At 35.9% G+C, this 72,089-nt stretch overlaps 2 protein-coding genes across 4 annotated transcripts; both read left to right on the top strand.

The window, feature by feature from the left end:
• The first annotated feature begins 11,276 nt into the window (after nt 1–11,276).
• SEC15A (exocyst complex component sec15A) lies at nt 11,277–55,895 on the top strand. Of its 3 annotated transcripts, XR_016362009.1 has the most exons (4): nt 11,301–11,437; nt 11,611–14,068; nt 40,071–40,145; nt 55,554–55,895. XR_016362009.1 is itself a non-coding variant. In XM_089818715.1 (3 exons), exon 2 carries the CDS (start codon nt 11,685–11,687, stop codon nt 14,055–14,057), a length of 2,373 nt encoding a protein of 790 aa, XP_089674841.1. In that variant the 5' UTR covers nt 11,277–11,437; nt 11,611–11,684; the 3' UTR covers nt 14,058–14,068; nt 55,554–55,895. The 3 variants fall into 3 exon arrangements, 1 of the variants encoding a protein (XP_089674841.1); XM_089818715.1 differs by lacking the exon at nt 40,071–40,145 and having other exon boundaries at nt 11,277–11,437; XR_016362010.1 differs by lacking the exon at nt 40,071–40,145 and having other exon boundaries at nt 11,611–14,113.
• LOC149565164 (uncharacterized) lies at nt 34,295–36,907 on the top strand. The gene is made up of 6 exons (XM_089818714.1): nt 34,295–34,411; nt 34,557–34,855; nt 35,009–35,406; nt 35,504–35,727; nt 35,838–36,025; nt 36,122–36,907. Exons 1-6 carry the CDS (start codon nt 34,311–34,313, stop codon nt 36,637–36,639), a joined length of 1,728 nt encoding a protein of 575 aa, XP_089674840.1. The 5' UTR covers nt 34,295–34,310; the 3' UTR covers nt 36,640–36,907.
• Nucleotides 55,896–72,089: the final 16,194 nt, after the last annotated feature.

Consider the following 72,089-nt stretch of genomic DNA (forward strand, 5'->3'; position numbering starts at 1 on the left):
ATGGAGTGGGATCATGAAAGGCAAATAAAGGGGTACTTTGATCTTCACTTAAAAGCTGATCATGTAGCAGAATGAGTGGATCATGAGATGGAATAGAATCATAAGATGTAGTGATTTGATCTTGACATGGAGGAGTATTAGTGGATGGAGTGGAAGGAACCTCTTCATGAAGTGGAAGATCTATGGATGCTAACTCTTGAGATGAGGTGGAATCAGTAAGGTGTGTGGTACATAGAATGCCTTGATCTTGATTAGGAAGGGGATCGTGAGATGGATTAAGAGGGATAAATGGATCTTGAGGCATAAGGGAATGATGGGATGGAGAAATGCTTGGATCTAGAGGAGAAGAGGAATCTATAATGTCATGCTTTAGAGGAAGGTCTTGAGATGGTATTGGGGGTATGACTTTGGGTGATTGGATCACTTTATTTTGAATTTTACATTTAGCCAAGAAATTACTTGAGAAGAACCCAGTACGAGGTGGAGATGATGTTTGCGAAGGTTTAGGATTGTGTGAAGGTGGAGGTATGGGTAGGGGAGTGGAATGATGGTTTTTGACATTAAGCTCAAAGTATGGGGAATTACATGGAGGATTGGGGTTGGATGGGACATGAGGACTATGGTCTTCAAAACATGTGGGAGGAGGACATATGGAATATAAGGTAGATTTTTGCTTTTGATTTGCTAGGCTCAAGATAGAATTCTTTAGTTCCTCAATTTCCTTGGCAATGGCATTTCTATTTGAGGAATTGTGTGGGCTATGAAAAAAATTATATGTGGTTGAAGGATAATGAGGTGTATTTCCCTTGTCAAAGGTAGAAGAATAATGAACATGAGATGGATTAGAATTGGATATGAAGTTATGAGGATTGATTGGATATGTAGGTTGAAAGGGAGGTATAACTCCATATTGCCTTTGAAGATCATCGACCATTTGATTAGGCCAAGTCTTATCCATAGATCTTAGATGAAGAGTGATGAAACATGAAATGTGAACTTGGGACTAGGAGCAATGTTGGACTTTGTGTTGACTTGATTTGAATTGGAGTTGACTTGATATTGATGAAGGTTTTGATATAGTTTTGATAAAAACCTTATGATATTGCAAACAAGTGAATGTTGGATTTGAATTAAAGTCTGATGTTTATGACAATGCTCCTATGTCCAAAGTAGAAGATTTGATGAAAAGCTGAATTAGAAGAAGACGTGAATGAAATTAGAAAGATTGATTATGGATGAAGACATAAATGGATTGAATTAAGAATTGATTAGAAATGACTGAATTTGACAAGGAATTGGATTAGAAGGATGATGATGAAGCATTGGATGAGGGAATTGAAGCATGATATGGAGTATGAATCATGACTAGGATGAAGATTATGGATTAGATTGAATGATTAGGAAGATGAGGAAATGATTTGAACGAATATTGATTAGGACTTCAAGGAATGGTTTGGATGATGAAGACAAGAGATGTATGAGGATGATGAATTTGATGGAAAGAAGAAATGGTGTGGAATTGATGTCGACAACTTGACTAAGAGGACTTAAACCAAGACTTGTTTTTGTTGTTTTTGAGATTTTTTGATTTTTTGATTTTTTTGAATTTTTGAACTTTTAGGATGTCTTTGGATTTTTATGTTTTATGATGTTTTGGCTTTTTTCAAATTTGAGATGCAAAATCAAACAATGAAATATATACAAGACAAGTGTAGCCGGTGTGTCCCCTTCAACTAGGGAGGGTTTCAAACACTCAAGCATGTCAAACACACCAACAATCCTATAAGGTTTCAACTAGGATGTACAAGGATCAACTAGAGGGCGTCGTTGATATATGCAAGGTACGTGAGGCCCAAATCTATAGATGAAAGAAAATAATGCCACACAGTCAGGGGGAGACGATAACCCAAATCTCCTCCTTCACTTCTCAAAGGTATAAAGTTCTTTGGGGCTTAGCCAAGAGTGACAAGATTTTACTTCCAAGAGAGGTGTCTTTCGATTCACCTCCCAATTTTTATACTCTGCTAGAACGCTGGAGTTGAGGTCATCCCAAGGGGTGATGAAATCCCCAAGTAGGCCTCCTAGTGTTTATAGCATACATTGTTCTTTCCAACTTGAAATCATCGTCAACATAAAAATTGGGAGTTCACCAACATAAGTAAATCGAGTGTCATCAACATAAGAAAATTCGATAAGGAAAGAATCAATTATGTTATGCATTCAAGATTGAGTGATTGTTCATTTTAAGCACCAAATTGAAATGTGCATTGCAATGTTCATTGATCCTTAGACATGCAAGATTATGTTATCATTCATTCCAAAGAAAAGTGTTATTTAATTCACTGTGCATTCAAGATTGAGTTTGATTGTTGTAGGGTTTAACCATACATTCAAAGATGAGTGTTTAAGCATACAAGTTCATTCCAAAACAACGTTAAGGCAAAACTTGCAAGCAATATGGTTAGTAGTTTCTAAAATTCTCCAACCTTCAATGTATAAGTGAGAAAATATCCCTACAAAACCACAAGTTAGGGCATCAAAAATGTATGACAAATGTGAAACAACCTTGCAAATAAAGTGTTAACAACAAATTTTGTTCTTTGACAAAGAAATAAGGATCTAAACAACATCAAAATCTAATGAGACCAACACCATCGCGACGGGCTTGAAATCAACTTTTCGGCAATATTTTATTTTTCGAAAATGGAGTCTGTATGCTCAAGTTATGAACAAAAAATTGAAGGTTGCTCCTTATGGTCTAGAAGGGCATGTGGAATGCTAATGCAATGATGACATCAACAACCTATGAGCTTAAAATTGATGGTTAGATGCACGTCAGGGATTTTATTTTATTTTTTGCAAAAAAAGTAAAAAAAGAAGAAGCCAAATCTACGTAGTTTATTAAAAAAAGGTAAATGTTATTTTTAAAAAAAAAAGTTGAAAAGAAAAACAATCTTTATAATGTTAATCTAAATATTTAAAAATAATAATAATAATAAATTTGAAATGGGTAGAGGAGGGATGGCGGAGGAAGACTTTCGGGCAGAGGCGAAAGGAAGGTTTGAGTAGGGAGTTAGCAGTGGTGGAAGCGGCGTAGGCAGGCAAAAATGCAGGGTCGCTGTGGAAGTGGCAGGCAGAGACGGAGGGTGCGGGGAGGTTGCAGGGGAGCAATGTTTGGTAGAGGCAGTGATTTTTGGCAGAGGGAGCGGGTGACACAGCTGGTGCAGTGGACGAGAAGGAGGGTGAGCGACAGTAAAGGGTAGCGAAGGAGTCCTGGGTTGAGTAGCAAGGGTTACGTGCATTGCACAGGGCGTAGGGAGCGGTGAAGGGGATTCGAACTATGGGAGGCAATGGTGTTTGGGTGTGGATAAGATGGTGGAGGTTGAAGTGGCATCAGCGATGGACGAGACAGAGGGGCTGCAGTGGCGACAGCGGTTGCAGAGCCACAAGGGAGAAGGTAGCGGCAAAATGATGATTGCGCGGGGGGAATAAGCAGCGGTGGTTGGTGGCAAGAAGCGGGGGCACAGGGAAGACTCACTACAATTGGCAGATCAATGGTGGTGGGTTGAAAGGGAGTGGGGGTTTCAGGTGGCGCTCGCGAGTGGTAGCGCTGTAGGTGGTGGCGTCGACCTGCAACAAAAGCAGCGGTTAAAAAATGTGTTTTTTTTCTTTGTTTTTTTTAATAATAATAATAATTATTATTATTATTTGAGACTAACATGATTTTTTTTTTTTTGAAATTTACTTTTTAGACTTTCCTCCCTATTTAAACTAAATGATATTAAAAAAAGCATAAATGAAATAAAGCAAAATAAAACAAACCCCCCCTTTTTTTAGTTTTTTATTTTCTCATTAACAAAGAAGTATACCCAATGTATATACACTCTTACAACTTAGAAATGGAGAAATAAGAAATATAGGGTGTTATATGTCAAAAGACTTCTCTCATGTGCTTCAAGCACGATGATGAGCTTTATAGTTTGATAAGAGGCTCTTGATGAAACTTGATCTCCAAGTGCAAGCCTTCAACCTACAAGCTTAGGGTTTTTGACCATTCAAAGCGAGGAAAATGCTCACATGTGTGAGCAACCTCTTATGTGATAGGTCAATGACAAGTGTAAGAGGTGTGAGAAGCATGGTTTCTCAAACATGTGTGAGACACATTGACTCTCATGTGAAGGGGGACACACATGCAAGAGGTGTGAAAGGCATTAGAGGTGTGGGAAGTGCGAGTGTTCCTTGCACATGTGTGAGCACACACTTAGGATTAAAAGCAGATTAGCAAGGTGATTAGGAAAAGTAAGTGAGATTAGGAAGTAGGTAGGTTTAGAAGGATGGGTTGGGTTAGGAAAGTGAGGTTGAGTGAGGGTTAAAGTTAGGAGCCATGTGCTCAAATAGGATTAAATTTAATATTTAATTCCAAGTGGGATTAGAAGGGGATTAATTAAGTAAATGAAGTACTTTACTTAATTAAAGGGAATGGGTTAGGATGCAAGTGGAAAGGCTAGGATTTAAATAAACCTAAGTTTATTTAAACCAAGGAAAGACGAATATAATTAAATAAATGTAAATTTATTTAATTAAAGGTAAGGTAATTAAATAAATAATATATATTTATTTAATTGGTCATGAAACAAGTATTTGGACAATTTCAGGTTTCTACGCTAATTTATAGGGCTATGTTGACTTAGATTTGACAGGGAATATTGATACCAAGCGGAGTACTATAGGTTATGTATTTACTATTGGTGGGGCAATAGTGAGCTAGGTTTATCTATTATAGAAGGTTAATGCTTTATCCACTATAGAGGTAGAGTATATTGCTGCTACAGAGGAAACAAGGAGATGATATGGCTTCAATTCTTCATGGAAGAATTGGGACACCCACAAAGGGATAATTATTTGTTCATAGATATCAAAAGTGTCATTCATCTTACAAAGAATTTAGCTCTACATTCAAAGACAAAACACATACAATTGTGGTACCATTTCATTCAGTCACTTTTGGATGACAAACAGTTAAAGTTGGAGAAGATACATATAGATGGCAATCCAATGGATATGTTTATAAAGGTAGTGACAAGGGAGAAGTTGAAATCCTCTTCAGTTTTGGTTGGTCTTCTTGACTGAACAAAATAAAAGAACAATAGAGTCCAGGGTGGTTTGATATATTTTAGTGGGAGCTGCAGGTTTAGTAGTGCTATGATTAGTTTCCAAGTGGGAGGTTATTGTTATGGAGTCTGATCAGTCTCCAAGTGGGATATTGTTGTGATGTGGAGCCTAATCAGACTTAGAGGTTTATTCGGCATGGTTTTCTCCCCATATTATTTCTACGGGGGTTTAGGGACAACCCCCCAAGATGGGGTCAAGGTGAGGCAATGCCCCCAAGTGCACTTGTTGTCATAGTATAGGATGGAGTCGAGGGGCAATGCCCTTGTGGGGGTTTTCAGGGGCGGGGGTGCCAAAAATGCCCTTATATTGTAAAAAGCATCAGCTATTATTTTTCCTATTAGACGACTTATTCTAGCTCTAATTTTGTAAGTAGCAAAAGTTTGTATAAAAAAAGCTTAGGGTTAGGGATTTCATAATGTAATAGTGACATTGTAGCTTCTTGTGGCAGTATTGAGCTGTAAGGGATTGTAGCTTTTAATCACTAAATAATAATATTGGACTTGTTGTTGGTGGACATAGCCTAGGGATTAGATGAACCAAATTAAATCTTGGTGTCTTGTGTTCTCTTTTATGTAATCTACTATTTTTTTGGTATTGGTTATATTAGCATGTAACTATTATTTCTGTCTGAGTTTAGTCCTAATAGGACATAGAACTTATGAGTGTCCACAGAAGGTTGGTGAGAAAAGAGTTGCAGTTGTGAATGAGGTTGAAGAGCATGAATTTGAGCAAGGAGAGAGTTTATTGGCTTGGTGACTACTGGTTGCTTAGAGGGCACGAGAATCTTGCTAGAGGAGTAATCTATTCAGGACTTGTTGTAAGTCTGGTGGTAAAGTTTGCAATGTGATTGTGGATGGTGGTAGTACTAATAACCTTGTTGCTGAGGAGATGGTTTAGAATATTGGTTTAAGAGAGTGAGACATCCTTATCCTTATAGGATTGGCTGGTTGCGAGGTGAGCATGCTTTGGAAATGAGGGAACAATACCTTGATGATTTCTAGATTAGGTAGTACAAGGATTAAGTGTTGTGTGATATTATGGACATGAAAAATTGTCATGTGTTGCTTGGTATACCTTGGTAGTATGATTGCAAGGCTATGTATGATCGTGTAAAGAATGTGTTTAAAATTGAGAAAGGTGGCAGGAAGCATTCCCTGATTCCTTTGCAAAATGAAGAGGTCGGTAGAAGGAACCTAAGTATCAGTAGTTGAGTTGAGTTAGCAGATTCTGAAAGGGTTAGCGATCAGAGTGAATAGGAAACATGTGGAACATTGAGGATGGAGGTGAAGAAGCAGAAGAAGAGCAAGGGAAAGAGTGTACATGTTAAGGACTTGGAGGAAATGTATGTGAAGAACTAGTTTGGGATTTATGTGTTGGACCCCAGAAGATGTTCTTCCAGCTACTGATAACATCTTTTCACACCTGGGGAGTCTAATGCAAGAGCATCCTAGGGTAGTTGGCTAGCTATCTTACATGATTAACAAATTTTTGTGGAGTTGAGTGGACCTATTTGGGTCTTGGTTAATTAACTTTGATGTATTTAATAAGTTTTGTAAGCCTTTAGAGGCATTTGGTATTTAATTTCTGTTGGAGGCCGACTTGTGGCTCTTCATGTAGTTAATGTAAGGGATATTTATTTTTTATCTTATTAGGCCGACTTGTGGCTTGGTTAGGTATAAGTAGGGGGTATTGTGAAGTCTTTAGTCATTATTCATCCATCTTGGAGAAGATGAGGTGGTAGAGGAGCAAATTTTGAGAAGGGCTAGTAGCTGAGGCTTGAGAAACAAGGAGATTGCTTGTTGGGCTTGCGAGCACAAGATTAGATCTTCCTTGGAGGTTTCTACCAGAGTGTGGATCTGGACTAGCTAGGGTTTAGATTGAATCTTGAGGATCTTGTAGAACTATTACTTGCTTTGTATTTGGTCGTAACTAGGAAGGCCTTACAGCCCAACACATTGCATAGAATCAATTATTTTTATGAATAAAGAGTTGTGATTTGATTTCAGATCTTGCATTGTTGTTGTGTTTCCATTATGTGGTTATTTGCTAGAGGCTAGGATATCTCCTTTGGGGATTCTCCTACCTTGCATTGCATCATAGGGGAAACAAACTTGTTTCCTTGATCATTAAAATCCTCAAAAAAAAAAATTGAATCAACTTGGTCTTGAACAATATATTTTAAATGGAAATTTACTTCTCAGTGTCATGACCAAGTTGATAAGGGTATTGAAAAAAGTTTTGGGATCATTTTTTTTGGAGCATTAATTGGAAGGATAAATTAGTTTAATATGAGGAAATTATTTTACTCAACACTTGTTCCCACACATATAAAAATGGGGAAATCATTGGGTTGAAGGGGTATGCCTTGGTCAAACCCTGGTTAAGGAATCAAGCTTGAAATATACAATAAATTTTGTGAAAGGAAAGCATGTAAATGAAAGGTAAATATCTACCTCGTAAATAAGTATACCTTCATAAATGGATATTGCGATCACGGTGTCTATGAAGATATCTATATATTGCTTGAATGAATTTGGATGTTAATTTTAAATCTGAATAGCAAAGAATCAAGGATTCCATTCACAAACGTATAGATATGTTAATACTCTTCAAATATCTTCAATGTTGTTATGATTTATGGCCTCTTGTTTTGAAGGTTGAATGAATGAATGCATGCAGATGAATAAATAATCTTCTCGGTTGATTGAAAATTCCTCTACTTGTTCATCATTAGAGAAAAGCCTGCTACAATAAAGAATATTGCACTCAAAATGCCTTAGAATGCTTGAGACCTTGATCTTGAATGCTTGGATGTGAAATTACAAGAGAAAATTTTAAATTTTGAGTTCGGATCATTATATGAGGAGAAATATGCCACTTATAAACCTCTCAAAAAAATTTAGGCCTCACAACTTGGAGGAGGGCGATGTGTATTTAAAAATCCCACTAAATTCATGTAACAAGCCTTTGGACCAAATCTAGGGCCAAACACTAGGGAAGAGGACACTTAGGGCATTGTATTCCTCTTAAAAGAGGCCCAAATTTTGAATTGGAAGTTGGGAGGAGGAAAATAAGCCAAAAATGCATGCGGTGGGTTAGTGGATCAAGCATTACTAATAGGAAATCTCAAGAACCAAAAAATGAGGTGTAATTTATGATCTAATAATAGGTGCTTATAATTTAGGATGATGCAATACACACACACATACATAGCACTAAGGGTTATATATGTGAGTTATGGGATTCAACTAAATGTAGAGATTAGAAGAACCCTACAAAATATTCAAAGTTAATGAAGGCATATAATTAATTTAATATGATAAATCCCTAAATAAATAAGGAATTAAGTATACAAACTCAAAACAAATATATTATAACAATTATATCATAATACCATCCACTTGATAAAGATACCTTTATATTCTATATAAACCTTTATGCAACCATATGAGAAATTTTACAACAAGAAAATTGGGAAAGGAAACCTCAAGCCAAAGGTTGTTGACCTTTCAAAATCATTAGCAAATAAGGCATGACGTGTGTCATTTGCATTAAAACTCCTTGAAGGATGTGAAATTCATTATATTTTCTATGCTTCATTTTTTAAGAAAGAAAATTCTTGAGCATCTAAATTAACTATTTAATGCTTAGGATGGAAGATTTTTGTTTCTTTCACGCACTTGAGCAACTATCTAGGGAAACAAGTATGACATGAATTCAACAACTTGCTAGAATGACCTTTCAATGTTGAGAACAAAGAATTTTTTTGTACTTTTGCAATGAGCGAGGTGACAAGCATGATGGACATTCATAATGAATAAAGGGGAAAAAAGGAAAACAAGGGAAAAGTGCTCAGGGACAAATTTTAATCATCATCATTTTTCTTTAGAAAGTCTTCATATCTTTGTAAGGCAACTTACACTTTGAAATCATCGAGTCTTGGTATGTGGCTAGAAATAGTGCAGACTCTTGTGATGGAATCCTCCATCACATGAGTTATATTTAAATAGGTCAACCATGAAAAACTTTAAATAGATGAAGGGGTTGATCTAGTTGCCCCAGGTCAAGATTTATAAATGGGGATGATAAAGGTTCATTTGGAATTGATTTATAGCGATTTTCTTACTAAAATATAAAAAATGTGAATATTATAATATTATAGAAAATATTATGAATTTTGCATCCTCCAAAGAGTTTTAATTCAAATGACATGTCATGTCTTCTTCGCCAATGATTTCGAAAGGTCAACAAACTTTGGCTTGCTATTTTCTTTCTCACTTTTCTTGATGTAAGATTTCTAACACGATTGCAATTTGAAATGCAACATGTAAGTTTGCATAAAATATACTTCATTGCCCCACTTCTCTTTTACGTGAGGGACAACAAACTATATTCCTCTTTTTAAAAACAAACTCCTTATTACTTGGCAAGTTTTCCCAAGTAGAGATCTATAAATGGTGCTATTAAAGATCTATTTGGAATTGATTTACAATTCAAAATTAATGGAGTGAACATATAATACTTCGAAGACAATATGATACACCAAGTATCCTTCTATATAGTATTCATCATGAAATACTTATTATCCTATCATTTGAGTTATAATTGAAATGACACTTCATGTTTTCTTTGTTAAAAATTCCAAAAGGTCAACAAACTTTGGCTTGAGATTTATTTCCAACTTTTCTTCATGTTAGATTTCTCATATGATTGCAATCTCATATACAACATGTAAGATTGCATAAAAGTTACTTCACTTCTAGTTCTCTTTTATAAGCAAGTTTTTTGTTTAGCTAGGAGAACAAAACATTAGGTCTAGGTATATATCAAGTTTTGCTTTAATGTTTTTTTGAAAACTATCCTCCATTTTGAGAAATATTTATAGAGATCACCTTCTTGCTTCATGTTTGAAGAAAACAAAGAGTTTAGATGATAGTAAGGTTGAAATCTAAATAAATAAGGAATTAAGCATTCAATATTGTACACTAAAAATTTCATTTTCCCAAATCTCAGTGTTTCTTTTGATAAATATCCTCCACTTTTCTATAGTTAGTTGTCCCTCATAGATAGCTAAGGTTGAAATGTAAATAATTAAGGAGTTAAGTATAATAAATTAATAATAATAATTATTGGGAGATTTCCTTTAAAATCTATAAAAAAATATAATGAGATGGATTAAGAATTGAAACATTTACAAATATGGACATGGGTTGATTGAAAAACTTAAAAACTAAGAGTTAAAGCTACTATGGACTAGAGAGTTTGGATGGTAAATATCTAAGAATCTAAGATTCTAGGGCACGATCATGCTTGTGATCTTGTCTAAGCGTATAATTAGACCTTGACACTGGTGAAACCTATTTGCTTGATGTACATATCTAAAGTAATACAATCTAAGTCTACTAATAAAAGCTATAGAAGCTTATTATTCAACCATTAAAATTTTAATAGTTTTTACACCTCAATTACATCTTAAGATTAAGTTAACAATGATATAACATAATGTTTAAGTACTAACAATGAATACATTGAATTAAGATTATAAACAAATGTATTGTCCTACTTTTTTATCTAATAATTACATTTTAATAAAATGATAACTAGAAAAAGTCTTTAACTACACACTTCCCATAAAATTTAATATTCTCAATTTATATATCCATAAGAAATAATTATATTTAAAAATATTTTAATAAAAAAGACAATTTAAACATTTTCAAATATAAATAATAATACGGAGAGTCCAACAGGAGAAAAACAACCTAATTTTAAATTAATCAATATTGTAAAAACATAAAAAAATAGAAATGAAATTTGAAGGAATAAATGTGATAAATAAATATAAAATGATAAAGAAATATAAAATTATTAAAACCATCGAACATCCTAACACTAGTGCGAAATTCAGAGATTAGAAAATACCTTCACGCCGTCCTCGTAAACGACCCCAAATCAGACTAAATTGAACTTCAATCACCCCAAGGAAACACAAATTCCCATGTTGGGCCCAGAAATAGAGCCCGGAGTATTTACCTCCAAGATATATCCAACGTCTAGGTGAATCTTCTATTAGAATATATTGAGACCTAGACGTGTTTGCTGTTACACTCCATGGCCAGATTGGTGCTTTCTTGTTGGCATGGCCCACAAGTGTGTCAGAAGGAATTGTGGGTTTGTTAGAGCGGACATTTATACTTGAATGTATTAGCTGGAAACGGCTGAAGGGGAGGAGGAAACAAAGGAGTCAGCCCAAATTGAGATCCAGGTATGAAACTGGGAAAGGATTTCATTGCCCATTTAATTTTTTTAAGGTTTCAGTCTGCAGAATATTCATAACAAGTAAGAGCCGAACATTCTGCTATACGTTTTTTTTTGTATAGTTTATCTACATGTGATTTTTTGGGTTTTTTAAGTGCTGTATGTATATGGGGAAATCAGGGAAAATAGTATGAAAATCTGAGGCAACGCTTAATTTGATCGTTGTTGGAACGGTTGAGATTGTGTATATCAAAATGCAGTCTAAAACGAAAAGGAGAAGTGTTGCAGAAAATGGGGATAGAGGGGAGGAATTAGCATTGGCTTCTGCAATCAGTAATGGGGAGGATTTGGGTCCTATCATTAGACAAGCATTTGAGGTGGGTAAGCCAGAAGCGCTTTTGCATCAACTCAAACAGTTTGGGAAAAGAAAGGAGATTGAAATAGAAGATTTGTGCAAGGTCCATTATGAAGAATTTATCCATGCTGTGGATGAACTTCGTGGGGTTTTGGTAGACGCAGATGAATTGAAAAATGGGCTGGCTGAAGAAAATTACAAGCTCCAAGAGGTGGGTAGTGCCCTCCTCGTTAAACTCGAAGAGCTTCTGGAATCATATGCAGTAAAGAAGAACTTAACCGAGGCAATGCAATCATCCAAAATATGTCAACAAGCCATGGAATTGTGCGTGAAATGTAATCAACATGTAATGAATGATAGCTATTATCCTGCACTGAAGAGTTTAGATTTGATTGAGAGAGATTACTTGCAAAGGATTCCGGTTAGGGCTCTTCGCCAGATGCTTGAGAAAAAAATCCCTGCTATCAAATCACACATTGAGAAAAAAGTGAGCAAGGAATTCAACGATTGGCTTGTGCAGATTAGGATTACTGCTAAGGAAATCGGCCAGTTAGCAATTGGGCAAGCTTCTTCCGCTCGGCAGAGAGAAGAGGAGCTTCGAGGCAGGCAAAGGCAAGCAGAGGAGCAGAGCAGATCAGGTGTTAGGGACTGCGTATATGCTTTAGATACAGAGGATATGGATGAGGATGATTCTCTTTTGAAAATTGATCTTACTCCAGTTTACAGGGCATATCATATACACACTTGCCTTGGTCTCCAAGAACAGTTCCAGGATTATTATTTTAAGAATCGGCAGCTTCAGCTGAATTCAGATTTGCAAATCTCTTCGATGCAGCCCTTCCTTGAATCCCATCAAATTTTCTTTGCACAGATTGCTGGGTTTTTTGTAGTTGAGGATCGTATTCTGAGGACAGCAGGAGGACTGATCTCCCCTATCCAGGTAGAAACGATATGGGACATGGCTGTTGCAAAGATGAGTTCTATTTTGGAGGATCAGTTCTCACGGATGCAGGTTGCGAGCCATCTTCTCCTTATCAAGGATTATGTTACTCTACTTGGTGCAACTTTGAGAAGATATGGCTACCAGGTAGATCCCCTGCTAGATGCTTTGGACAAGAACAGAGACAAATATCACGAGCTTCTTCTAAATGAATGTAGAAAACAGATAAATGATGTTCTGGCGAATGACAAGTATGAGCAGATGGTGATGAAAAAGGAATACGAGTACAATATGAATGTGTTGGCATTCCGTCTGCAGACATCAGACATCATGCCTGCATTCCCCTATATTGCACCATTTTCTGCAACTGTACCTGATTGCTGTCGCATTGTGAGATCATTCATAGAGGATTCGGTCAGTTATCTGTCATATGGTGGTCACATGGACTTCTATGACATTGTGAAGAAGTATCTGGACAAGCTTTTGATCAATGTTTTGAATGAGGCTCTCCTCAAGTTAATAAATATTTCCACACTGGGGGTATCTCATGCTATGCAAATTGCTGCCAATATGACAGTTTTGGAGAGAGCTTGTGATTTTTTTACGCAGCATGCCGCTCATCTTTGTGGCATTCCCATTCGTTTGGCAGAAAGGTCTCAAGCTGCATTGGCTGCTCGATCAGTCTTAAAGAACTCACAAGATGCCGCACATGAGGCAATGCTCAGGCTTGTCAAGTCTAAGGTGGATGAGTTCATGTTGTTGACAGACAACATCAACTGGGTCCCTGATGAAGTTCCACAAAATGGCAACGAGTATTTGAATGAGGTTATAATTTACCTAGAAACTCTAGTGTCTACAGCACAGCAAATCTTACCTTTAGATGCATTGAATAAGGTAGGGAGTGGTGTTTTGAAGCACATATCGGATCGCATTGTGGCTACATTTCTCCAGGACAATGTCAAGCGATTCAACATGACTGCAATCCTTGGTATTGACAGTGATCTGAAAGTGCTAGAGGCCTTTGCTGATGAGAGATTCCACAGTACTGGCTTGAGTGAGCTACAGGGTGCTATAAGTTTGAAGCACTGCTTGGCAGAAGCGCGACAGTTGGTAAATCTTTTATTAAGCAACCAACCGGAGAGCTTCATGAATCCTGTTATAAGGGAGAAACATTACAGTGCTTTGGATTTCAGGAAGGTTGCAATGATTTCTGAGAAATTCAGAGATGCACCTGAAAGGCTTTTTGGAAGTTTGGGGGGTAGAAACTCAAGGCAGAATGCCAAGAAGAAATCTTTGGATACATTAGTCAAGAGATTAAGGGATCTCAATTGACATACTCTTTGGTATGTTTCAACTTTCTAGATATGGCATGCAACCTGCTGTAACATGTATGCTATTATTATTTACTATTTGTGCTCTTGTATCATTAGATTTAACCTAATTAGCACTTTTGTTAAGATTGTTGTAATCATTTGTCTCTTTTCAGAGTGTTTATGTGAAGAACAGAGGTTATTTTTGAGCCAACTAGGATTTTACAATCTCTATGCAAGATGAAATCTATCTAGCCAATCTATATTAAATTCAATAGATTACTTCTTGAGAGTAGATAATGATTTAAGCATTGAAAGAAGCACATATGTATTGGGAAAATACTGCAATGAATACCAGCCAACAGCATGCTAAGAACTAGATAGATAGGTGGATAGAGATTTCAATAACGTCTTTGAAACTAAAACAGTCCATGTGGTGGAAAACAGTGAAGCGTTAAGGCCCTAGCAGGAATCTCTCCGGTCCTGCTTTTGAAGTTTCGTTCTCCTGCAGTGAATTTTGATCAAAAGTTTCCCTCTTTTTAACATTTCCTTTGTCAATTATGGTAAACAATGACCTCCCTTGAAGCTACGATGATATGGTCTTGTTCCACATTCATTTTGGTCGAGTCTAGTTGGTAACAGAGGTGTAGAAATTACATTTTTTTTTTTTAACCAATTTTCTTTTGGAACTTTCCACTTTCTCATCTCACATCAGAGTCCTTGCACACTTGTTACTTGAGCTATGCAAATCATTATATTCCATTTGTTTAGTTTAAGCCCGGTCATAATAATTTTATTAATATTTGAGAAGAGTAGTACATTGCTTATACATATATCATTCATTTAATATCCCCTTAACAAAGCCTAACATCAAACATTAACCCCTACAGTGGTATTGCTCCCCAAACCCTAAACCACCCCAACCATTCCATACAGCCTGTACATCCTTAAAATACCGCTCAACCTGCGGTTTTGCCCTACCCGACAAGATTTGCCATCAGTAGTACCAGTGGCTACATTCAGCCAAAAACCAAAACCGATCTTGCTCCATAGCAGATTTACATTAATGTCACCTTACAGAGCAACACAAAAAGACTGTCACATAAATGTCGATAGACATTCACCAGGCAAACTACCAACTACAAAGCCACCATTCCTCTGCAAACTCAAAATGCAGGTCACCATAATGGCCAAAACAACATCACCAGCAGACCACATACCTATTCCTTTTTACCATTTTTGGTTCCAGCTTTGAATCTCACACGCACTTTCTTTATCTTTTCTGACCACCGTCTTCGCAGTACCACCAGACAAGCCAGATCAGCATCACTTCTCTGCGCTTGTCTCACTTCAAACTCATGGATTTCCTGCTTCAATTTCTGTCATGCCTCCCTGACCTTGGCAGTATAGGCTTCCTTGTTCACCATTCCAGGCCAATGAATGAAGAGGACAATGCCAAATTCCTTCTCCATGTCCAGATATTCAATTTCTTCAGAGACATCAAAACCTACCCCTAAGATTGCCTAGTCAAAAACATGGTCCAGACCCAACAACATGTGGTCTGTCACCAAAACTCTTAGCACCCCTTTCTTCACTTCCATATCTTCGCCAATCTCTAGCACCCAGCGGATTTGGTCGTAATGTCCACATTAATGTGATACCCATGCTTTGCATCCAAACTTCTCGCCTGACAGTTTCAGGTTTGCCTTCAAAACTTTCATGTCTTTGCATCTACACATCTTTCGTAGTCTCCTCAACTTCACTTTCCCAGAAAATGCTTGCTGTTGCCTTTTGTCAACAGAGTAAAATTGGCATCCATCCTTGAGCACTAGAGCCAAGATTCACAGAGACAATTGTGTCTTCTCCAGAAAGCTTTCCAACTTTAAAGCACACTACTCATCATCCTTCCTACTCATGCTTAATCATGCTTAAGCCTAATAATTACCGATTCATCGATTTCTACACATCATTAATGTGCCTTTGAGGGAGCTAAAGCCATCATCATTCAACGCCGTTCAGATTACAAAAATCTTGTAAGCGTACTTCAGCCACTTAAAATGTCACTGCGCATTTTGAAATGACATCTGCCACCATTATTTTCTCTTTTAATATGTGAAATTTTAAACTGCTCAAAATGTTTTAATTCATCCTTGATTCCATTGATATACTTTTCTAGATGCCATGCCTGACATGCTCCAGCTATTATTACCTTCACCACAATAATTGAATCACCTTCTAGGGGCAAATTCCTGACTCCCAATCTTTTTCCCAACCTGATAGCCTGTAAAGCTGCCATTGCCTCCGCTACATTATTCCTACTGTCATTTATCCTTGTAGCTTCTAGACTTAGAATGTTTCCATTGCAGTCCCTGGCTACACATCCTATCCCTAATGGTCCTGGGTTACATCTCTAGAGGCCCCATCAAAATTGATGTTACACCATCCTTCATCCGGGTTAGACCAAGCCACCGTCTCCTTCTCCTTCACGGATGGATGGAATCAACCCTCTCCGTTAACGGGCCCTTTTCCATTTGATTTTTGCTTCTATGTGTTTTACTTTTGGAGGGTAATATTCATAGATGGGATTGCACTGAGCCATATTTTATTGCTTTTTCCTTCTGAGTTGCTTCATCCAGATGCATATTTTAAACTATTTCCACCTGAGCTGCTTTCCCCACATACACATTTTTATCTTTTCTTCCCTCATATAGTTTTTAATCTCTTGATTAGTGACCGAGCATTCATGTGGGTTGATACCCCGGATACTCATTCATAATTTTTTTTATTTCATCCATTTCATTTTCTTTGTTCAATTCCTCTTTCATTACAGCCTTTGGACAGTTGTCCTCCAGCATGTTCTCAATTTTCTCTGTATAGCCTAGGAAACAAATCATAGCTGTTTCTTTTATTGTAGAAATACCTAGTTTCTGCTAGATTTATTTTGTATACGAATGACACTTTAATCGTGGAGTTGCTTGTGATTAAAAGTTTCTGACTTCTCTTCCTTTGTGTCCCATATAGACCTGAGGTACCTTTAACCCAAACTTGTCATCGGTAGATCACCACTACTACCAGCGGATCAAACAAGGCCTTGGTAGTTTTACACTTTCATAAATTAACATCTTGGCACCTATTTTGCAGCAATTATTGACTGGCATAAAGAAATACAAGTTGAGTGGCATATTAACTTTAAAAGTATTCATTGGAGGCATGTAGGGCTCAATTTTTTTTTGTATGTAATAATCTTAAGGATACCATGTTTCATTATTAGCTGTAAGATTTGGTATGGATATAGTCACTGTGATGTCCCCAATTTATGAGTACCCAAATTTTGCGCTTGATTACAATCTTTTATTTAAAACAAGTAGGTTTAGAGATACCTTTTTGCTTTGATTGACATCCTGTAAACAAGCTAGGAATCATTTATAAGCATAATTCATTCTTGAGTTAGAAATAACCTAAATTGAAAATGCAGATCGAATCAATAGATTGCTTGGATCAGATTTAAGATGTCTCAATCATAGAAGTGATAAGGTAGGATGACTTGATGAGGTGTCCTATTGACCCCCTAACATAGGCCTAAGAGTCTATATACCATGCCCCTTGGCCTCATGGCCGGTGCCATCCACATGAGGTGGTGTACCTCATTTAGCGTCTTATCACCATTTCCCTCAGTCTTGTTACTTATTTCGTACCTCAAATGATTGATTATTTTGCTTTTATTCACCATGATAAGGTTATGAGGAACATTCACAATGGAGTGCCTAGATAGTCCTTCCTTCCTAAGACCAAAGGCAGTCCTTTTGTACCCCTTTGGCCCTATGGCATTCCTAAGTCATTTACCTTGGGGGTGTGCTTAGAAGGTGACCTCATTACTGTTTCACCTGGTCCATGAGCCCCTCACTTTCCCTACCATGGCTGATTACAGCGGTCAGAATGTACATATAGTATTTCACACAACAAATCTTATGAGACGATTTCTAGTACTTTTAATTACAGTTGTTTTGTTACTTATGTTTTTGATGTAAAACTTTAGGGGTGGTGTGTGTGGTTGTCTGCTGGTTGTCGGCTGGCTTTTTGCTGGTTGTGCCACTACTGTTGTAAAGGGCCAGCCCCCTAGTTTTGGCTGCTTTTATATCAAAAACAAATCTTATGATAAATATTCCTGAATCGCCAATGCGGTATATTATATCAAAGTATTGCAGATTATTTGTACACGCCTATTTATGTGTCTATATATTAACAATCACATAATATCATAATTCTGAAGTGCATATATAATTCAATATAGTCAAACATAGATTTTTAATGTAATAATGTACCCCACAAAATTCATACCTAGATCGCGGGTCTGAATGCATAATCTGCTTTTATCTTTTATTTCCTGTCCTCTCTCTTAGATGATTCTTGGGAAAGGTGTTTGTCCGTCCTTATATATGTCTTGCCTGATGGAAAAGGGTAGCATTAAAGAGACACATCTCCTTAGATTGCATCTCTTCTCAACTTGAATATGCTAACTAAAATGTAGATCGCACCTCTTTTATATTATTGGTTTGGAGACTCAATTAATTCACTTTTTGTCAATATTCTGTTATTATTAACAAAGGCTCACTAAATAATTGTTAATGTGATTAGTATCCTTGCTGGTTTGTCTTTATCAACTCCTCTTAGTAATATTTCAATTTTTGTTTCTGTTAACTAATTGTTGAAACTGTTAGTTGTATTAGATGTCACTGATCCTTGGCTATTACCAAACTGCTGCCTTTTTTGTCCTTTTTGTAGAAAATTGTCAAGCCTTATATCGAAGACAATTTTCTCTGAGTAACGATATACATATCGGCTGGTTTTTAAAGCTGCAACTGGGGTTTCTGACAGGAGTTATGATAGTCCTCCCCTCCTAAAATTTGCTTGTTCTCAAGTAGTCTTAGATTCAGATGATCAAATATGTTAGTTCCCTACCAAGTTGCATCTTCAGTAGGAAGTCCTTTCCACTTCATGAAGTACTCCTCAATAGTCTTGTTTGTTAGTTTCTTTTCTCATAAATTAAGTATAGTTTATTGTTCCAAGATCAATTTATCTTCATTATCAAGTGGTGGCAACACTGGGCATGGGATGACACGTTGCCCCAACACCTTTACGTTGCTCCAACACCTTTTTGAGGCGAGATACATGAAATACATTGCAGAATTTGCTACTTTGTGGTGGTTTCAGCTTGTAAGCTACTTATCCTATCTTTCTCAATTTTTTATATGCCCATAGAATTGGGGCATAAGTTTCTCTGCTCCACTAGAGTTATGACTGTTTGTATGATTGTAACCTCAAGAAGACCCAATCTCCAATTTGGAATGTCCATTCCATTCTCTTCTTATCAGCATAATTTTTTTATCTGTTCTGTGCTTGGTAGAGGTTGTCCTCAAGTGCATCAATGATATCCATACTTGGCAAATTTGCTGTATTAAATCCCTAGCTCCTGGCACATGACTTTCGGAATGAGTCAAATCTCCAAAAGATGTTGCTGTGCATCCATATAATGCTTGGAAGGGTCTAATTCCTATAGATATTTGGTGGCTAGTTTTATAACAGTACTCTCTCAAATGAAGCCATTTAATCCATGCATTTTGCTGTTCAGTGACATAATTCCTTAAATATCCTTCCAAACATTTGTTAACAATTTCATTTTGTCCATCAGTTTGCGGAAGATAACTAGTGCTGGGAGTTAATTCTGCTCCGGCTAGTTTGAATAGCTCCTGCCAAAGTAGACTAAGAAAACTACTGCCTTGATCACTCACAATGTTCCAGGGTAGTCCTTGCAGTCTGAAAACGTTTTCAAAGAAGACTTCAGCCACTTGGGGGGCTGTAAATTTTGTTGATGTAGCCATGATGTGTGCGTATTTTGTTAACTGATCAATCACCACATAGATGCAATTGTTCCTATACGTCAGGCAGCCCTGTTTTGAAGTCCACATATATGCTCTCCCATTTCTGATTGGGTATGGGGCAATGATTGGAGTTGTCCTACTAGGTATGTGTGCTCCTCTTTGTTTTTTTGACACATTAGGCATTCACTAACATGATTTAACACATGTCCTTCAAGGCCTTTCCATGAAAACCTTTCCCTGATCTGTTTGTAAGTTTTCTAATACCCTTGACGCCCAACTGATGGATTGTCATGGCAGTTCTTCAAAATCTCTTTCACCCTTGAACTAGGCGTGATGTATATTTGGTCCTTATAGAGAATGAGGTCATCTATAGCTTGATATCTCTCATCTTGTATCTTTTTTTTCTATTATATCACTTGAGAATGAGTCCTTAGCATGTTCTGTGGTTATAGATATCTTCCATTGTGTGGATATTGTTGTAACGGAGCCGAGGTGGGGTCTTCATGACAACACATCAGCTACAATGTTGTTCTTGCCCATCATGTATTTGATATCTAAGTCGTATGCGTGGAATCTACTCACCCTTTTTTGTTGTATATTGTTGTCATTTTTTACTATAAATCTTCCACAAATCAAATATTGTCTAAACTTTTTAATGGTGTGCATATTTGTTAGCATCTTCTTTGTTGTAGATTGAGTATGTTCTTTTTATATCCTCGAAATCCCATTTTCAAAGGCTATGGGGTGTTTATTTTGCAAATTTGCATCAACTAAAGCCCCAGTACTTTCTCCTGAAGCATCACAATATGATTTAAAGGGTGAGGAGAAATCTGTTATTGCCAATATAAGCACAAGCTCATCACTTTCTTAAGTGCTTCTTCATTAAAAGTAAATGCTCCTTTCTTGGTTAAATATGTGAGTGGTGTAATTAGTTTTGAGATCTTTTTCTACAAATATTTAGTTGTAATTTCATCTCCCTAAGAGAACCCTTTGAGATAAATGTCTTTGGCTTTGGCCAGCTTCTAATTGCCTCAATTCTTCATCCACTCTTACTCCTAATTACAAGATTTCTTCCAGACCAAACTCGCATTTGGATAATTCAGCATGTAAGGATTTTTTTCTCAAGTATCTCTCATACTTCATCCACATGTTTTAGGTCTTCCATCTAGGTTCTACTATAGATTAGAATATCATAAAAAAAACCAATAAGAACTTTCTTCCCTTCTAAAGATACACTTTATCCAAGATTGAAAAATGGTTGGTGCATTCGTTAGCTCGAATGGGAGGACAAGACACTCAAAATGGCCATAGTGTCTCTTGAAAGCTGTCATTGGTATGTTCTCTTAGTCTGGTTTGGTGATAACTTGATGTTAAGTCAATTTTTGAAAAGTAGATTGCTTTGTAGAGTTCATTAATAAGCTCACTAATGTGGGGAATGCGATATCTATTCTTTATTGGTTTTTAGTTTAATGCCCTACAATTGATGTACACCTCATTCCGCCATCTTGCTTCTTTGAAAGTACCAAGAATGAGGCAAAAGTAGCGGAGCTTGGTTGGATATGCCCCATCTTTAATAATTCTTTAACAATTTTTTTCAATTTCCCCTTTCTGAGGATGATAGTAGTGAGTAGTGACTACGATTTTTCCTCCCTCTTCAAGTTCAAGAGAATGCTCTTATATAATGTCCACAAATTATGACTATCCAAATTTTGCCCTAAATCAAACAATTAGGGTTTATTATCATAACTCAATTAAACTTCTTAAACAACAAGTATGATCAGGTCATTTGTTTGCTAAAATTAATATTAAATCTACCCAACTATAGAAGTGTTACGTTTGGTTGGTTTGATGAGGTGCTCCAAAAACCTCCTACCCTAGGCCCAAGAGCAAATACGTTATTCCCCCTTGGCCTCATGTGGCCTTGCCATACATATGAGGTGGGCTACCTAGTACAGGGCGCCGTCCTCCTCCATCTTACCATTCCTAACTTGCTTCTAATGATCGAACACCCATTCACTATGGTAAGTACTATGAGGAGTATTCATAATAAGGTGGTCCCAAAATTAGGGTTTATTATCATAACTCAGTTAAACTTCTTCAACAACAAATATGATCAAGTCACTTTATTTGCTAAAACTAATATTAAGGTGGCACAACCATAGAAGTGCTATGTTGGGTTGGCTTGATGAGGTGCCTTGGAAACCTCCTACCCTAGGGTGAAGAGTAGATACGTTATTCCCCCTTGGCCTCATGTGGCCCTCTCCATACATCTAAGGTGGGCTACTTAGTGTGGGTCCTATTGCCGTTCTCCTTCATCTTACCATTCCTAACTTGCTTCTAATGATTGAACACCCATTCACTATGGTGAGGAGTATTCATAATAAGGTGCCCCAAAATCTGGTCCTTCATTAGCCCAAAGGCAGTTCATTTTGTTCCCCTTTGGCCCCATGAGGTGGCATGCTTAGAAGGTGGCCTCATCGCTGTTCTCCCAATCATGACTACCATACTTTCCCTACCATGACTACTTACAACAATTAGAAAAAATAAATAACGTTTTGTACATACTTTTTATATATTTACACCAATAATATACTTATTATTACTAAATAAGATAATTATGATATTCACATTTAAGCTATACATGCACACATGTATAGAAATGCCTATATTTATAATTACTCATTATTCATATGCAAATCCCAAATAATAATCATCAAACACTTGTCCAATATTTGTATTCAGATGATACTTATACTAGATATTAATAGTTTGAGGCTATTTCCTTCCTTTTGCATTTTCCTCTTTTTGCTAATGTTGCTTTTCAATGATTTGTCTTACCTTATATATGCTCCTTCTACCCTTTCATTGTGACATGTCTCAATCGTTCATGCCCATTAGTAAAAGAATGGGGGACTTTTTAATCATATTTATCTTCCTAATCAATGCACAAATTTCCATTTTATTTTCTTAAGTGATGGATTATCACACTCCTCTAATTTGTCATTAGTTATTCATATTAATTGCTGCCTAATATTTCTTTGTCTTATCTATTAGATAAATTATGTAGGCTGCCACTTTTAATCACCTAAAATTGGTCTCCTAAACCATGGACCACTAATCTCAATTATTGATCATAATCATTAAAGTCCTAACCAAGAGGCAGTCAATTTCTATCATTTATTTGATTTGATCATCAAGATTGCATAATTCGTCAACATCTGCAAAAACATAAAAAAACACTTAATTCCTAAACATCAACATTAATTTGGCAATTAAGTAAATTCAAATCAATTAATTTAATTAAATGTCCTAGCACATTAATTAAATTGAACCCATTTGCCATTTACACATATAAAAGAATTAATTTGATTAGTATGAATTTAAAATCCAAAATTGAGAAAAATCAATGCACCATCTTATCAATTATTCCAGTGAAACCCAAGGATGCGCACCCAACCCAAAACCTAGGAGTACCCAGTGCGGGGATGTCTCCGGGATGGGTATTTGGCATAGCCAAGTACCCGCATTGCCACCCAAGCATTGCTGCACTGCAGCCGCACTTGCCACATCGCTTAGGTTCTTGGGTGCTTGGGTGCTTCATGCACTCTGTTAAGAGGAACATGCTTAGCTCTACTTGGGTGCTACCTCCACTTTGTGAAGGGGAACAAAGTTACCTCTAATAAAGCAGAGAAGCTTGTTGAACATAGTGTCTTGCATATCGTACATCGCAAGACATGTGTTCAAAGAGAACCTTGCAGCACGATGGGATGTACAGCTAGAGGATCTATCTTAAATTGATGAGGATGAGATTGCATCGGAAAGAGATGTAGGGTTGGTTGGTGTTCCTTTTGCAGAACTTGACCATGAGGAGTCCAGTAGTTCCGGTGATGAGTATTTTGGCTTGGGGGATGATTTTAGGCTTCTCATCACTACATTTTGTCATGATTTTGTACTCATTTTGATATTGATCATTGTTCAAATCATTCATGATGCTACTCATTGTAATCATCTTTATCATTATGATATAAAAAATATTTAATGAAACTAATATAAATCCCATTTGCTGATAATTTGGATTTCTATTTGAATCTTGATATATGAATATTAGTAATGGGTATGTACTATGTTACTATGTTGAATGTACAATGGTTCTAGTTCATGTTGCAATTTTGCTATGTGCAAGTATTTCAATTTGATATGTTATATTGAAACATCATTTCATAGCTAGCATTTCATGTTCTATATGTATATTCCCCCCTGCCATCCCCAAATCGAGGCCCTTTTTTCTCCTGTCCCAATGCCCTCCCATGCTGGTGTTACACTAAATTATTCGCAAAATTTATAAAAACAAGATAAATCAAAGTTTGAATTAAAAAGTTGTGTTGCATAATTGCATAAATTAAAAAAGGAAAAAAAAGTAGTTAACTATGCATAAATCAGAAAAGCAAGCTGACTGAAGAATGCATTTATTGTGAAAAGAGATAAAGCTGATAACTCAACCATGCAGGTCAGATCAATCTGTTATCTCTATATCTTCTAAAAAGACTCAAAAAGCAATTGCTAACTCAGCTTTTACCTCTTAAGGCACTTGATCAACTTGAAGTGCATGCTTTTATCTCAGCTTTAACTCAACTTTGAAATAATCTTGACCGTTCATCTCAATTAATCTCGACCATTCATTCTACCTCGGTTTTCTATAAAAGTAGGATTCCTCTCCTTATTTCTCATGTGCAATTGAAGAGTAATGTTATCACGCCGAGCTCACCTGAGTGAATTTGTGCATCAAAGTTGAAAGTTTACGTAGTATTATCATTCCAGCTTGTTATTGCACAATCATGTCTAGCTTAGAAATCATATTTCCTTCTTAAGTTATCGATTTTGCATCACGATTAATTCATCTTTATTTGCATCAAAAAAATATAAAAACATAGCTTAATCTTGCATCCATTTAAATCCTTCGTTTCAATCACCAACACTTCAATACATCATTACATGCATGATTAGGTTAATCAAATAAGCAAATGAATAAAGCATAAATAACCACACAAATCGATCTATCGCCTCCTATTCAATGTGAGTATAAGTGCTCTTAGATTTTTCAAGCTATTCAATGACTATAGATACCATTGAAACGAAGGATTTAAATGGATGCAAGATTAAACTATGTTTTATATTTATTTGATGCAAATAAAGATAATTATTCTAGATGCAAAATTGACAACCCAAGAAGGAAACATGATTTCTGAGCTAGACATGATATGCAATAACAAGCTAGGGTGATAATACTGTGCAAACTTTCAACTTTGATGCCCAAAATTCATCATGATAACACACTCTTCAATTGCACATGAGAAATAAGTAGAGCAGCCCTGGCTTTATAGAAAACTTAAGTAGAATGAATGGTCAAGATCAATTGAGATGAACAATCAAGATTAATTCAAAGCTGAGATAAAAGCATGCACTTTAAGTTGATCAAATGCTTTAAGAGGTAAAAGCTGAGATAACAATTGCGTTTTGAGTCTTTTTAGAACATAACAAATTGATCTAATCCTGATGGTTGAGTTAACAACTTTATCTCTTTTTCATAATTTATGCATTCTTCAGTTAACATGCTTTTCTAATTTATGCATAGTTAATTGTTTCTTTTCCTTTTTCTGATTTATGCAAGTATGCAACTCAACTTTGATTTATCTCGTTTTTATCAATTTTGAGAATAATTGAGAAGATAATTCATTGTTTTTCTCAATTTTTGGATATTTAATTCAGTTTAATCCAAATTAATCAAATTAATTCTTTTTGTGTAAATGACAAATAGGTTCAATTTAATTAATGTGCTAGGACATTTAATTAAATAAATTGATTTTTGATGATTTTGCAGATGTTGATGAATTGTGCAATTCTGATGATCAGATCTAATTAATGATAGAAATTAATTGGCTTTTGGGTTAGGACTTTTTATGATTATGATCAATATTTTAGATTATGCATCCATGGGTTAGGAGACTAATTTTAGGTGATTACACTACTTATCGATGAATACTCTATTGAGTCATCACAACATACTGTTGTCTCTCGATTGTTATTATATCAAAATATCTTCTTAGACGAGAGTATATACATCAATAATGTACTAATATGGTTGATTGGTAAAACATATTTTCTCGTTTGGCTCCATTGATATTCCTTCCAAGTGCGACAATATACTTGTTTCTACTGTTTTGTTTTGATCACTTAATCACTCATAGGATGAGATTGCGAGGTCCTATCGTGGCAAGACAATTTCATCCTTTATTTGACTGGCTCATTCGATATGGGGGGTCATGACATCAAAACCTCTCTTTGGGCAAAGTCTTGGAGGGATATCACCAAAAACCTTGTATGTTTGCTCAATAGAGGTTGTATGCCAATGTGGATGGATTTCCTTTGGTAGAGGACTTGTCTAGGACTAAGCATTTGGGTGACCCATTCAACTTGTCCATGGTTAAGGATCTTTTCCTTTCTTTTACTTGAAATTACCGTCGGAGAGCAATTGAATACTCTGTGTAAGGTTACTTTCTTCCCATTGTGCATAAAGCATAGCTCCAATTTTGGAAGGTCAAATATAAATATCCCAAGGAATATTATTATGGATGCCCAAGATCACATTGGTGTCTCCCATATTTACAATGTAATTTTTTTTGTTGATTGGGTGTTTTCCTAGGGTGATGCTTAGTTGAGGAATTATTCTCTTACACAAAGTGGTAGACCTGAAAGTTACTTGGAAACCCTTAAAGTCTTCAATTTTCAATCTTAATCTTGTGGTCAATCCTTCGTCAATGGTTTTGTGGGTTGCACCACTATCCACAAGGGCTGTTACCTTTTTCTCCTTTATGCCAGCTCAGATTTTGAAGGGATTGTGCTTGGATGCTTTTAAGTTTCATGCCAAAGTTCTGCCTTCTTTGCTCTTATCTTCGTTTTTTGTTCCTTTGCTTGGGCTCTCTTCATTCCTTTCATGTATTACTTTAATTTTGTGTGCTCAACCTTTCCCCTTACATAAATGTCCCATCTCCCATTCTTCTCCTCATGTGAAGCATACCCCATTCCTGTTCTTATATGCGCTTTGGCCTCCACATATCTTTGTACCAATGACATGGCTTTTCTTCTTGGTCACACTTGTGTCCTTGTTTACATCTCTTTTTGCAATCAAAGCAAAAACCCTCTTGGTCATTTTTAGGTAGGAACGCCCTTTTGTGCCCATCCTTCTAATGAACATGTTTATCTTTTGATGGTCTTTTCCTAGAGTGATTTCTTTCCTTTTTTTTTGCGTGACATCAAGTTGAGTAGCTCTAAGGATTTTGTCTCTAAAAGGACATAACAAATAAGATCAAATTATAAATTCAAACCTCTGATCATGGTATGCATATTGTGTGGCACATTTATTACATAAATAAAAGATCTATTTGTGACTATCTTTATTGAATTATATATGCAGTTCAGGATTATGATCTTATTTGATTGTTCATCTATAGATACATAGAGATGTGTATAGATAATCTATATAACTCTGATTAATATTGTATTGGCGATTGAGGACTATTTTATTGTAGGATTAGTTTTGTGAAATACTATTTGTACATTTTGATTGTTTCAATCATCCATCGTAGGGAAAATGAGGGGATCATAGATTGGGGGAAACACATCCAATACAATAAAGCATATGCACTACGTTCTCTAGAGGTAAAAGGTGATAAAGTGATAAGTGCACTAAAAGTGTAGTCAACACATAAAAGTGGAATTTGATAACATGATAACACTATCTAAAGTGTAAATGCTCCTAAAAGCTCCTCTGTGGTCCTTAAGTAAACTTAAATAATATGTAAGTCTATGTCCTAGAAGAGTGACTTGGTACAAAAACACACCAAAATGCCCCCTTAAGTGCAACATAGGGAGAACGTATACAAACAATGCAAGATGGGTCTTGACAACTAGGCCATGTTAGGTACCCTATATACAAATACATTGCAGTCTTTCACAAAGGGAGAGGAGTTGACCTAGGGCAAACAAACTCCTCCCCAAAAGAGAGATGAAGATACAAAAATACTCTTAAAAAAGAATGAGAAGGACAAAACCTCATGTGAGGAAGAATTCCCCCCATAAGAGAGAATGGAGAAGTCAGGAAACCCCCTTTGAATAAACATCTTGCACCCCCATGAGAGCTCGTGACTGACGATACTTACTTTTAGTGAAGGTTTTGGTGAAAATGTTTGAAACTTGTTCTACTGTAGGATAACATCACAATTCAATGACTTGCTCTTGCATCAACTCCTTGGTGTAGTGCATGTGGATCTCAATGTGTTTGGTCATCTCTTGGTGAGCTGTGTTCTTCAAGATTAGAGTGGCACTCTGATTTCACAGTGTATGATTTTTGTTTGTGGAATAGTGAAGTCAAATTTTGTGAGAATATCTAAAGCCAAATAGCTTTAGTAGCAGTATTAATAGCTCCTTGATACTTGGCCTCAATCAAAGGGAGAGAAATAGATTGTCACTTCTTACTTTGCCAATAAATGGGGTTGGAACCAAGATGAAAATTGTAGCTGGAAGTGGACTTTTGATCATCAAGAACGCTAGAACAATCTGAGTACATAGAACCAACCAATTCAAGTTTTGCATGTGCTACATAGTGAATCCCATAGTGATGTGTACCCTGGATATAATGCAAGATGCGTTTGACAACCTTCCAATGAAGCTCATGTGGTTCTTTTACAAAGTGTGAAACAAAGTCAATTGCAAAGGAAATGTCAGGGTGTGTGAGAGTCAAGTAGACAAGGCTCCCAACAAGTTGACAATATGTGGCATCAACAAGTGAAGTGGAACACTTAGTCTCAAGCTTGACTCCTAAAAGAAAGGGACTTGGGGCATGCTTACAATCAACTATGCAAAACTGATATAGAAGATCAATATCATGCTTGGGATGAGCAAGTGTGGTATCAAAAGAAGACTAAGTGATCTCAATGCTGAGAAAGTAGTGCAAATGACCCAAGTTAGTCTAGCAAATTTGTTCTACAAAGAAGGTTTGACACTACCAATGATAGAAGATGTACTCCTTGTTATGATCAAGTCATCAATGTAGAGCACAATAAGTAAATTGTTGCAAAATGTAGACATTCAAGTATGAATGACACTTGGGGAGTCCTGCTGAGAGAAGTAAGGAGTCCATCTTAGCATACCAAGGTCAAGGGGCCTATTTGAGGCAACAAATATACTTCCTCAATTGGGCAATCGAAGAAGAATCTTGGATGAATTGCTATGCCAACCCCATGTAAATCTCCTCATGAAGATCCTCGCGAAGGAATGCACTTCACATCCATTTGATGTACAACCCAACCATGACTTGCAACAATGGCAAGTGTCAAGCAAATGGAGTTCATCTTAGTAATGGTGAGAAAGGTTTCTTTGTAGTGAATAATAAGATCTTGCAAGAAACCTTTTTCCACAAGTTGATCTTTGTACTTGCCCATTGTTCCATCCACTGCATACTTGGTCTAATCGAGCCACGTACGTTAGACCATCTTTCTCCCCTTTAGGAAGAGGAACTATGTCTCATGTGTGGTCCCTCATCAAGGAACTATTTGCTGCCTCCATTGTTGAATCCCTTTTAGGAACTACTAATGCTTCCTTAGAGGACTATAGATTGGAAGGTGTATCGATGTAAACTTGTGGAAGATGCTATTAGTATGACAGAGTCCTTCGAGTGTTTGAAGGATCCCCAACTAGGGTGCTTGCTGACTCAAGTGTCTATCGAGCCCAACGAGGTCATGATGTAGATGGGGATGAAGGACTAGTATCCTAAAAGTTCTTATGTGAACTCTATGAAGGTGTGAATGAATTTATGAGTAGACGAGATAGAATCATTTGAGTCACTATCATCAATTTCCATTATGGATGATGTACAATGAGGATTAGAGGCCAAGGAGAGCTTTCCTTAAAGTGAACACTTCTCACAATAACTCACGTGTCTTAGGATATGAGAGCCAATACCCTTGATGCCATTAGGATATCCAACAAAGATGGAGGTTCCATGGCCTTGTGCTTCTCTTCAGGAATGCGTACCCAAGTTGGGCAACCAAAAACTCTAAAGCTTTTGGCAATCAATTTTTTGCCACACCAAGCCTCAAAAGGAATCATACCCTTCAATGCCTTGTGGAGAATCAAAATTGTAAAATTGATGGCCTCAGCCCAAATGTCAGACCAAGATAAGAATCATGTATCATGTAGCTAGCCATTTCCTTAAGGGTCCTATTTTTTCTTTTGACAACACCATCCTGCTGAGGGGTGTATGAAATAGATCAATTCTTGCAAGAGTGTAAAAGTTCATGTATTCTCTATCATTGTGAGGAAAACCTTGACTTGCTTGATTGCTTTTGTGCGTCAGTTTTGAAGACTTGAAACTTGTGAAAGATTTCATTCTTGTGCTGAAGAAAATGGACTCAAGTGAAGTAGTCGCCATCAATGAAGGTAAGAACATAGTGAGCCTTGTTGAAGAGCAATACTAGAAAAGGGCCAAGAAGATGACTATGAACCATTCAAAGAACTTTTGAAGCTCTCCAAGACTTCCCTTTGTCAAACTTTTTTTCGGAATACTTACCCATGGCACAACCTAGACATACACCTTTTGAAAAGTTGTTTTGAGGGAGATTCAGAACCATTTCTTGTAAGCTAAGTTGTTGAATATAGCGGTAGTTAAGATGCCCAAAGGACTCATGTCAAAGCTTACTCTTTGAATTTAATTGAATGAGCAATGTTGTAGAAGGTTGTTGAGGTACAAAGTGGGAGAATGATCAAAATTGACTATCATGATTAGCTTGCCCTATTGTACCTAAGGCATCAACATGAAGTTCTTTGATCACAAATATATTAGGTAAAAAAAATTCAACTTTCTTTCCATGTCCAAGGTGAGTGACCTGGTAGACAAAGAATTTCAAGATCTACACTTAAGGTGGGCACCATAGATAGGTAACAAAATCTTGAATGTCCAACTTTGTCTAATTGCCTGAAGGACATAGTAGGTTAAATAGGGGGCATTCTTATTGTTACATCCCAATTTTAAACCTAATGTTCATATAGCCGTTGTGGTTCACATAAAGTCAGTTGACACTTAAATTTGTTATAATCCTGTGAAATGGTAAGATGGTTAGTCGTTGTAATTTCATATGAAGATAACATGCTAGTTGATTGTTTATCGTGAATTAGTGGAATTGAAAAAGTGGTTAGCTATTATGATTAATAACTTGTTATGGTAATATGATTTAACTGCGGAAAACTTCCTCGTAGGCACGTCAAAGGGGTGGAAGCATTGTCAGAAAAGAATTGGGCACAGGAGCATCCTCATCATTGGACAAATGGGTATGAATCGTGAATCACTAAGGTTGAGGTCCTAGCGACTGCATAACAAGAAACACACATTAGATATGCATGAGTTATTAAATAAACAATTTAAAACAAACTAACTTAATTAAAATATATTGCGTACTTCAAAGGTTTTGATTGATCTTTCACCATATCATTATAATATATACCTATGTACATACACAGATATAAAATAAAGTGACACCATAATAATATTTTCTTTATAATAAAATGATGCCACCTCACAAATATATCTACATGCATGTAGATAGATATAAACCATAATTATTTTCGATTTATAACCTTCAAATCTTCTTCCATCTTTTTATTCTTTTTCTTGCTTGAAACCGATTGAACACTTGGCACATTTATTTGGCGTGAGCCAAAACATTTATTTTATGTTACGGCTTCTTGGAAGCCAAAGAGGCATATTATCTCTTTTTATTAAGAAGTCAAGAGAGGCGGAATACATTCATTTCTCTTCCATCACCCGACTTCCCTATTCAAGTGTCCAACTTCCTTGTTTTTCACCCGACTCTTTCATATTACCCGACCACATTTTTCTTAGCATTCGATACCTCTGCAGTTACCATCTAATAACCACTGCATTGTTTACGCTTCCACGATTTCCTTGTTATAATTAAGTTCTACTGAAATCATGAGCAGCATTCATATTGGAGATTAGCGTTCAAGATCTCTCCTGTAAAGAGTGAGGCGGATTGATTAAACGTCCAACAAGACTTCATCTTCTTTCCAAATTATATCAAGTTATGTGGTTAACTGAAACCCAAAGATTGCAATATGTTTTCCTTATCAGTGGTTACTGCATTCTAATTATATAGCAGTAAGCTACAATTTATATCACGATACAAATCATTTGCTTAAATATCGTTAGATAGACCATTTCTAAGGTAGAGCTGTTTATGATAAATAAAAACCAAGTATCCATGATATGATATCATATTTTATTTTTACCATTGAAAGTCGAAATCAAATGATATTTATTCTGCAAGTCTTAAAGATTACATTTCTCAGAATCATAGATTATGATGAGCTGGAAACATATAATATTCTTATATCAATTGAGGATCAACACAAAGAGCTGGTTGCTCTGAGATTCAATCACCTGGGACTCATTCGACAGTATAGCTAAGGAAAAGGGTGAAGAGGTGAGAGAAAAGAATCTGCAATAACAAGAAACAGAAGCAGATGTGACATAACAATGTTTATCATTTTAAAAATGAATCAATTAATAGCTCATGCATGATCATGTTTATTGTTTTTCTCTTGTTGTCAATTCAAGTGGTGAGATTAGATACCAGGATGCTCAGTGGTTGATAAGCTGTTCCATGTCTATTTCGGGTAGGAAGGGCCTTTCTAGTTAAAGAAAGTGTGAGATAAGTTTGAGGTCCATAGTTGGGAGGTTAAGCCCTTGACGATGTTTCCCCTCTCCATGAGATGTCAGGACGTGCATCAGATAAAGATAAGTTGAACATTCAAACATTTATGGGTAACATGTATTTTACTTTTGTGATGTTTATTCAAGTAAGAAGATAAAATGGAATTATTATATATCATCATTTTAGATATTTTCCTTTATTGAAAGCAACCTTTCTTGTCAATATAATTTGTAACCAGTTAGATCGGTTGATCTTCCAATTGAATATGGAATATATCTATAGGATTGTTATTTCTATCTTTCATTTATAAGAATAATGATTATGAGCATAGATGGAAAACTCGCCAAGTACTCGGCGAGTTTTAAAAACTCGCCGAGTTTCCTAGCTCGGCGAGTTTTTAACTAGTTAACTCGCCGATTTAAAAACTCGGCAATCTGGTAACTCGGCGAGTAGTCGGCAAAAACACGGCGAGTTTTTCCTAAAAACTCGCGATTTACTGGTGAATGCGGCCTGTGACGGATTTAAGCGGCAGTGAGTGTTTTTTCTCATTCTTTCTTGTATTTGCATTGTTTAGAACCTTGAGTAGTGAAGAGAAGAAGGTTTGGAGGCATTCTTGGCTGATTGCAAGTGATTCAAGGCGGATTTGAGTGGATTGTAGAGGATTCTAACCGATTTTAGAAGACAAATTTCTTTCCAGGTATGTTTATCTTATCATAGTTTGAAAACTTTTTATAGTTTTATAACAAATGTTCTTTTGTTTTTGTTGTTTTTTGTAAATGTTTTCAAATCATTTAAAATCGTTTTGAATCATTTGAAACCCTAGCTTCTAAGGATATGGTTGAAGTTTGTTGTTTGCTAAGGATATGGTTCAAGTTTGAAGTTTGAATCATTTGAAACCCTAGCTTCTAAGTTCTAACTTTGTTTATTCATTTCTCTATATATTTATGTGTAGGGCAGCGGTCAACCATTAAAAAAATGACAAACCCACAAGAAGAGTGGCCACAAACACCATGCCCATCTGGATATATAGGCACTCGGCCTAAAAATGCAAGAGATAAGGCATGGCGGTATGCCTATGAAGCTCCAAATCCAAATGATATTGGGAAGGTGATATGCATTCCCTGTGAGAGAATTATTTCTGGAGGCATAAACCGCCTCAAATACCACCTTGCAGGCATAAAGAAACATGACTCAAATCCTTGTCTCAAGGTAACTGATGAAGAAAAAAGATTCATCCATGCCCTACTTGCAGCTGCTGAAGAGAAAAAATTGAATAGGGAGAGGGCAAAAATAGCTATGAGGGCAGCCATAGCTGAATCTGAAGGAGCTCCTTTTGATATGCAAGAGGAAGAAGCACTTGAGAACATACCGGGATCTCTTCGTGGCCCACGGATCCGCAAACAAAATTTCTCTTTTACCGGTTCCACTTCTTCTACATCTCCTACTTCTTCATCATCACCATCTAGATCCCCATCAGGGATAGGTGGTTATTTTGTGCCCAGGAACACACCTGGAGCATAGCCATCATTAGAGGGCACTGCATGGTTTAAGGAGGTGCATGAGCAAACTGATATTGCAGCAGCTGATTTTTGGTTTTTTAACAATATCTCAATGAATGCCACTGATAGTCCCTATTGGGTCAATATGGTGAATGCAATAACAATATCAGGCAAAGAGTACAAGCCGCCTAATCGCAAGGATATGAGTGGAAGGTTAGTATTTTACTATTTAGTAATTGTAAATAATTGAGATTCACTTTAGTTCATTGTTATATTTTAAATCTTAATTGTTATAACTTATTTCCTAATTTTTTACTAACACTTACACTTTATTTAATATTACACTTAAATTTTGTAGGTTGCTTGACAAAGCGGTTGGTAGGGCAAGATTGTTGATAGAAGACCAAAAGAAAGAGTGGAAGAAGTATGGCTGCACCATTTTATCTGATGGGTGGACAAATGGAAGAAGTAGAACCATTATTAACTTCTTGATTGCTTGCAAAGATGATGTGGTGTTTTCGAAATCTGTCGATGCCTCCAACAAAGTGAAAAATGCAGCCACATTGGCTTTAATGTTGGAGAATGTTGTCATGGAGGTGGGAATAGAGAATGTGGTGCAAATAATCACAGATAATGCAGCAGCATATGTGGCAGCAGGTAGATTTAATTTTTTATATTTGAATCAATATGAATCATGAATGTAATGCTATGGTATTATTCAATTTAGATTTGATGTAATTTGTAAATACTAAATATGGAAAGTTTGTTACTGATTATTGATTTTTTGCTAATCTTTTAGGTAGCTTTTAGGTAGAATCCTCCAAGAGAGGCATCCCACACTTTTTTGGTCACCTTGTGCAGCACATGTCCTTGACCTTCTTTTGGAGGACATAGGAAAACTTGATTGGGTGAGTCCAGTTGTGGAAGATGCTAGGCGAGTCACGAAATATATCTATAATCACCCATGGGTTCTCAGTTTGATGAGAAAAGCCACTAAATGCAAATATTTGATGAGACCTGCTATGACAAGGTTTGCAACGGTCTTCTTGACGTTGCAAAGTATTCTTGACCACATATTAGCTTTGAAGCAAATGTTTGTGTGTGCTGATTGGGTTGCTTCACCTTACTCAAAGAAGCCCGAAGGAGAAGCTGTGGCACGAATAGTCTTTGATGATAGCTTTTTTGCAAAGGCTAAGGAGATTGTGGAGGTAACTTCATTATATTTTTAGTTTATTCAAGTTTCATTTTCAATTCATAACTTACTATGTTATTAACTAATTTGTATTTTTCAAATTTCAAATGTAGATGTCTCTGCCCCTGGTTCTAGTGTTGCGCACATGTGATGGGCAACAATCCCCAATGGGAGGTCTTTATGAGGCCATGGATAGGGCGAAAGAGGCTATTAGAAGTTACTATTACGGGGACAGTCTCAGATTTGACCCCATTTGGGAAATAATTGATAGGAGGTGGAACAATATGCTCTACCAACCTATTCATGCAGCAGGCTACTTCCTCAATCCCAAATTCAGGTACTATGATAATTGATTGTCCTTGAAGTTGGGATTTTAATAAGTCTTTATTTTACTTTACTTTTTAAGGTTGTGTAGTAAGACTTGATATCATTTTCTATTTGTTTTAGGGCTGATGATTCCTACTCAGATCCTAATGGAGAGGTCATGGAAGGTCTCTCTAAATGCATTGAGAGAATGATATCAAGTGAAGAGGAGAGAGACCTTATTGTGACCGAACAACAAATCTATGTGGAATCAAGGGGTCCTTTGTTCTCTTCTATGCTAGCAAAGAGAGCAAGATCTACTCAAGCACCAGGTAAAGCGTCAAACTTTAAAACTTTTGCTAATTGATAAGTTGTGCTTCTGATTTTGTTTTTTATTGCTTTATAACTTTTTAAATTTTGTTTTGCAGATGCTTGGTGGGCAAGTTGGGGTGGCAATACCCCCAATTTAAGGAAATTTGCTCTCAGAGTCCTATCCCAACCTTGTAGCTCATCCCATTGTGAGCGCAATTGTAGCTTATTTGAGTCCATCCATACAAAGAAAAGAAACAGAATGACTCAAAAACGGCTTAATGACCTTGTTTATGTGCACTATAATCTTAAGTTGCGCATAAAAAAGTCACAGCTCTTAGAACTACTTGGTCCGCTTGATCTAGATGAGATAGATCCTTATTCTGATTGGACAGCACAGGAGCCAAGTCCATTTTTTACACCAGATGAGATCGCTGATTTGGAGAGGCAGGCCATGGAGGGGGAGGTTGACACTGATTTTCAGTTCACTATGGATGACATTGAGGATGAGGACGAGGATGATGATGATTCAGGCGAGGATCAGACATTACCATTAGGAGGAGATGCATCCTCTTCTAGGATGCCGAGCCAGTTAGTAAGGACGTCGAGCGAGGGGGCACAGCCACAAAGTTCATAGTCACGCATCTCACGCCCTATCCCAGTGCGGGGCACTTCTTCTAGGACTAGACCCCCTCGCTTTCCTGCTAGTGCAAGTGGAAAGAGGAAGATGTGATTGGCATTGTCACATTGTATTGATGTATTTAGACTTTTAGTATTTACTTCTAGTTTGACAGATTGAAACTATTTAGTAATTTACTATTTTGCTTCCTACCATGAGCATTCTGCATGAGAATGCAATTTTGTACACATTATGCATTTATATATATCTAAACTTTGTTTCTTTCTTTTGTATTGTTTTTAATTAACTTATTAGATGCATCTTCTCATTAAATTTTGCAAAATAAATGTATTTTTAATTAAATTTCAGCGGTTTTTTAGGTTCCCGAGTTTTTCCCGAGTTTTTTTTTTAAATCGCCGAGTTTTTCTCGATTAAACTTTTGGGGGGCTTGGCGAGTTTTTGCATTTGGCGAGTTTTCCAACTATGATTATGAGTATATCTTCTAATCTTATGTTACTGCCACAATTAGCAATAGGAAGAAAAGGAATGAAACAGAGATATATGACGCCCCAAATGATACAGTGGTATCTGATGCCCTAATTGATACAGTGGTATGTGATGCCCTAAATGATCCAATGGTAATTGATGCTCTAATTGATACAGTGGTATGTGATGCCCTAAATGATCCATTGGTAATTGATACCCTAATTGATATAAGTGGTATTTAATGGTAATTGTCATTTGATTTTGCTATAGTGGTATTGGATGGTAATCGTCATTTGATCCTAAGTGGTATTTATGGACTAACTTGGGTGTTTGCAGAAGCATCCGTTGATTGATTTTGGTTACGAAATTCCATGGTATGTAGATTTCAATTTTCAAAGTAAATTCATTGATGGTGTTTTCAATTGTTAGTTATGAAATTTCCATTTAATTGATTGTAACCATTTACCTCATTCACTTGAACATAACTAATATAACTGTCTTCCTATGAAAATGAAGTAAAGCTATATTTCTTTAATATGTTAGTTGTTAGTTAACACCTGGGAAAAAGTGATGTTACATATGGTATCAGAGCACTAGGTTCAACGCTGAAACCTTGGGCCCAACATTGTTTTTAGAAAAAAATGATAATATAATGTGGAAAAAGATTTATTTTTCGTAATTGGATATTTTACAATCAAGTTTGAAAAAAAAATCACATTGGGGAATCATCCAGAAAAGTTGGGAAGGGCTGAGATGATTGTGTGGTCCATATGAAATGGACAAGTGTATACACAACAATGTCATAAAGATGAATCAGAACCAAGGAAAATGACATGATTGGCAAGTGGAGCGGTGGTGATCAGGGTTGTTCATTTGCCCATCTAAATCCTTGGCCAAGGTCGTTTAGAGGCATGCTTGCTTAATTTGATCACAAGATGTCGGTGGTGCCAGTTAATCAGGCATGCCCGCTTATTACTGAGCGAACATTCTAAACACCAATATGCTCGGGTGGCAGGACCAAAATGGTACATGTGCCTTATCCCAGGAGGGAGGGCCATTATCAGTAGAGAATGAGAAGATTAAACTGGGTCCAAATGTCGAGGCTTGCACAATACAAATGAGTTTTCATAACATTGATGAGAATTTATCTAAACTTTGATGGTGACTAAATATTTCTTTTCAGTTGAATGTTCCCAGTGTTTACTTTATGCAATTATATTCCTGTTCTTATGAAATGGTAGTAATATTTTGGACTTGAACTGAAGGAAAAACAAAATTGTGAACCATGATTTTGAATGATACTTATTTATGATGTTAATCAAACGACAAGGTCATTTTGTGCTCCAGTATGGAGTAAAGACACTTGCATAGTTGAAACTATCAATGCTTATTTATAGATGTAACTTTTGTTTGGTTTAAATTTTTCGTGAAACAATTACACTGACAAGATGGGCATGAAAACCTAGGTCACACAAATGGAAAAGATAAACTTCCAATTATTTACAGGTGAATGATGAGCATGCTCAGATGAGCTACTCGATAAGAATCTTATGTAAATTTGTTTCTGATGCTTATGACCAATCCATAACCCAAGGATGGATCAAGCAAAAAAAAAAAAAAAAAAAAAAAAAAAAAAAAAAAATATATATATATATATATATATATATATATATTTTCAGCATGAAAGGTAGAGATCCTTCGAAATATAAGAGTTTTGTATCAAAATATGGTGGACAAAACTGCACTCCATCTCAGGAATTACGTGTGGGCATGTAGTCTAAGTGTTAAGAGATTGGGACACATATAGTGTGGTACCATGTTAAACATAACCTCTATGATTTTGATTGGATGTATGATGATATTTCATAGTATATCATGTTTTTACCCTTTTACACAGTGCTATACATATATAATACACATGCGATGTTGACCTTACCATAAGGAAATAACAAGAGATATTGAGCTGTTGTATATTGTTTTAGAAATGAAGTATATATTCTATCATGAGATGATTATTCTAATAAAATGTTATTGTGATAAGATGGGCATGAAGGCCGAAGTTACATAAACGGGAAAGCATGTATCCACTAACCTTTTTCAGGGGATTTGTAAAGGATGATTTATTCATTAAATAGGTACCATATGCCAGACGGTGTGTATGAGTGATTTAAATTATATGATCAAGTTATGATCTAGAACATGTTAGTTGAGGAATTACAAATTTTGAATACTTATCTTATTCTCAATTATTGAACATTGGAAAATTTTCTTATGAGATATTAATATGAGAATTGAACTAAAGATATTGTGAGTGTCTACATGAGTATGATAGGAATATGAAATAAAATATCCTACAACATAATCAACTCAAGTAATGCTAAGGTGATCACAAGTATGGTAAAGAAAACTCAAATGAGCGCGTGTTTAATTTTATGATATTATGCAGGCATTTTTTTGGAAGCAGTGAGATAAAGGAATAATAGACCTTGAGTTTTGATCATGTTTTAGATTTTGATCCAATTTTGAAAAGAAATGATATCATATATACATCTTGTATTTGGAATATTCTTTTATTGTCTAAAATTGCAGAGATCATTGAGGACAATGAAACACAAAGGGGAATGGTATGTTATATTCCAATTTTAAATGCTCTTTTATAATGTTTATTACAAGTTCAAGTTCATCGAGGACGATGAAACACAAGGGGAATGGTATGTTACATCCCAATTTTTAACCTAATGTTCATATAGCCGTTGAGGTTCACATGAAGTTAATTGACAGTTAAATTTTTTATAATCTAGTGAAAAGGTAAAATGGTTAGTCGTAATTTCATATGAAGTTAAGATGCTAGTTGATTATTTATCATGAATTAATGTAATTGAAAAGATGTTTAGCTGTTATGATTATTTTGATTAATAACTTGTTATGGTAATATGATTTAACTGCGGAGAACTTCCTTGTAGAGAGCACGTCAAAGGGGTGGAAGCATTGTCAGAAAATAATTGGGCACAGGAGCATCATCATCACTGAACAAATGGGTATGTATTGTGAATCACTATGGTTGAGGTCTTAGCGACTGCATAACAGGAAACACACATTAGACATACATGAGTTATTAAATAAACAATTAAAAACATAAATTACCTTAATTAAAATATATTGCATACCTCAAAGGTTTTGATTGATCTTTCACCATATTATTATAATATATACCTATATACGTACACAGATATAAAATAAAGTGACACCATAATGTTATTTTCAAGGTCATGGGAGACGGGGAGACTTAAAGGTCTTCGGCACTGGTACTGGTACGACAATTTTTCAAAAATAAGAGACGGGGGTACTTGGAGATGACAATTATTTTTTTAATAGTTTAAAGAGTCTAATACTAAATACAAAATTTGAAAATAGTAATATTGTAAAACTAAAAGACTAAAATAAATAATAACAGTAATGTCACATTAATATAGAGCCAAATATTTCAGAACTCACATAATCACAATATTGTATCTCATTGGTCTTAATTTTTGTATTAAAAATATTAAAATGAGGGCTATAATACATAAAATTATTTAATATTATATTTTACATTTATATTTTATTAGGAGACTTCGGGGAGACTTCACTTTTTGGAATAGGAAACTGGGAGGCTTCAGGAGACTTCGTCATGAAGTTGACTGGAGACATGAAAAGTCTTTGAGACATGTCTCGGTCTCTGAGATGCGATTTTTAGGGGGCTCCACGTAACCATGATTATTTTCTTTATAATAAAATGATGCCACCTCACAAATATATCTACGTGCATGTAGATAGATATAAACCATAATTATTTTCGATTTATAACTTTCAAATCTTTTTCCATCTTTTTATTCTTTTTCTTGCTTGAAACTGATTGAACGCTTGGCACATTTATTTGGCGTGAGCCAAAACATTTCTTTTATGTTACGGCTTCTTGGAAGCCAAAAAGACATATTATCTCTTTTTATTAAGAAGTCGAGAGAGGCAGAATACATTCATTTCTCTTCCATCACCCGACTTCCCTGTTCAAGCGTCCGATTTCCTTATTTTTCACTTGACTCTTTCATATTACCCAACCACATTTTTCTTAGCATTCAATACCTCTGTAGTTACCATCTAGTAACCATTGCATTGTTTTCCCTTCCACGATTTCCTTGTTATAATTAAGTTCTGCTGAAATCATGAGTAGTATTCATATTGGAGATTAGCGTTCAAGATCTCTTGTAAAGAGTGAGGCGGATTGATTAAACATCTAGCAAGACTTCATCTTCTTTCTAGATTATATCAGGTTATGTGGTTAACTGAAACCCAAGTATTACAATATGTTTTCCCTAATTAGTGGTTATTACATTCCAATTATACAACAGTAAGCTACAGTTTATATCACGATACAAATCATTTGCTCAAATATCATCAGATAGACCATTTCTAAGGTAGAGCTGTTTATGATAAATAAAAACCAAGTATCCATGATATGATATGATATTTTATTTTTACCACTGAAAGTCTGAATTAAATGATATTTATTCTGCAAGCCTTAAAGATTACATTTCTTGGAATCACAGATTGTGATGAGTTGGAAACATATAATATTCTTATATTAATTGAAGATCAATAGAGAGAGCTGGTTGCTCTGAGATTCAATCACTTGGGACTCACGTGGCTGTATAGCCAAGGAAAAGGGTGAAGAGGTGAGAGAAAGGAATCTGCAATAACATGAAACAAAATCAGATGTGACTTAACAATGTTTATCATTTTGAAATCATTTAACAGCTCATGCATGATCATGTTTATTGTTTTTCTTCTGTTGTTAAGTCAAGTAGTGAGATTAGATACCAGGATGTTCAGTGGTTGATAAGGTGTTCCATGTTTATTTCCTGTAGGGAGGGCCTTTCTAGTTAAATAAAATGTGGAAATAAGTTTAAGGTCCGTGGTTGAGAGGTTAAGTCCTTGACAATGTTTCCCCTCCCCATGAGATGTCAGGACGTGCATCAGATAAAAATAAGTTGAACATTCAAACATTTATAGGTAACAGGTATTTTACTTTTGTGATGTTTATTCAAGTAAGAAGATAAAATGGAATCATTATATATCATCATTTCAGATATTTTCCTTTATTGAAAGCAACTGTTCTGGTCAATATAATTTGTAACCAGTTAGATCGATTGATCTTCCAACTGAATATGGAATATAGCTATAGCATTGTTATTTCAGTCTTTCATTTATAAGAATAATGATTATGAGCATATCTTCTAATCTTATGTTATTGCCACAGTTAGCAATAGGAAGAAAAGAAATGAAACAAAGGTATATGATGCCCCAAATGATATAGTGGTATCTGATGCCCTAAGTGATACAGTGGTATTTGATGCCCTAATTGATACAGTGGTATGTGATGCCCTAAATAATCCAATGGTAATTGATGCCCTAATTGATATAGTGGTATGTGATGCCCTAAATGATCCATTGGTAATCGATGCCCTAATTGATTTAAGTGGTATTTAATGACAATTGTCATTTGATTTTGATATAGTGGTATTGAATGGTAATCGTAATTTGATCCTAAGTGGTATTTATGGAATAACCTGGGTGTTTGCAGAAGCATCCCTAGATTGATTTCGGTTACGGAATTCCATGGTCTGTAGATTTTAATTTCCAAAGTAAATTCATTGATGGTGTATTCAATTGTTAGTTATGAAATTTTCGTTTAATTGGTTGTAACCGTTTATCTCATTCACTTGAACATAACTGATATAACTGTTTTCCTATGAAAATGAAGTAAAGCTATATTTCTTTGATATGTTAGTTGTTGGTTAACACTCGGGAAAAAGTGATGTTACAGTTATCACCCTCAAGAATCATGTTTTATTTCCAACAAAATAACATGATATAAAAATAATAAAAGAATATTTTGGCATAAGTGTATTCTAGGAAAATAGAAATAGCAAACGAAGTCAAGCAAATGCTAGAGTTTGCACAAGAAGATTAAGGCATAGAACAGTAGAAATAAAGGCAAGCAAAGGGCAAAGATTGCTTTAAGATAAAAAAAATAGGCAAGTAAAGGTTACAGACTACTTCAGGCAAACAAACCTTTATAAAGTAAGACTCATGTAATTTCCACAATCCATTTAAGTTGGATAATTGCCTTTCTAGATTAAACTGTGTGTGATTTTAAATCATCAGCGTTTCAGATCATATTACAGGATCCATTATTAGGATGAAGCAATAGATAGAGAGAAAGCCATGTAGTATGATCCGAAATGTTGATGATGAAAAATCACACAGTTTAATCCATAAAGGCAATTATCTAACCTTTATAAAGGTTTGGAAAAGCTCTTAGAAAGTTATGTTCTACATGGTAGCCTAGTGGAGAATTATGTTTTCATTGTTCAACATCAAAGAGGATTCTAAGGCAAAGATGATGGTGTTTGAAGAAGAACATGGTAGAATTTTACATACTTATCTTAAACCAATAAGCTTCTGTGGAATAAAAATTTAAAAACCTTCTAAAAAGGGTAAAAATTTGAAAATGCTTGATTGAATTCATGAATCATCAGGTTTAAACAACAATTGCAAGAGCTTCAAATTGAAGCTAAAGTCTTCTAAAAGTAGAAGGCTTAACTAAAATAAGAAAAGCAACACCTAAATGACTATTAATTAAAGAATCTGAAAGACTAGCTAAAATTAGCAAAAGATGTTAAGAGATTTAATTAGCATAATAATTTAAGGTACAAAAATATTCTAATACCCTCCCTTAATGGTCATTCTATCAATTGCACCAAGTTAACCCTAAAGCTTAACAAACGTTTCTGGAGTGAGTGTCTCGGTGCGTATATTTGCAGTCTAGTCCTCAATGGGGACATATTGCAAACTCATAGATCCATGATAAGTTTGTGGATGAAATGGTAATGAAGCTCAACATGCTTTGTCCACTCAGGGAGGATTGGATTTTTGGCCAACTTTAGAACTCGTTGATTACCATAGAACAAGTGAGTAGGTCTTGCTTGAGGCATTTGCTTGTCTACACGCGTCCTTTAAAGCCAAACTTCATCACAAGCTGCTTTAACAGTACCCAAATATTCAACTTTGGTGGAGGAAAGAGCTGCTGCCTGCTGCTTCTTGCTGATCCATTTGGGGGCACTTGTTCCCAAATTGAAAAAATACCAGAAATAGTCATTTTGTCAACAACACAACTTGCCCAGTCTGAGTCTGGAAAACCAACGAGCATAGAATCTGTGTTTCTACTATACAAAATGCCAAAATCATGAGTACCCTTCACATATATGAGCACACACTTCACTAGAATCCAACGTTCATCTTTTGGGGTTGTCATGAAGCAAGAGATATAGCTCACAACATAGTTGATGTCAAGTCTAGTGGTAGTGAGACTGTGAGATAGATGAGGTACCCACTAGTGGCGTGGATGTTGATTTATCCACCACCAGTGAATCTGATTTAGTTTGAAAGTTTCAACCCTTCTCCATAGATGTAGATGTCGGTTTGTAATCATGCATCCGGAACTTATCCAAGAGGCTTTTGACATAATTTGTTTGAGATTTGAAGTTGTAGTTTTTTGTTTGCCAAACCTTTACATCAAGACAATAATGGAGAAGTGCCAAATCTGTCATATCAAAAGTTTGTCACAAATTCTGTTTAACCTTCTTGACCAAATGTGTTGCACTACCAGTAATGATCAGATCATCAACATTAGATGACACGAATAAGAATCTCACCACTAGCATGCTTGATATACAAATTAGAATTAGGATAATGTCGAAATCCTTGATCAATCAAATACTTATTAATCTTGATGTACCATGCATGTGAAGCCCGCTTGATGTCATAGAGAGTTTTTACCAATTCACAAACTTGGTGTTCTTTACTAACAATTTGAAACCTTTAGGTTGTGTCATGTAGACCTCTTCTTGCAAATCACCATCAAGGAAAGCACTCTTGACATCCATCTGATGAACTCTCCATCCAAACCGTTAGGATTAGAGAGACAGAAATAACAATTACATGTAAATATAACCAAATATCAGAAAAGAATAAAACACACAAAAGAGAACACAAGACATAAAGATTTAACATGGTTCACCCAATCCCTAAGCTACGTCCACCAAACATCGAGCCCAATATTCTTATTATCCAATGATTACAACCTGATTACAATATGCAATCCCTTGCAACTCAATACTGCTGCAAGAACCTACTAAAACATCATACATCATACAATCCTTAACCCTAAGCTATTTATTACAAACTTTTTGCCGCTTACAAAATTAGGGTTATTATTTCATCTTAACAAGTTAACCCTAAAAAATACTTGATGAGTCAGCATTGGGAAATGGTTGACGAGTCAACTCAAAAATCCTTGATGAGTTAACGATTTTTTTTTAGGCAATGCCCTGGACCCCAAAGAATTATGAAAAGTGTACAATACTTTCCTAATTAGTTACCATATATCAACACAAATTGAGTTGAACGAGCAAGGACAAGCCAAATGGTATCGATTTTGGCCGTGGGAGCAAATGTCTATTCATAGTCGATGTCCTATGAAAACCCTTTAGCTACTAACCATGCCTTGTGCTTAGCAAGTGTGCTGTTAGCGTTATATTTGACCTTATATATCCATTTGCAGCCAATGGGCTTCTTCCCCAATGGAAGATTTGACAACACCAAACTATTTTTTTTTAAGAGACTTTGATGTTCAATTGCCATAACTTGTTCTCATTCTGGTATACCTATAGCCTTTGAATATGTTTGAGGCTCAAAAATACTCTGAATGTTTGACATAAGAGCAAAGTTGATTATGGTACACTGCTTTCTCTTATTCTTTACAGATCTATCCTCAACAAGTTCATCGTCATGAAGATCGCTAATTGTCTTGACCCACCACTTAGGTCGGAGAGTAAAACCAACATGCGTTGTTGGAGGAACAACATCACTTGGGTCACTGTATGTTGATCCTGAGTGTTTTGAGGAATGGCAAGTGGCATTATGTAATCGAAATCCTTCCCATCAGGTGAACCAAATGGGCACGAACATCTAAATTTGTAGCCTATGAAGGTTGATCCGCATGACTCAAAACTGGACAAGAAGGTTGAAACGTTTGGTAGCCACACAATCTTCACAAGGAGGGTCTCAACCAGTGTAACAAGACTCGGACTCGGCAAGGGTAACTTGACTCGTGAGCCAGCTCTGACTCGTGAGCCGGCTCGGCGGTGACTCGACAAAGTGAAAAAACCTCAAAATTTTGAGATTTTTTAGGATTTAAAGAACATTCCATGCACCCATTATTGAATAAAGCGTAAAGACACAATAACATCATTAAATAGAAGATAATTTGATCATAATGCACATACTTAAAGTTAAAACTTAAAAGTCAAACATCGATTACATAAGTACAATACTACAAACTTACAAAGGTAAATTGCTAAAAGTAAATACTATATTACTAGTAATTAAAGTCAAACTAAGATAAATCCATGCAAACCATCAAAATGTATATGTATTATCATTTATGCATTATGAAATCCAACACATCAAGATTCAATAGTCATCATCAAATTCAAATGTTCCAAATGCTGATCATATATTAAGTTAAACTGTTAAACAAAAAGTTAAAACAAGACTATAAGTCTACAACTATGGCTCCTAGTCGGAGTCCTCATCATCATCCTCATCCTCAGGCTCATCGTCATCATCATCGTCATCGTCATCGTCATTCTCATCCTCATCCCCAACCTCAGCCTCAACCTCAGGCTCAGTATAATCTATAAATGCCTCTTAGTAAGGCGTCTAAGGTAGGTCCTGGATGTCTCAGTATCCATAGCATCAGCCTGTGAGGTGCCTCTAGAATCAACTGTACTCTCTGCCTCTGGCTCTGCCAATGTTTGTGAGGTGCCACTAGGAACAACTAGAGCTCTCTGGTCCTCTGCTGCCATAGCCACAGCCTTAGCTTGGCCCTCTCTATCTGCTTGGTCAAGCCACTGTAGGTCCTCATCATCAAAGACAGGATCAGTAGCCTTAGTGATCCAATCAGACTCTGGATCAACCTCCTCTAGAGTAATCGAAGAGGTGTCAGTATCCAAAATCTCCCTGATCCTAATGCGCAAGTTGTTAAGACTAGACTATTCATTTTCTACACAGACCACCTGTTACGCCTCTTCGAGTGGATGTGCTTGAACATGCTCCAGTTGCGCTCACATTCAAAAGCGCTACTTGGCTGGCTCAAAATGTGGATGGCAATTTGCTGAAGGTTTTTGGTTGACGGCCCCAAACATTTGCCACCATCTATCTGAATTTTGAAAAAAGGAAAACAAAAAAATATTAGTCTCATTTCAAAATTTGAACTTTAAGTTTAAAGCTAGAAATTTAGAAACTAGATTTTATAAGGCTTAAGCTGCAATCTTTACTTGGCTGCAATTTTGTACGACCTTTGCAAATTTGACTTGAAAAAATGGGCCCTGATGCATTATTATAGGCATCCATCTCAAGCAATATATATGTGGGATTAGGGGACATCTTCGATATCACTGTGTATAGGCCACTAAGAACCTCCTCATCCGCTTTGAAATCATCCCAGAAACGATATGCCGGATTGAGATAATAGGCTGCTGCGTGGATGGGCTTATGAAGCTGATTTTGCCATCTCCTATCAATTATGTCCCAAATAGGGCTATAGTTTTCCTCAACTCCTACATATTTGGCCTTAATAGTCTCCTTGACCCTATCCATGCCCTCATAAATGTAGCCCATAGAGGGCTTCTCGCCATCAGCAACTCGTAGGAGGGCTACAAGGGGCTCAGTGATCTACAAAACAATTAAACAAAAAAACAATTTAGTGAATGATGAAACTTTGCAAAGTTGCACAATGAAAATAAAACAAAAATATGTATGAGATAAATTAATTTATAAAATTTTAAGACTTAAGCTTTTAAAATTTAAAATTTAAATTTTAAATTACCTCCACAATCTTCGAACATGGCTCCCAAAAATCATCATCATCATAAATGCATTTTGTTGCATCTATCCCTGCAGGGCTGTTGGCGAAGGAGGAGGAACTCCATTCTGGACCAACAAACATGCACCTCAACTCTAACCTTGAACTCAACAAGGATTTTAGTGTGATAAAGTTAAGAGGCAAATCTTGTGATACCAGGACGAGCCAACTCCTTTCCTTTCGTGTATTTCCTCATACTGCTAAGGTGAACTTACAAAGATTTTTGGCCTTGGTAACACATGATTTCACCCATACAAGCTTGCCAATATCCTCTAACATGAGGTCGATGCAATGGGCCGTACATGGAGTCCAAATTTTTTTTTGGGTGTCTCTCCATCAATAGTTTTCCTGCAGCAATTTTAAATTAGTTAGTAAACAATGAAAATTTTTGATTTATTAAAAAACTTTTAATTTTCAAAATTTAATGAAAAACTAAAACAAATTTTTTAGAAGTAGAACTTAAAAAGTTAGAAGTTAAAATTTTACCTGCAGCAACATAATTAGCTGCATTATCTGTCACCACTTGGACAACATTGTTTTCCCTCACCTCCCTTATGACCTCCTCAATAGTCTCACATAAGAATTTTTTTCATTTTTCACACATGAGGAAGCATCTATGGACTTCAAAAACATGGTGGATCCTGAAAGTGAAAATTAAACAAAATAATTATCATTCAAGAATCAATACTCAATAAAACAAAATTTTCGTTATTCAATAATAGTATATATTAAATTTTAGACTTCAAGAAGTAGAGCATGATGAATTACCTCCGCTAGAAACAAGAAAATTTAGGAGGGTTCCGGACCTCCTATCTGTCCATCCATCCATAATGATGGTACACCCCTTTTGGCTCCAAATCTTTTTGTGGTCCTCCAATTCAAGTTTCATCTTCTCAACCATATCTAGCGAGAGGGGGCCACTCAACTCATCTTCAGTGAGGGCTTTGAATCCCGCACTATAGATGGAAATTACATCAATCATCCCTTTCCAATAAGGAGTCCTATTACATTTATAAAAACATTTTAATTATCATATTTCAAATTTTCAACATCAAGTTAAAAGTATAAAATTGAATATAAATTTTAAAACTTAAAACATAAAACAATCAAATATAAATGAAGTTGAAAACTTGAAGTACCTGGCTGCTATAAATGAAATGTCGCAGAAAAACCAAAACTTGCAAATTGCTCTTACTCCAGCTTCATTTATCTCCCTATTCCAGTGCATGCTCTCAAGTGAGGGTTGTGCACCAGGAGTGGTACGCGGTACAAAAAAATTGTCCAACTTACTAGATTTTTTGACTCTAGGACGAAAGGTAAAGCCAACACTACTAGAAGGGGTAGCAGCAGTAGCATCACTAGAAGTGCAAAGAATAGATGTAGAAGAAGCACGAGCAACAAAAGCACTAGGACGATAGGGGGGATGGGAAGAACCTTCTCCAACACAGCCTACTGGCTCAGAAACATTTGCAGATGAGCGTGGAAGGGAACTAGAACCAATCTGAGCTAACTCTTCTAATTGTTTTCTTTTTAATTCTTTTTCTTGTTCATATTTTTCCAAGGCTACATAACAAAAACGTTGAGCCTCAATAGTTGCAGCTCCACAAGGCTCATAATCATGACCACGTATGCCAACAATATGGTATTTTAATCTATTTATCCCCCCACTATTAATGGTTTTGCAAAATAGGCATTTTGTTTGAGTTCTCTTTATACCCGGAAATTCTATGGTGAACTTCCAACACTCATCTTTTTTGTTGGTTTTAGAGAGCTTGGGTTTTTTTACCTCTAGAAGCCATTATGACTTAATTAAGGAAAAATGTAAAGGTTGCTGCAATAAGACATTTTAGATCAAATATTACCATTTCAGCATTGCATTTTATGAAGATCTAAAGTAAAAAAAAAACTCATAAACAAACAAAAAAAATTTATGCAAAAAACCTATAAGCATAGACAAAAAAATCATCAAAATCTAAACAATCAAGTCTTACCTCTTTCAAATGCTTTGGGAAGTGTTGAGAAGAGCTCCTATAAACTCCTTGATGATCTAAATGCAAGCTCCAATGTCACAAATGCAAGCTTTTCTCCTCCTTTCAGCTATTTGCAAAACAAGAAAACTCTATTTCTCTTCTACCTCTCTCTTTTTCTTCTTTTCACTATAGACTGTTATGGGAGCCCTTTTAGGGTTTAATGAGTGAGAAATGTGAAAAAAAAACATTAAAAAAACTTGTAAAAATTTATATTTTAATGGTCCGATTTCAAGCCTATCGCGGCCGAGTCAAGGGGGGCCGGGTCACGCAAGTCACCGAGTGACTTGCGAGTTACGCGAGTCACTCCTCGTGACTCTCTGCTCGCAGGTCACGAGTCATTGTGACTCGGCGAGGTCAGCGCGTCTCGCTGACTCGTGTGACTCGCATGACTCGCCGCGAGTCACGTTACCCTGGTCTCAACAAAAGGCTCAAGCTACTACACGCTCTGATCAAAAGTTATTTGCCTCTTATGTGTTAGTGGCCACATGCCCATCTAATCATTAGACATCATTTGCTTGGTACATGGACTTTGATGCCTCTCAAATTTTCATTCATTGACAAGATGTTAAGTTCAACATGTTTCAAAAGTCCAAGGCTTTAGTAAAAAAAGAGTCAGGCCCTCCGACAACCACTTTTTGGTCTGATAATGGTGGAGAATTTTGTTGCTATGTGTTCTCCAAATTTTGTGCATCAACTTACCACACCATACACTCCACAACAAAATAGTGTTGTTGAGCACAAGAATTGTATAGTCACTGAGATAGCTTTCTTACGTTCTAGGAACATAATAGCTTTCTAAACCCTTCTGCTTGTGCAACCAACGGATTTTCATAACAAAATAAAGGCGATCAATAAAGAGTTTTCCTTAACAAACTACTGAACAAGAATATTGAATTCATTTTCATGGGACATTAACTGCTTTTAACTACAAACGATTAACTAAAATAACAAAGCTCAACTGAAATAACTATATCCATGATCAACTGAAACAATGATCAACTGTAATGACCATAATAACGATTAACTGAAATAATTGTAACAATGATCAACTATAATAATTGAAATAACGATTTACTGAATCAACTGTAATAACTATAATAACGATTAACTGCAATAACTGTATCAATGATCAACTGTAATAACTAGAATATCAATTTACAATCTTTCCATACATATAAGTAAAGTAAATGCTTTACATGAAAAAGAAGAACATACAAGAAATATTCGACGAGTCTTTAGTTGGTTGTGCAAGCCGCGACTTTCGGTAAGAGGAGAAGCATTGAGTTAGGCTTAACATGGTTACTTGGCTTTTATTTGCCATAAACAACTCTAACTTAGAGAAGGTCTAACCTATGATATTAAGTAGGGTATTTTGTATCATGATATAAAGTGTAGCTTACTGCTATATAAATTGGAATGTTGTAACAATTGATAAAGAAATCATATTGCAATGTTTGGATTTTTGGTTAACTACATAAGTTGGTATAATCTGAAAGAAAGAATGGAGTCTTGCTGGATGCTCAACAACCCACCTCAGAAAATATCTTGAACGCTAAATTCTAGTATGAATATTGCTCATGATTTCAGCAGAACATCAGTATAACCAAGAATCATGAAAGGAAAACAATGCAATGGTTACTAAATGATAACTGCAGGGATATCGGGTGCTATGATAAATGTGGTCAGGTAATATGAAGAAGTCGGGTGATAAACAAGGAAGTCGGGTGCTGGAAAAATGAATGTATTTCGCCTCTCTCGACTTCATAATATAAAGAGATTATGTGTCTCTTTGGCTTACAAGAAGCCGTAACATAAAAAGAAGTGTCTTGGCTCTTGGATGCCAAATAAATATGCCAAGTGTTCAATCGGTTTCTAGCAAAAAAAAGAATAAAAAGATGGAAGAAGATTTGAAGGTTATAAATTGAAAATAATTATGGTTTATATTTATCTACATGAACGTAGATATATTTGTGAGGTGGCATCATTTTATTGTAAAGAAAATAATATTATGGTGTCACTTTATTCTTATATCTATGTGTATGTACATAGGTATATATTATAATGATGTGAAGAAAAGATCAATCAAAAAAACCTTTGAGGTACGTATTATTTTTAATTAAATTAATCTATGTTTTAAATTGTTCATTCAATAGCTCATGCGGGTACTTCATTTGTATCCTGAAGTTGAAGTCGCTAGGTCCTCACCAAGGCAATTTAAAGTCATACCCGTCAACTTGATGATTGGACTAAACTAATATCCCATTCCGTTGATCCCGTTTAGCAATGCTTCCCCACTTCATCTTCTCCTGCAATCACCCTTGCAATATTTCCATGAGAATAACAAGTTCCATAATAATTTTTCATGATAACATTTAATATAGATAAAGAATTGCACCATAATTCTAAAATCAAACAATTGGTAAACATCACATGACAAATAATTGATAATGACCATCTTCATTAAACATTTAATATAATGAATACAACGGATATAAATAACTACCTACTTCACATGATTATGAAAGAAAAATCCGTTTAATTTAACGGCTATGAATAAATTTAAAATTAGGTCAAAATTTGGGATGTAACAGCTTGCAATTGTTTGGTTGGAAGAAGTTAAAGTCAAGTTGGTAATCCACTGAATGGACAATGTAAGTCCCTTTCAGATAACCAGCATATCACATCATTATAAATGAGTGAAAGTCCACAATGAGAAGGGACCTTGAGGTTGTCTCATTTGATCACACAATCTATGTATATCATTTGGCATATGAGCATCCTTATCCAAGAGAGAGTTGGAAATTTGGTGTTTCATCTAAAATACTATTCAAGTCTACATGTTGTAGTGAAACAAAACTCACATCAAGAGGTACTTTCATGGTCAAAATTTTATGTTCCTACAACCTCTTGCAATCAAGGTTCCATCAAACAAAAATTTCGGCTGTTAATTTTATCATTTTTATTGTAGAATATAGTACTTAACATTCTTTAATTCATTTTTTTTGTTTTTGATTTTTTGATTTTGTTGGTTTTCTCTCCAATTTCAACAAGTTGCAAATTCTTCTGCTAAACAAAATTGCAGTACATACTCTTTTATCCACTTAGTGAAGCGTATTAGGTTGGCTGCAAAAAGAGCAAAAGACTTCACCATACATGGTGGCTGAAGGGGTCAAGTCTCTGTTACCAAGCCCAAATTAAGGCCACAGAAGCCTTCATGACTGTCGAATGCCATTTTTCATAATTTACAAGATTGTAAAAAAAACATTCACAATTTTATTCTTCAAAAGAAAGAAAAACATTTTAAGGGTCGTATTCATTTTAAATGCATATTTGGAACCTGGCAGATTTGCCCCAAGTCTTGGGATCGTTTGCCTTGGGTGCACCTCAGGTGCTTCTAAGACATACCTAAGACATAGGAACCAGATCCTGGCTGAATGTTAACTAGAGTCAAACCCTGGTTAAACCTAGACTATAGGCAGATACTGGCCAAGTTAAGGCTGGACTGAGATTGGATTTAGGATCCAGTGGCCCCGACTGGTTTGGATTCATCCAAGGTTGGCAAACCTTGTTACATAGACCACAATGGCTCTTAGTACTAAACCCATTTTTAAGCTACATGTTATCTTTGGACATTTTGAGCTCCACCTCAATCCATGTTCCCTGGACTGAAAACTGTCATAACATCTTGCTTCTGCAAAACTCTGACAATCTTATCGAAACCTCATGAATCTAAGAGAGAAAAGGCTATGGTGGTTTATTTATCTCCAATATTTTATTAGTGCACTACCTCTATGCTGTTCTGAACTTCTTACTTTTCTGTTTAACAGGAGGTCTTGCTCTTGTGTTGGTGGTATTCTTAATTCATGCTCCAACATTCATAATTTTCCATATTCTTCAAAAGAAAGAAAAACGTTTTGAGGGTTGTATTCATTTAAATGCATATTTGGAACCTGGCGGATTCACCCCAAGTCTTCTGATGGTTTGCCTTGGGTGCACCTCAGGTACTTCTAAGACATACCTAAGACATAGGAACCAGATCCTGGCTGAATGTTAACTAGAGTCAAAACCTGGTTAAACCTAGACTATAGGCAGATACTGGCCAAGTAAGGCTGGACTGAGATTGGATTTAGGATCCAATGGCCTTGACTAGTTTGGACTCATCCAAGGTTGGCAAACCTTGTTACATAGACCACACTGGCTCTTAGTACTAAACCCATTTTTAAGCTACATGTTATCTTTGGACATTTTGAGCTCCACCTCGATCCATGTTCTCTGGACTGAAAGCTGTCATAACATCTTGCTTCTGCAAAACTCTGGCAATCTTATCGAAAGCTCATGAATCTAAGAGAGAAAAGGCTACGGTGGTGTAATTTATCTCCAATATTTTGTTAGTGCACTATCTCTATGCTGTTTCCTAACTTCTTACTTTTCTGTTCAACAGAAGGTCTTGCTCTTGTGTTGGTGGTTTTCTTAATTCATGCTCCAACTACACAGGCTGTCTGGGTTCTCAAGTTTCAGTCTTGGAATGTTATACAGTTTACTGCTGTGCATGTTTTCTGTTCCTTTCCAAGCTTTGCTTTTGCACTACGTTTCTGCCATTCGAAATTTGTCTCGCTTTCTCCTGTTTAACAGAAGCTCTTGCTTTTGTTTTGATGATTTTCTTAATAAATGCTTCTTCTATTATAGTTGGCTATTCTCTGTGTTTTCAAGTTCAATCTTGGGATATTATACTGTTGTATATGTATTTTGTTCTTTTTCAAAGCTTGCTCTTGTAATATTGATTTGCATTGTTTTCTACTTGTACCATAAATCTATCTTTAGCAGTTCATCATGGGATGTAAGTATCATGCTGAGGTACAAGAAATGAATAGTCGAAATTTCTGTCCACTTACAGTTTAAAGTCAAACATCTAACACTGCTTTGTGGTCGGTTTCCCTTGTACATGTTTGTCCTGGACTGCTAGGAGTTGTTCTGATCTCACTTGTGTTTTTCCATAGTCCCACATAAGATGAATGATTCCCTTCTGAAGCAGCATGGAACAAGCCTACACAGTTTATTTTATACGATAAGATTCTTCACAAATCCAATATACCCCCTTATCTGCACTGGTTCATTCTTTTAATTTTTTATTTTAACTATTTAACAAGCTTTTCTTGCAAGGCAGTTTAATATAACGCAACTCACAAATTATATGTTATTATACTTAATTAGATGTAAAAAGTTTCTTGCTTTAGGTATATGAAAGCTGGAATACACTAAAAGGCTAGTTGCAAGTAGCCATCGGGGTTTTGCATTTTATTTGTAGAAAAGCAACTGGAAGTCTTTTATCGACTTTGTAACTGTAACTGAATTTATACTATGTATTGATCTTAAATTTTATATAATTGCAGAATGGGTATAAGGTCTTTGATGCATGATCCTTATAGTTGCTGCACTTCTAATTAAACGGCCCAAGATTCCTTCTGGATCGTCACTTCTCAATTGGAAATGTGAAGAAGAATATGCTAAGATTTAATCCACAAGTATTGGAGCCTTAAATATTTCTCTTGTGGTTAACAGCAGACCACTGATAATTAACTATTCAAGGGAGGCAAGCTCCTTACTATCGGCTTTTTTTCACCTTGCATCAAGTTATCAGAACATCACTAGCTTAATGTTGGAAAATACCTATTTCATCTGTTGTAATTGAATTTTGTAACCAAATTTCTAATTGAAGAGGTTTAAGTGATGCTTCCTGGGGTTATTGTGTTAAACTTATCATGAAGTTCTGTTTTCTTCTTTACTCTGTTCCTCTACATATTGGAAGGATATAATTAAAAGCTTCTCCATTGGCTCCTGATATTCTGTTGAAACATTTTAGGGTGACTGATTCAAATTTATTGTGGTTTTGAGTTGTATAAAATTTCATGAACATATAAGAATAAGTGAGCCTCAAAACTTTTCTAAATTTTTTCTAATGAATTATTTGATATTTTTATATATTTATTGAAATAAAATGAAACATGTTTACTTACTATTTTTTAATAGAACATCGGCGATTTTTTATATTCTGTTTACATCTCAATAACTTTAAATTTTCTTTGTATTTACCATGTCACTGTTGTAGAGAAATCACATGTTCCTTTCTTAACATTTGGATAATAGATATTTCTCAACTTGGAGATTTTTAGCATGGTCATTGCGAGCTTTCTGTTTAATCTTACTATTATAATTTGTGAAAAAATGACTTCACAAGAACTGTAAAAGAAATACAAATCTTTGATATTGCTGTCACAAATTCCCAATCAGACTGGGAGTACAACTAGTATAGATATCTTAAATAAATCTATCTAAAGAAATGTCGATAGATATCTACTACAAAATAATTTTAATTTATTTTACCACACTAAAATTATATATATTTATTTCTTAAAAATGGATGATTTATATCTCTAAACAGTATAATTCAAACCGATATTTTATGTGGTATTTATTAATTTTTTTAAAAGTATATTCTATTTATAATAAGATTTAAACTTTTGACATGTATATGGTTGTCAAGTTTTAGCTAAAAGAATAAAAGTTAACATTAACACGCTCACACCATCCCATTCTTCTCATTCTGCCATTGTAGAATGCCGGCATTAATAAAAACTCAATCAACAAAAATAAACTGAAGATTGGTAAGTTTATTTTTTTATTAAATCTAAAGATTATTTTACAAAATAAAAGATAAGAAACTCATAAATTAAAAACTATCGATTACTATGTTCATTACAAATTACTTGCAACAATCAAAAGTTGCACCCAACACAGTACTTAAAGCTCCTCAGAGCTCTCTTTGCTTTTCATTTGGAATATTCATTGGTTTCTGCCCCAGAATCTGTTGTTGCATAAATTCCTTCACCTAGAATTGCTGTTCGCTAAAATCATTGCTCAAACAAACATTAGTCAATCCTATCTTACCAAGCCCATGGAACCTGCTTCAACACATAAAAAGCCTTTTTTAACATATACACCTTGCTTTTTTGACCTAGAATTATATGGCTAGGTGGTTGTTCCATATATACTTCATTTTTCAACATAATGAAGACAAACTAACCATCCCATTGAAATACCTTTTACTTACGTTGGGCTGCAATTGCTATAATTGCTTGCATGGTCTCCATTTGTAGCAATTGGAGCATATGTTTCATCATAGTATCTCCCAAACTGATGTTTATTCCATTTGAAAATCAATCTTGCCTTATGCTTCTCTATTCTTGCTTCGACATTGCGCCAGGTCTTATAGACCCATTTTATCCAAATAACTTGCTTATAGGAAGGCGAGTTAGTTAGACACCATGTTCTATTTCTATTCCATTTATCTCCTCATCCATGACCTCACACCATTTCTCCTCTTTGATGACATTGCAAAAATAATTGAATTGTTGTGAGAGAACATTGCAAAATTTATATTCCCTTACTCTTGGTCTTCCTTGGGCATTAAGGGAGGCAATAGTGGGGGTTTGAATTCTCACTATTATTGCTTCTTTATTGTGCAGGCTGTCAAGAGTTGTGAGAGTCGTATATTCCTAATATCTCTATGATAGCGAATTTTTATGAAGCTCTCTAGAGGCAATTCTCTAGAGCTCGTGGCTACTTGCCTTTTTGCCTATTTGCATCAAGAGCTATGTAGAGTGTACAATTTGATTGTTTGTGAAATTGGAGCTCTATGGAGTTGTCCGTCCAAGTCTATATCTGTAACCTCTTGCTACTTTTCATACTCTTCATCTTCATTATCAATGGCTCTAGTTGTGATACACAAATGCGTGTCCAATGAGCCATTCTCAATATACTTAGCATTTTTGTTCATCATAATTTTCTTTTTGGTCAAATTATATGATGTATAGGCCTTGTACTTAGAACTATATGATGTGAAAATGGGCTTCTAACCCTTGTCACCCAACATTTAACTCTTTTGTTTGCAACATGAGCATATGCAACAATCAAACACTCTCAAGTGCTTAACTATACATGTGTGTTTTGCCCATGCCTCTTGTGGAATCTTGTCATGGATTGCTTTTGTGGGACTTCTATTTATCAATAAAATTGTTATCAATAAACGTCACCTCAATATTCATTTCGGAGTCCCTTTGATTTTAGCATGCCCCTTGCAATTTCCATGATGGTCCTATTCTTCCTCCACTGAGCAAAAACTTCCACAAATCATTTGCAACCATGGTAGTCTTCATCTTATTTTCCCACACATAATAGTTTTGTCCGTTAAAGGATGGTAACTATTGTTAGCTCTTTCCTTTATATTTGACCATGTCTCCTACACTAAACAAATGCCCACAAGGATTTAGGGTCAAATGGATATGATCATGTAAAATAATTAATTTTCCTAAATATTGGACAAAGCCAAACCACTGAAAGTGACATTTGAATTCTCAATCAAACTAGGAATATAAATAAATGCAATCAACAAAAATTAAATGGAAGACTAAAAATATTTCTTTCTCTATTAAATCCTGAAATCAATTTATAAAATAAAAGTTAATTAACTTAGAGATTAAAATAGTATGTTGACTAAAATTATTTGCATTGGTAGAGAAGTCCACCTAACAAAGTATTGGGAGCTTCTTAGACCTCCCTTTGATGGCTGCTCACTTGAAGCTACATAGTGTAGGGAGCAATCATCGTTCTTTGCACAAACAACTATTGCTACACAAATCCCTTCACATAGAACTTCTATTAAAAGCATACTTCTTCAATATTGACTCAAGAGCATTCCTCTTTTTTGTCTATTATTGTCTAATAGATTTTACCCCTCATTTAATTTAAAATAAAAATAAAAATGACCCACTTTCATTTAATCTACTGGCAAAGAGTTTGCACTAGCTACAAGAATATTAGAGGCGATTGGGAGGGAAGAGATATTAACATTCTACAACAAATAAATCCCCTACAAGTTGCTCTTGACAGGTCGATAGTAATGAGAATGAGGCTCAAGGACATATTTACAATTCCAACAAGAATCACTATTATAATTTTCTTTTCTTAGAAGTTTTTTGCATGCTTTGTTTCCTTCCCTTTCTACCTCACAATTAAAAAACTCTTATTTTGTAGTTGTTTCTAAAACATAGTGCACCCTTAGGGATTACTCTTTTCCATGTCTTGTTAGCTCTTTTTTTCATTTGTTCTTATATACAAGATCTTATATGTGATTGCTCTCCATTAGATTTAATATATTTTGTGGTTATCCTATCATGCAATATGTCTTATTATTGCACTTACATCTAGTATAATTACTTTAATTGTCTTATATTGTTAGATTTTATATGATTATATTGTGATATAAAACATATTATATATTTAGAATAATTGTTTTTGATGAGATAAACAACAAACAACTATGGTGAACCCTTTACAAAATAATCCCCAAGGGTAGAGACAAACATGCCATAAATAAGACATTAATAGAACAAAACTAGAACTATAGACTACGCACATCAAAGGCAACTTCTCGATTCAATCATGATTGAATAATGACTTTGGAAAGAAGAAGAAAGAGGGGAGGCCACCATGGAGTGTTTGTCACCACTTCAAGGGGAAGGATGATGAAGCAACAGGTGATCAACTACTACTAGAAGCAAACATGGAGCAACAACAAGAACAAGAAAACATGTTGCAACCAAAAAGAAACAAGCTCCATGAAAAAGTTAAAATTACAAGGCACAATAATGACACATCAAATATAGATTCATCATCATCCTAGGTGTCATCATAAGTAGAAGCAATAAATTGGACAATATGATAATCAATATGAACATTCTTCCACAATTTTTTTTACAACTCAACTATGAAAAATTCAAAACCAAATGCATTCTTGAGAAGCAATGGCGATGCAGAAAAGGAAGTCCTTAATAATCAAGCTATTGAGTCCAAGGTCTATCCATACAATCAAAACTACATCCCCAAAATAGAGTTCCCAATGAAGGAAGTGGACTCATTCAACCTTCAAGATGTGAATGATGGAGTTTCCCATGTCCTTATAATGAGAAGTTTCCCAAAAACAAAGGGGAAGTTTAGGACGTTTAACCCAAACTGGACACACATTGATTAAAGGGTTAAATGTGGCAGTCTATGGTTTGACTAAAATCAAGTGCTCCCCCCAAGCTCACATCCCATTCAGTACAAATATTTTTCCTTCAATGAAGAACATGAAGAAATAAAGAAGCCCTTAGCACATGGGAAGAGCTCAACTTTGTTGGTCATGAAGTGTCTCCAAGAATTCAAAACTCAACTATGAAGTTTTGGAAGAGAAGGCCAAAGAGTGGAAAATCTATTCACTAGACCATGGTCTTGGTAGAAGTCCTCATCTCCACCATACCTTGGAAAAATACTACCATCGAGGAGGGTTTAACATTGTAATAAAAGAAAATTATTGGATGAGGACACTCACTAGGATGAATGCACATAAAAGGAAGCTCACCCATATGTTATCTCATACATTGGAATGAAGATGATCCACTTGGCTCAAGTTCTACGTGGATGTCATGATCCTTAATTGTTATGGAAGATGACCATGCAAATAGAAGTGGAAAATGCAAGATCAAGGGAAATAATGGACATGAAGATGAATTTCTATGTATGTAAGTGGGCATTAGATTGAGAAACCAATTCTTGGATTAGATCTAGGAAGACAAGACAATAAATAGCTTTTAGTCTAAGTTTTAGTCTAAAATGGTAGGTTAGAAGAGAACGTGAGGGTCAAGGGAAACCAAGAGGTTAGGGACAAGTCTAGTCACCTTTGACCTTGGAACTTCTGATGAAAGGACTACCAAGTAGTATTTCTTAGTCAGACCTTCCTTGTAGCATCTTGTGCACATGTGTTACTTGTCACCCACACATAGACGATGGAAAACTATTTTTAGAAAGGATTGTGCCTAAGTCAAACCCTGTTTGAGAAATTAACCTTGAAATTGAAATATAAATCATTTAAAGGAAAGTGTGTCTCTGTACAACTTAGGCTTGATAAGATGCCCTTCATGGTGCCAAATTTATTGTAAAGATGCTTGAAATAATTATTTATCTTGGGTCTAAGATAGGAAGAACATAAATGGCTTACAAATGCTTAGATTGTTGTATTCCATGCTTGATGCTTGACTGAACTTCAACTTGATTTCTTGATTTGGCTTGATTATTTCTTGATTTGATATTTCTTATGAATTGTTATAGGTGATTAGAGATTCTTCACAAAATGAGGGAGGTAGCTTTGTTTTTATACCTCACCTAGCTATTTTTTGGTTCAAAACATGAAGGATTCAAACATGGTTCCAAGTATATTGCAAAAATGAAATGACAATTGTGAAAGAATTGATTAATATCAATTCTACACAACCCAAGAAGAAACTGTTAGCCAATAACCTGTCACAAGAGAAGAATAATGGAGATAGAAGAAAAGTTGTTCTCAAATGTGAAAAATGCATAAGAGATAATGAAAAAAGTACAAGGCTCAACCTTATAAAGGTGAGATAGAAACCCTAAACAAAAAAGCTAGGTTGCACATTATTAATTAATAATTAATTAATAATGCACCTAAATGAAGCTTAAGTAACTAGAGTAATAGAAACTTATATAATTAAATCAATATGATTTAATTAATAAGTATAAATAAAAAAATACTCTAATAACCCCCCTTAAGCTGAAAGCAAGGAGTAAGCTTACCTAGCAAAGAAAATCTATGAAAGCAAAAACAAGTGGGTCCTAGCAACAAGGTCTGATCAGGGACCCAATACAAGGAAATCTCTATAAACTGGAGTAAAGGAGAAAATCCAATGGGAAAAACCCCTCTCCAAAAAGAGATGTAATGACTTCAAGAGACTCTCTCAAAGCCATACATACAATGCATGACTTTAACCCCCCTTGTGAGAGAGGGTCGAGGCTCCAAAGCCCCCCCATAATGAAAGAACCCCTGGATCAATGAACAAACCACTGTGACTCCAATGCAGAGGAGTGAAAGGTAGTGGACACTGTAAAGGGAACCTCGAAAGTTGAGGTGTCACTGGAAGGCCAAGTTGATGCTCAAAGGAGAAGACACGAGGATCCTGAAAGGGAATCCCCAATGTAAGTGGTATAACAGGTGTGCTAGCACTGTCATCAAAGAGGAGATGAATGTCCTCTATAGAATCCTCAACAACTGCACCTGGTGGCTCGATGAATGGAGCTGGAGGATCAAGTAGTGTTGAAGAAGAACTCCGCTGAACAAAAAAGAGCTCAAGAGGAGGTGGCAAGGCAGTCACAACAGTAGTCTCAGGAACCACACAGAGGTTCGAGAAACTTGATTGTACCACATGATGCTCTCTCAAAGGAGGAGAGTCGTACTTTGGCAAAGGTGGACCAAAGTGTGAAAAGGAGTAGAGATAGGTGGAAAGATCAATTGTCCCTGTAGCAACAATACCTCCTATCATACTATCCCAGATGAAAACTAAATCTGGAGTGAACTCAACTGTCTTCCCAGACCCATTGTGAGAAATATGATAAACTGAGAGAAGGTTTGTAGATAGAGATGGAACATACAATACATCATTGAATGTGCCATCCTGAATGCATACAATGCCTTTCCCATAGAAAATCATAATAGTGTTATTCCTAATGATAATATGGGGAATAGTAGAAGCCTCAAAAGAAGAGAAGATCTCTTGAGAAGATGCCATATGGTGAGAAGCACTTGAATCTAGTATCCAAGGGACCTGTGAAGGGGATGTGAAAGAAGCCCGTAATGCATGACCCTTTCCAAGATCCTGGTTAGCTGTAGGATTGATAGAAGAAGACTGATAAGCATACCCTTGTGAGCCAGAAGAGGATGGAGATGAAAGATTGCTCTTCTAAAGAAGAGTTTGCAAATCTACAATCTATTTCTCTTAACCATCAAACTTCTTCTGATAGCAAAGTGACTCATCATGTGTTCCCTTCTGACAATAGGAACATGTAGGTCTCTCAGTCTTCTATTTCTCCTTCTTAGAAGAAGATGGTGGGCCAGTAGAGTGCTGAGAAGAGGAATCTGATATTTGCTTCGGCTTCTATGTGCTTTGAGGTGGCTTGGCAATCAATGCTTATGACTGTGAACTTGTAAGAGAATCCATTTGAGTGAGCTTTGATTGCTCATGAGTCAACGGGTCACAAAAGGTCTCGAAAGAGGGCATAACATGTCGTGCACCTAGAGCATCCATAGTGGAGTAGAAGGTAGAAGTGAAAATCTGATAAGGTCCTCAAAGCTTGGACAATATCAGGAAGATACACTCATTATCAAATTTTGTCTTTCTAGCAACTTGTAACATAGATCGAAGAGACTTGAATTTCATCAAGAAATCCTCAATGCTAGTGAATGATTCAGGAATCAAGGAGGTAAACTCCACATCTATCTGTAAAATCTTGAACTGATTCATTGTGCCAAATAAGGTTGAAAACTTGTCCCACATAGCCCTGGGTGTATTCAAACCATCCAGGTGAAATAATAACCCATCTAAAATATTCATTGCAGTGAGGCCCATTGCCTCATCCATTTTATTGCGCTACATAAGAAGCTCATAAGGCCTCTGTAGAACTGGCTAAGCCACATCGAGACATGACCATAACCCCTTTGCCATAAGCAATCTGGTCATCTATCCTTTCCAAGTATGGTAGTTGTGTGGTGTAAAGCAAGCAATATAAGAGTCCGCCATTGAGAGAAGAAGACAGAAGTAGAAGGGTCTTATCCTAAATTTAAAGTACAAAAGAAAATGTTCCCCCCAATATAGATAATGATATCTCTCAAATACCAAAGTAAACAACTATAGAAAGTATAAAAACTTAGAAAGGAACCTAGATTCAAATGCAGAGAGGAGAGAAACAGAAGCCTCTATGTCAACACAAAAATTGAAAGCTCAAACGAATTCATAATCAAACTAAACTAGTACCATTGTCTCCGTCTTTGAACTAGCTTTTCGGTACTTCTTTCAGATCGGAAAAAGACCTCTGTATGCCCAAGTTATGGCCAAAAAACCAACGGCAGGTCCAAAAAAGGAGCTCTTTGGAAAATTATAGACTTGGGAAAAACTTTGACGGCCGTACGGCCGTCATATGAAATTTTGTTGACATCATCACTAACAGTGCACTAATGTCACTGGCTAACTGGTCGCTGATGTGGTAGTTGATTGAGCACTGATGTCACTGGGTGACTGTGCGTTGATGTGGCACCTCGAAATGCATGCCAAAAATGTAAATTTTTTTTTGCATGTGCAAAAAACCTTAAATTTCACCAAATTTGGTGGATCTCCAAAAATCTCGCCAAAAAAGCAGATCTCAACAACAAAACCACCAAATATGGCGGAGGAGGGAAAAAAATTTAATTAATTAAAAAATGCCAAAAATGGCGTACCACTTAGCTATATCGGTTTGCACAGGTAGTGTACCATCTGACGCAGGCTGTACAAGCTCCTACGCAGGCGTACCTTGCTGTACGTGCTGACAGTGTCCAAGTTGTCAAATCAACTTTTTCAAGTTGATTAAAAAACTTTTCAAACGCATCAATTATAATAAAATTCGTATTTCAACTTTTGCAAAAAAGTTTAAATTAATTTTTTTTTATGCAATTTTTTTTTAAAATAATAAAATATTTTTGTACTTTTTTCAAAAAAAATTACCTCAGAATTTGTGCCAAAGGTCAGAAATTTTTACATGTTGGTCTGGTAACCAAAATAGGTCAAATTTTATATAAAAATTCTTCGGATCAATCCTCTGAATCCATTGGTGAGGTCTATTTTGGCTCAAGAGGCCTCCAACAAAAGTGTATCCCTAGATCCAACCAAAAAAAACTTCTGAAAGATCAAACCCTTGAAGCTCCAGAAAATTCTTCAATCAAGAACAAGTAGCCACAGATCTAAGCTCTGATACCATGAAAAAATTGATTAATATCAATTCCACACAACCCAAGAAGAAACTGTTAGCCAATAACCTGTCACAAGAGAAGAATAATGGAGACAGAAGAAAAGTTGCTCTCAAATGTGAAAAATGCATAAGAGATAATGAAAAAAGTACAAGGCTCAACCTTATAAAGGTGAGATAGAAACCCTAAACAAAAAAGCTAGGTTGCACATAATTAATTAATAATTAATTAATAATGCACCTAAATGAAGCTTAAGTAACTAGAGTAATAGAAACTTATATAATTAAATCAATATGATTTAATTAATAAGTATATAAAAAAAAATACTCTATACATTGTACCATTAAAACTTCAACCTATTTGTGTGGGGCATTTCCTTGGTCAAAGACAAGTGGAATCATCCCATACCTACCTAATGTCCTCATACCTTATGATTCAAGACCATATTTGGGTTGGGGATCTAAATTCATATGAGGGTTCCAAACATAATGCACAAAATTGAGGTCATATCAAGTATAATGGGTGCAAAAGCCTTGGACATGAAAATGAGGTCAAGGACCAAAATTCAAAAGCAATACAATTTAGGCAACCACATTTATTCCACACTCTAGCAGGAGTATGAACTTTCTTCATACCCATGGTAAAGTAGGTTAAATTATAGAAACACTCTTATCGAGGTAAAATAGACAAAGAAAACACTAGACCCCCACGTGACTTAGGTCCTTATCATTCTAAAACCAAGGCAAGAGAAACATTCACATAAAGAGATAAAATAAAAGACATGACCATACTATCTTGGTAAGAATAAACTTACTATGGGTAATGTGGAGAGACATAGATGCAAAAGATGGAGTTCATAGAAAATCATGCTATGCTAGTCAACTCATCCTAAGGATAACCAAGAAAAGCATAGTATGCAAGTAAGCCTTGTTTAAACAAATGATACAAATAGATAAACAACTAAAGTATTTTATCTAGCAAAATATGTCAAGAAAATGGCTCAAGAGGATTCCCCCAAGGAACACATTATGTCCAAAGAAACTTTCTATAAGGAGGTTACAAAGAAAATGAAGGGAATAATCTCTTTAACACCCTTCCTTAATTAATTTATATTGTTAGTAAAATAGTTGTTAACGTATGATTATGTGCTTGAAGGGGTAGGCAGTTGGGTAGTTCGTTGGTCGCAATGGTTCTTCGCAATCCTTTATCACATTATATTACATATACTTGTATCGTTCATCATCATTATGAATGAAAGAGTAGTACGGTCATTGCAAATCTAAAACATTTGCATTGAATTTTTTTCTAATCCTAATAAAGAAGTTCACAAGTTCTTCAATACTGTGTGGTACTACATTGTGTTGCATGGGATTACTTTCCTTGGTGGTTTTTTAGTATGTCCTAATCTTGCTACCAAAAGCAATAAACATTTGGCAGTGTTGTCTTCAAAGGAATCTAGGAGTGACAAAGTGGTACACAGAGAAGGATGCATAATGCAACAACCCATCAACGGAGAAAGTATCCATAACAAAGACGATACATTCTAGGAGTTGTTTGAGGGAGAATGACACATGACTTCATTTCACTACTACAAGCATCTATAGAAACCCATGTAAAAAGAGAGGTTTTGGAAGAGCAAGTTCTCAAGGTCGTAATGCTACACTCTCTTGGAGTAAGACATGTTGTAGAATGGTTAATGAGAAGGCTCCCTTGACTATTGACAAATGTTTTCTTGGCACTACAAAATTTAAGTAGGGAATTCAACTGAGAGAACAAACACTAGCATTCCTCTGAAGGTTTGAGGAGAACATGTGAAGAGAGACAAAGGAAAGGGACAAAAGTTGAAGATGATAAGGCACCCCTTCAGAGATGAGGAAGTAATGCCAAAATTCCCGAATAAAGAAAATAATCAAAGAGAATATATAGACAAGTTTGAGGCTATTCAAAGGGCCCAAAGATTGAAGGAACAAGAAGAGCATTGAAGATGACTAATGAGACTTGCACAGGGAAGGATAGAGGAAAGGTTTCCTGAAGGGAACCAAGTAGGCAAAAAAAAACAAGTAGAAAAATCAAAGATGCAAAGTACGATACAGAAGGAGGGTACCAAACTAAAGGGGATGTAGTAACTAGTGAAGATATAGAAAAATATTATTAGAAGACACCAGAAGCCACTTAAGAAACCTCACTTTCATGTCGAGGGAGAAGGCATGCAGGGTTCAAGGGGGAGGAGAAGAATCCAAGTATGGTGGTGCAAGGGATACTAATTCATCCATACATTATAGAGGGGCATGAAAACAACCTATCCAACTCTAACACATTAATTTTTGAAAGCCACACTACACCAACAATATCAAAAACTATATCCATGTCTCAAAAATAATTGTTACCAAAATTCACATGTGATAGGAAGGAAGACCCCATGCACCATTCTAGAACACATGACACCATCTATTCTTCCAATGGACTGATATACTAGGATGAGTGAGCTAAGCTATTCCAACCATGCTAAAGGGAGTAGTAATAGATGTGTACTCAAACGTGGATAAGACTAAAATTACCTCATGGGAAGATTTGAAGAAAGTATTTAATGATGCAACAACTAGTTTTGCTCCCACCCTAGTTCCTTCTAGGGTCTCCTTATCTCTTCCTCTTGACCTATTAGGATTTCTAGTTACCCTACTCTTCTTAGGATCCTATCTATGAGGTCCTAGTCCATTCAACTAGTGCACACCAATTAGATAGAACAAATATTACTTTACTACTTCCTAGGCTTGCTTTGACCTTATTGCTTCCCCTTCATTAACTCCACAATCATACCTCCTTTTGATTAACAAACACTCTATGAACAAGCATAGGTATTTTTGAAGGTCACTTTAATCCCTTCCAATATATGAAACCACTCTAGAGGTTGGAACCCTAATCGAGTTCACAAAATCACATTAATTTGCCCCAAAACTGCCAAACAAGGCTACAAGCAATTAACCCTCCTATTGGTGAAAAATTGGAATAACTTGGAAAATTCCTTAACAAGGGTTTAACCTAATCATGGATACAGACACCTTTTTAAGATAACTAAATGATTCTTGGGGTCTCAGTCTCCCAAAACATTTGTACATCATGACCTACATTAGTGCCTAAAAATCAGGGTTTGTAAAGAACTTGAACCAGTTGGCAAGAATTGAGTCTTTACCCTCCGTAGAACCTTCACCAATGTCCCCCAATTTACTTGGGGCTTCAACACACACCACTCTATCACATTCCAAGCTTTGATTGAACCATTCCAAGCATTCAGTCCCTCCTAACACTTTTGCACTTGATTGTGATCCCTAGCCATGCATCTCTGGCTCGCATAGGGACTCACCACAAAATATTTCCCTTGATTTTCGGGGCCCATCCTTCAGTGTACAATATGTACAAGGAGTCATTGTATTAATTTGAAGAGGTTGTATAGATCTTATGGTGGGAAGAGGAGCTATGACTCCATTTTGCTTAGTTGCCTGATTCAAAACAACATGTAGGCAAGAAATAAAACAATTTATTCAATCAACTAAAACCCTAAAAATTCAAAAATTAATGAACTAATTTAAAAAAAAATTGATTCCTCTAATACTTCTAATCACTAAAAGATCAAGTTCAATCCATGAAAGGACCAAAAACTTAGAAAGCATAAATTGTAACTAATTTCTTGTTGTTTAGTCTATACACGCCAAAAATTTAGAAGCTTCCAACCCCCTCAAAAGGTCTAGGGTGGCCTTAAGTACTCATCACAAGTCTCATACTAACTATTTCAGATAGTTACCAAGCCTCAACTACAAAGTTTCTTGAATGCAACAAAAAGTCGTCAATGTTGTCAATGACAACATTGACAATTTTTGAGCAACTTTTACATCTTTTAGAGTTTGGCCCTCAAACTTGCTCCAAAGGTTACCAAAATTAATCAAAAGCCTTAAATTGAATTAATACATGTAAAAAGGACCTTATATCACTTATTTTTCCATTCTATCCTCCAAGGCACAAAAATGCACTATTTGACCTACTCATGCAACTAGGAGCAACTAAGGCTTAATAGGGCCTTCCACACTTAACCTATCTCACCTTAGGACTAGAGTACTCCCATTATTTTCCTAGTGGTGTGGCTTGCACCAATAAAAGAAAAAATACCTTAGGATCCCTAGGTGTTCCATGAGCCTACCTAGGTGCCCCTACACCATACTTTCCCACAAAAGAAAACACTGTCATTCCTATGGACAATAGGTCTTGGTGAATGCTTGCTTTGTTGAGGTCTACCTTAAAAACCCAAGTTGCTTCTGAATCTGGCTTGTCTTTCTACTTGATGAGGTGCTCCATATACACCTTATGTCTGTTGGCCTTCTTAACCCTTGAGTCCAACCCATGTTCAAATTCCAACTTGCTTAATGAAGGGACTATTGTAGGTTCCAGATCAAAACTGATTCCTTGACTATTGTGAATACTTTGAGGTATGGTACATTTGAACTTGACTTAATCTTGCACATTGAAAATAGGAAAGACGCCCAAATCTAGTGGCAGATCAAGTTTATAAGCATTAGCTCCATATTTGGCTATGATTTTGCAAGGCCCCACTCTCTTCATTTGTAGCTTAGTTGGAACACCCTTTTGTAACCTGGACTTGTTCAAATACACCATGACATAATCTCCAATAGTGAACTAAATGTCTTTCCTCCTTTCATCTACCTTGGATTTCAATTTTTGAGTGTTATCTTGGATAGTTTTCTTCACTTGTTCTTCGATTTATTTCATGGTTTGGGAAAAATCTTCAACATGCCCACTTCTATATTCCATTCCTCCAAGATCCCTCAACTCACATACACCCCTTAGATGCATCCCATACACAATTTCAAATGGCCTTCTTCTTGTGGTCCTATTCTTACTATCATTGTAAGCATACTCTACTTGGGGAATGATCACATCCCATGTTTTCCCATACTCCTTAGTTAGGCACCTCAAGAGGTTACCCAAAACCCTATTAACCACCTCAATCTAGCCATCAGTTTGAGGATGGTAGGTTGATCTAGTTGATAGGTTTGTACCAAGTCTACTCCACAAAGTCTTCCAAAAGTGGCTCATGAACTTTACATCTCTATCTAAAATAATGCTCAAGGAAAGTCCATGAATCCTCACAACCTCCTTAAAGAATAGGTGTGCAATGTGACTAGCATCATTGGTAGTCTTGCATGGAATGAAGTGCCCCATCTTACTAAATCTATCAACCACTACATATACACTATCACACCCCTATTTAGTCTTAGGCAGACCTACTATGAAGTCCATGATCACACACTCCCATGGCCTGTTTGGAACTAGTAAGGGCTGATATAGATATGCATTACTCATTCCATCATTGGCTTTCATACACACCATGCATTTCTCAACATACTTGGTCACATCCCTGACTAGTTTATAGAACCTTTGAATTAATTGTATAGTTTTGCTCACACTAAAGTGTCCACTTAGACTCCCATTGTGCTTTTCCTAAATTAGGTTCTCCCTTATTGACCCCCTTGGTACACATAATTGATTTCCCTTAAATAACAACCCATTCTATAAGGTAAATTTAGAGAGCTTTCTATGGAAATGGTTCTCAAAATCAAAAGATACCTTATATGCCTTTGCAAAGGATTCATCCTCCTTATATAGAATCTTGAAGCTCTCTATCCCAATGCTATGTAATTAAACCTCTTGGATAGTTAAAAATCTCCTACTCAATGCATTTGTCACTTTTTTCATTTTCACTTTCTTATGCTTGTTTGTGAAAGTGAAAGCTTGTACGTATTCCATCCATTTCAAGTGCCCATTACTCAACTTTTCTTGAGTGTTGATATAGATGAGAGCTTGATTGTTAGTAAATACAAAAAATTCCTTGGGCAATAGGTAACGTCTCCACTTTCTAAGAGACTACACTAAGGCATAGAGTTCAAGGTCATAGGAAGAATACTTTTTGGCCTCATTTAACTTTTCACTAAAGAAGGCTACTGGTCTACCTTCCTGACTGAACACTCCTCTGATTGCTAGGCCACTTGCATCACACTCTATGGTGAAAAGTTTCTCAAAACTAGGAAATTGCAAAATGATTTGGGTATCTACTTGTCTCTTTAGCATCTCAAAGGATTTCTATGCTTCTAAAGTCCATTTAAACTTAGACTTGAATCCACCCTTAATGGTATCTAGCAAAGGTGCACATATCCCACTAAAATTCCTAATGAACTTTCTATAGAAATGAGCTAGACCATGAAAACTTCTTACCTCATTAGATGTAGTAGGTGGTGACCAGTTGAGAATAGATTCTACTTTCTCTTGATCCATCTTCAAGGACCCCTTTGACACCACAAAGCCCAAATACACAAACTCTTGTTTGAAGAAGTCACACTTTTCAAGGTTTATAGAAAGCTTCTCCTCATGAAGCCTCTACAATAATATTTCCACATGTTTTATGTGCTCTTCCTTTGTCTTGCTAAATATTAGTATATCACCTAGATATACAACCACAAATCTTCCAGTGAAGTCCTTAAGCACTTCATTCATGAGCCTCATGAATGTGCTAGGAGAATTTGAGAGGCCAAATCACACCACAAGCCATTCATACAACCCATATGTTGTCTTGAATGGTGTCTTCCATTTTATCTCCCTCCTTAATCCTAATTTGGTGGTATCCACTCTTCAAGTCCAACTTGGTGAAGTACATTTCCCATCCAAGACAATCCATGAGATCCTCAACCCTAGGTATGGGGAACATATACTTGATTGTGATCCTATTTATAGCCCTTGACTTTGTGCATAGCCTCCATGTTCCTCCCTTATTGATGCCAGTATAATAGGGACCACACATGGGCTTATACTTTTCTTGATCAAGCCTTGATCCAAAAGTTCTTGCACTTGTCTTTCTACTTCTAAGTTCTAGTTTGGAGTGAGCTTATATGCTGCCTTTTTTGGAAAAGAAGCACTAGGAACAAAGTATATTTGATGAATTATCACCCTTCTAGGAGGTAAATTGGTAGGA

The sequence above is a fragment of the Cupressus sempervirens genome, chromosome 3 (genome assembly GCF_028749045.1).
Source record: "Cupressus sempervirens isolate cs-2001-9-10 chromosome 3, ASM2874904v1, whole genome shotgun sequence".
In the NCBI taxonomy this organism is placed as follows: domain Eukaryota; kingdom Viridiplantae; phylum Streptophyta; class Pinopsida; order Cupressales; family Cupressaceae; genus Cupressus; species Cupressus sempervirens.

Excerpts from the sequence above, each read along its gene's own strand:
- LOC149565164 (XM_089818714.1), top strand. The coding sequence starts at position 34,311 with ATGAATGCCACTGATAGTCCCTATTGGGTCAATATGGTGAATGCAATA. Across the intron at positions 35,407-35,503 it reads AGGCTAAGGAGATTGTGGAG|ATGTCTCTGCCCCTGGTTCT; the intron begins GTAACTTCATTA and ends TTTCAAATGTAG. Across the intron at positions 36,026-36,121 it reads AAGATCTACTCAAGCACCAG|ATGCTTGGTGGGCAAGTTGG; the intron begins GTAAAGCGTCAA and ends TTTGTTTTGCAG.
- SEC15A (XM_089818715.1), top strand. The coding sequence starts at position 11,685 with ATGCAGTCTAAAACGAAAAGGAGAAGTGTTGCAGAAAATGGGGATAGA.